At 42.7% G+C, this 60,948-nt stretch overlaps 13 non-coding genes across 13 annotated transcripts; 1 reads left to right on the top strand and 12 right to left on the bottom strand.

Annotated features, from left to right (window-relative positions):
• Positions 1 to 23,500: 23,500 nt before the first annotated feature.
• On the bottom strand, positions 23,501 to 23,573 carry TRNAV-CAC (transfer RNA valine (anticodon CAC)). Its single transcript has one exon. It is a non-coding gene; the product is annotated as a tRNA-Val (tRNA).
• Positions 23,574 to 25,964: 2,391 nt separating this feature from the next.
• TRNAV-UAC (transfer RNA valine (anticodon UAC)) lies at positions 25,965 to 26,037 on the bottom strand. The gene has a single exon. It is a non-coding gene; the product is annotated as a tRNA-Val (tRNA).
• Positions 26,038 to 29,860: 3,823 nt separating this feature from the next.
• TRNAV-UAC (transfer RNA valine (anticodon UAC)) lies at positions 29,861 to 29,933 on the bottom strand. The gene has a single exon. It is a non-coding gene; the product is annotated as a tRNA-Val (tRNA).
• A 1,074-nt stretch (positions 29,934 to 31,007) lies between these two features.
• Positions 31,008 to 31,080, bottom strand: TRNAV-AAC (transfer RNA valine (anticodon AAC)). Its single transcript has one exon. It is a non-coding gene; the product is annotated as a tRNA-Val (tRNA).
• A 280-nt stretch (positions 31,081 to 31,360) lies between these two features.
• Positions 31,361 to 31,433, bottom strand: TRNAV-CAC (transfer RNA valine (anticodon CAC)). Its single transcript has one exon. It is a non-coding gene; the product is annotated as a tRNA-Val (tRNA).
• Positions 31,434 to 31,609: 176 nt separating this feature from the next.
• TRNAV-UAC (transfer RNA valine (anticodon UAC)) lies at positions 31,610 to 31,682 on the bottom strand. Its single transcript has one exon. It is a non-coding gene; the product is annotated as a tRNA-Val (tRNA).
• Positions 31,683 to 33,337: 1,655 nt separating this feature from the next.
• TRNAV-UAC (transfer RNA valine (anticodon UAC)) lies at positions 33,338 to 33,410 on the bottom strand. Its single transcript has one exon. It is a non-coding gene; the product is annotated as a tRNA-Val (tRNA).
• A 3,822-nt stretch (positions 33,411 to 37,232) lies between these two features.
• TRNAV-UAC (transfer RNA valine (anticodon UAC)) lies at positions 37,233 to 37,305 on the bottom strand. Its single transcript has one exon. It is a non-coding gene; the product is annotated as a tRNA-Val (tRNA).
• Positions 37,306 to 38,380: 1,075 nt separating this feature from the next.
• On the bottom strand, positions 38,381 to 38,453 carry TRNAV-AAC (transfer RNA valine (anticodon AAC)). The gene has a single exon. It is a non-coding gene; the product is annotated as a tRNA-Val (tRNA).
• A 280-nt stretch (positions 38,454 to 38,733) lies between these two features.
• On the bottom strand, positions 38,734 to 38,806 carry TRNAV-CAC (transfer RNA valine (anticodon CAC)). The gene has a single exon. It is a non-coding gene; the product is annotated as a tRNA-Val (tRNA).
• A 176-nt stretch (positions 38,807 to 38,982) lies between these two features.
• On the bottom strand, positions 38,983 to 39,055 carry TRNAV-UAC (transfer RNA valine (anticodon UAC)). The gene has a single exon. It is a non-coding gene; the product is annotated as a tRNA-Val (tRNA).
• A 1,495-nt stretch (positions 39,056 to 40,550) lies between these two features.
• On the bottom strand, positions 40,551 to 40,623 carry TRNAV-UAC (transfer RNA valine (anticodon UAC)). The gene has a single exon. It is a non-coding gene; the product is annotated as a tRNA-Val (tRNA).
• A 10,384-nt stretch (positions 40,624 to 51,007) lies between these two features.
• Positions 51,008 to 51,080, top strand: TRNAV-UAC (transfer RNA valine (anticodon UAC)). Its single transcript has one exon. It is a non-coding gene; the product is annotated as a tRNA-Val (tRNA).
• Positions 51,081 to 60,948: the final 9,868 nt, after the last annotated feature.

The raw sequence follows: 60,948 nt of genomic DNA on the forward strand, positions 1-60,948 counted from the left end.
CAAAAATACGCCATTGTTATCCGTCCCCAGGATGACACCAGGGTAGGTAGCAAAGTCTTTGCTGAACCATGACTTGTTCATCTTGGCTTCTTTTAAAAACAATGTAAGCAAGGGTTACTCCAAGCGGAGCCTCCCTTTTTAAAAAAAATTGGGCCACACACACACACACCCCATCAGTGGCAGCAGTTGTGCCCTAGTTGCAAACAGGATGTTTTGATTTGCATCAAGCACATTCCAAATCCACAAGCATTTACTCTCCCCAGGATGACACAGGGGTAGTAAATTCCTTCTGGATCCATGACTTGTTCATTTTGATGAACGTCAGTCTGTCCACATTGTCACTGGACAGACGCGTGCGCTTATCTGTCAGCCCTAGAGTTGAGCGCGGTTCGTGGTTCGTGGTTCTCCAGTTCTAGGCTCGAGTGATTTTGGGGCATGTTCTAGATCTAACTAGAACTCGAGCTTTTTGCAAAAGCTCGATAGTTCTAGAAACGTTCGAGAACGGTTCTAGCAGCAAAAAAACAGATAAATCCTAGCTTGGTTTCTGCTGTAATAGTGTAAGTCACTCTGTGAATCACACTATTATGACATTTCAATGTATAGTGTGCGTGAACAGCGCCTTCAGATCACTGCTGTTTCTATAATGGCGATCGCCATTTTTTTTTTTTTCTTGTCTTCCTTCCCTAAGCGCGCGCGTCTTGTGGGGCGGGCCAGCATGTCAGCCAATCCCAGACACACACACACAGATAAGTGGGCTTTTAGCCAGAGACGCAACGGCATGTGTGATAGGATGTCCATGTCACATGTCCCTGCATTATAAAACCGGACATTTTCCTCCAGGACGCCATTATCTCTTCTGCGTCTTTGGTGTCAGACATCACTGTCGCAGCTCCTTCCTGAGTCCTATCGCTGATACAGCTGTATGCGCTCCATACACAGCGCTGGACAGCTTAGGGAGAGCACTTTCTAGCAGTCCTTTTAAGGGCTCAAACCGGCAGGGTCAGAGTTAAGGTGACAGGTCCTGAAAACAGCGCCAGCGTCTGTGTAGCCAAGGTCAGGGATTTCCTCCCTGCATTTCCCTATTAGGAGGGATAGAAAGGCAGGCTTCCATTCCTCTATCCAGAGTCCCAAAATCCTGGCACTGTACCCGCCTTTCCTCTGCACACTCCAACTCATAACTAAGCCATTATACTAGCAAACACTCAGTGTACCTAGTGGCATCCTATACGTGGCTATTGGACTTTGCTATAGTCACACTAGTGCAAAGACATTTGCAGCACCTCTACCTGCATTGCACACTCCAACTCATTATAACTAAGCCATTATACTAGCAAACACTCAGTGTACCTAGTGGCATCCTAAACGTGGCTATTGGACTTTTGTCTAGTCACACTAGTGCAAAGACATTTGCAGCACCTCTGCCTGCATTGCACACTCCAACTCATTATAACTAAGCCATTATACTAGCAAACACTCAGTGTACCTAGTGGCATCCTAAACGTGGCTATTGGACTTTGCTATAGTCCGACTAGTGCAAAGATATTTGCAGCACGTCTGCCTGCATTGCACACTCAAACTCATTGTTACTAAGCCATTATACTAGCAAACACTGAGTGCACTTAGTGGCATCCTAAACGTGGCTATTGGACTTTTGTCTATTCACACTATTGTAAAGATATTTGCAGCACGTCTGCCTGCATTGCACACTCCACCTTTTTTTAACTCAGCCATTATACTAGCAAACAGTCAGTGTACCTAGTGGCATCCTAAACGTGGCTATTGGACTTTTGTCTACTCAAACTATTGTAAAGATATTTGCAGCACGTCTGCCTGCATTGCACACTCCACCTTTTTTTAACTGAGCCATTATACTAGCAAACAGTCAGTGTACCTAGTGGCATCCTAAATGTGGCTATTGGACTTTTGTCTACTCAAACTAGTGGAAAGATATTTGCAGCATGTCTGCCTGCATTGCACACTCCACCTTTTTTAACTCAGCCATTATACTAGCAAACAGTCAGTGTACCTAGTGGCATCCTAAACGTGGCTATTGGACTTTTGTCTACTCAAACTATTGTAAAGATATTTGCAGCACGTCTGCCTGCATTGCACACTCCACCTTTTTTTAACTCAGCCATTATACTAGCAAACAGTCAGTGTACCTAGTGGCATCCTAAATGTGGCTATTGGACTTTTGTCTACTCAAACTATTGTAAAGATATTTGCAGCACGTCTGCCTGCATTGCACATTCCACCTTTTTTTAACTCAGCCATTATACTAGCAAACAGTCAGTGTACCTAGTGGCATCCTAAACGTGGCTATTGCACTTTTGTCTATTCACACTATTGTAAAGATATTTGCAGCACGTCTGCCTGCATTGCACACTCCACCTTTTTTTAACTCAGCCATTATACTAGCAAACAGTCAGTGTACCTAGTGGCATCCTAAACGTGGCTATTGGACTTTTGTCTACTCAAACTATTGTAAAGATATTTGCAGCAAGTCTGCCTGCATTGCACACTCCACCTTTTTTTAACTCAGCCATTATACTAGCAAACAGTCAGTGTACCTAGTGGCATCCTAAACGTGGCTATTGGACTTTTGTCTACTCAAACTATTGTAAAGATATTTGCAGCAAGTCTGCCTGCATTGCACACTCCACCTTTTTTTAACTCAGCCATTATACTAGCAAACAGTCAGTGTACCTAGTGGCATCCTAAACGTGGCTATTGGACTTTTGTCTTCTCAAACTATTGTAAAGATATTTGCAGCACGTCTGCCTGCATTGCACACTCCACCTTTTTTTAACTCAGCCATTATACTAGCAAAGAGTCAGTGTACCTAGTGGCATCCTAAACGTGGCTATTGGACTTTTGTCTACTCAAACTATTGTAAAGATATTTGCAGCACGTCTGCCTGCATTGCACACTCCACCTTTTTTTAACTCAGCCATTATACTAGCAAACAGTCAGTGTACCTAGTGGCATCCTAAATGTGGCTATTGGACTTTTGTCTACTCAAACTAGTGGAAAGATATTTGCAGCATGTCTGCCTGCATTGCACACTCCACCTTTTTTTAACTCAGCCATTATACTAGCAAACAGTCAGTGTACCTAGTGGCATCCTAAACGTGGCTATTGGACTTTTGTCTACTCAAACTATTGTAAAGATATTTGCAGCACGTCTGCCTGCATTGCACACTCCACCTTTTTTGAACTCAGCCATTATACTAGCAAACAGTCAGTGTACCTAGTGGCATCCTAAATGTGGCTATTGGACTTTTGTCTACTCAAACTATTGTAAAGATATTTGCAGCACGTCTGCCTGCATTGCACACTCCACCTTTTTTTAACTCAGCCATTATACTAGCAAACAGTCAGTGTACCTAGTGGCATCCTAAATGTGGCTATTGGACTTTTGTCTACTCAAACTATTGTAAAGATATTTGCAGCACGTCTGCCTGCATTGCACACTCCACCTTTTTTTAACTCAGCCATTATACTAGCAAACAGTCAGTGTACCTAGTGGCATCCTAAACGTGGCTATTGGACTTTTGTCTACTCAAACTATTGTAAAGATATTTGCAGCACGTCTGCCTGCATTGCACACTCCACCTTTTTTTAACTCAGCCATTATACTAGCAAACAGTCAGTGTACCTAGTGGCATCCTAAACGTGGCTATTGGACTTTTGTCTATTCACACTATTGTAAAGATATTTGCAGCACGTCTGCCTGCATTGCACACTCCACCTTTTTTTAACTCAGCCATTATACTAGCAAACAGTCAGTGTACCTAGTGGCATCCTAAACATGGCTATTGGACTTTTGTCTACTCAAACTATTGTAAAGATATTTGCAGCAAGTCTGCCTGCATTGCACACTCCACCTTTTTTTAACTCAGCCATTATACTAGCAAACAGTCAGTGTACCTAGTGGCATCCTAAACGTGGCTATTGGACTTTTGTCTACTCAAACTATTGTAAAGATATTTGCAGCAAGTCTGCCTGCATTGCACACTCCACCTTTTTTTAACTCAGCCATTATACTAGCAAACAGTCAGTGTACCTAGTGGCATCCTAAACGTGGCTATTGGACTTTTGTCTACTCAAACTATTGTAAAGATATTTGCAGCACGTCTGCCTGCATTGCACACTCCACCTTTTTTTAACTCAGCCATTATACTAGCAAACAGTCAGTGTACCTAGTGGCATCCTAAACGTGGCTATTGGACTTTTGTCTATTCACACTATTGTAAAGATATTTGCAGCACGTCTGCCTGCATTGCACACTCCACCTTTTTTTAACTCAGCCATTATAATAGCAAACAGTCAGTGTACCTAGTGGCATCCTAAACGTGGCTATTGGACTTTTGTCTACTCAAACTATTGTAAAGATATTTGCAGCACGTCTGCCTGCATTGCACACTCCACCTTTTTTAAACTCAGCCATTATACTAGCAAACAGTCAGTGTACCTAGTGGCATCCTAAACGTGGCTATTGGACTTTTGTCTACTCAAACTATTGTAAAGATATTTGCAGCAAGTCTGCCTGCATTGCACACTCCACCTTTTTTTAACTCAGCCATTATACTAGCAAACAGTCAGTGTACCTAGTGGCATCCTAAACGTGGCTATTGGACTTTTGTCTACTCAAACTATTGTAAAGATATTTGCAGCACGTCTGCCTGCATTGCACACTCAAACTCATTGTTACTAAGCCATTATACTAGCAAACACTGAGTGCACTTAGTGGCATCCTAAACGTGGCTATTGGACTTCTGTATAGTCCCACTAGTGCAAATCTATGTGCAGCACCTCTGAATGACACCCTCCTGCTCTGTTTTTAATGAGCTATAATGATAGCAAAAAATACTGCCATTTTGTGGCATCATAGAACTGGCTGTTGTATTCCATTAGCGCCCCACTGGTGACAAGCTATTTCTAGCACCTCTACATGACACCCTCATGCACATTTTGCTACGCTAATGTTATAGCAAACTCATGGAATTCATTGCTGCATTTCATAATTCGGAGGGATAGAAAGTCAGGCTTCCTTTAGCTTTTCCTTCTGTTCATAGACAGCATCTCCAAGAGCAATGTCCCCTCCACGTCTAAGTGTGGAGAGGCAGCTAGTGCGCATGCGTGTGCCGATTTACCCCAGCTGCAGCCTAATTACAGTGTTTCGCCTAGTGAGTATGCTCAGCCTGACTGCGTATTCCTGACGCTAAGTCTTCATTTCGGGATACAGCGCATGCTCCCACACTAAGTGTGAAAAGCCTCTTTGCACAGGTGCTTGCATTCCGTGCCGGGTCTAAGTCCTGTTTTGTGCCTAGACACCATGCTAAAGCTGATAGTCTTTTTTCAGAGACTGTATTTCATGCTACTGAGCATGCTCAGGCACTTACTGCATCAGAGACTAGGTCCGGTAATGAACTCTTGGGCCCTGCCCCTGATGTGGGGGTCCCATATAGACCACAGGGCATCAGGTGTCCTCCCAAATGTCTTGCAGAGGCCCACCCCTATGACTTGTCACCGCATTATTGATGGTCAGACGATGACTGGTGAGGTGTTTGGGTCATGGCAGCCATGAGGTCATCATTGAAGTTGCGGTTCCAAATAGGACGCTAGTTATGCCACTCATGACGCGTCACTTTACTTTTGTCTCCAGGAGGTGCATTGTGGTTCACCCTGGTTTGGGGCGGACACAGGTTATAAAAGGGGCTGGAGCCAACAAGGAGGTGCGCAGTCTTCTATTATGCTACGAAAGAGCACACCTCCATGTGTTGAACCCATTGCGGCTTTAGGCCAGAGGTAGGCAGGGATAGGGTGTCGATGCAGGCCACCACCACAGTTGGTAACGCAGAACGGTTAAGACCAGCTCCTGTCCTACCAGTCCTGCTTGTGCAGCCCAGTGGCATTAACAGGCCTGCTGCTGCTGATGCGCCTGCGGTCCACAGGTGTGCCCCTACGCACAAGGTCAGCGTACTCAATGGCCCCTGTGTTGTTAACAGGGAGTTCCTGGGCTGGGTGGGCATGTGGACCCTGTGACGCTAACAGGGCTCACAGTCTCCAGATCCGAATGGCGTCTAACTCGGTTCAGGCTACTATTAGTTTCATAGCCACACAGCTCTGTATCCTCCACCAAACCTTCCAGTTGCCAACCTCTCCTTTTCCAACTGGGAGCACGGTGGACACTGACTGCTGAAGGTGATATATACCTTTCTCTTTCTTTTCTTATTAATTTACGTTATATAGCGGTAACATAGTATATACCACTTTATCCAAATCTGCCAGTCCCACTGTAACAGATGGTGTTTCTTCAGCAAATGTTACTGTTGCTTAACCACCAAATCCACAGACCAAAACTTATTTCCCCTTTCCAACACACCTGTTCCCCTTTCCACCAGCATCTGTCCTTTTTCAACTCATTTTGGTATATGAACAAAAGTGCAACTCTGCAGGGACACCGTACTCAACGCCATCTCAGCACAGCAGCCAGCCCTCGGTCCCTCAGATGTGGACAAGTAAAAGACCATTTCCTCCTATCCATGACAAAGCGTTGAGATTCACTCTGTGCAGCACTGGTGTTTAGTGGGAAAGTAGATCTAAGATTGCGTACCACATTCTGCAGATACTCCTGTATACGTGCGTCCATTTCTATGGCACGAATTATTTTGCCAAATTTTGTCTTGTACCGGGGATGTAACAGTGTGGCAACCCAGTATTCTGGATTACTTTGAATTCGTACAATCCGAGGGTCATGTTGTAGGTAGTGCAGCAAGAAGCCGCTGATGTGTCTTGTGCATCCAGGAGGACCAAGTCCTTGGTGTGTTGGTGGCAGAGAGGTGAGAATCGTGCCTCCTTCCTCTGCCCTCTCACCACAACCTCGCACAATCGAAATGTGAGCAAGCTCTCACTCATCTGCTGAGTCTTCCATGCCCATCGCAAGTTCGTCCTCCATTTCTTCATTGGCTCCTGCACCTTCCTCAACACTTTTTGCTGATACTATGCACCCTTGTTAATCACTCTCCCTCACCATGACTGCCGCCTAGGTGCCGCTGACCATCTGGACCTCGTAGATCTTGTTATCCCTTCCGCATATGACTCCTCCTGTACTTCCTCCCTTTCCTCTTGTCCCAACACCTGACTCCGAATAATAATTACAGTGCGCTCCATCATGTAGATGACCAGAATTGTCACGCTGAGAATGACATTGCCAGTGCTAAACATCTTCGTCGACATTTGTAAACTGTGTAGCAGGGTGCATAGGTCCTTGATCTGACACCACTCCAGCAGCGTGATCTGCACCACCTCTGGATCAAGTTATGCCAGGCTATATGTCATAACGTATTGCAGCAGGGTTCGGCGGTGCTGCCACAAACGCTGCAACATGTGCAGATTCAAATTCCTGCGTGTGGGCACATCGCATTTCAGGCGTTTAACCAGCAGACCTAAAGACTTCTGTTGCGACGAAAGTTGTTGAGCTGCTGTGTGCGCACGATGGAAGTGAGCACATAGCGAGCGTGCACGCTGCACAAGGCCGTGTAGGCCGTGATGGTGTTTTAAAAATTGATGGAGAATTAGGTTCAACACGTGAGCCATACAAGGCACGTGTGTCACATTGCCCTGACGATGGCCCGCAGCCAGGTTTGCATCATTGCCGCACACGGCTGTTAAGTCACCAACGGAGTCCGCTCCGTCAATTTGTACTCCGGTCGCCAGATGACAACGTGTTCCTTTCATGAATAGTGCTGATGATGGGAGAGGAGTCGATGCCAGCGGCGCAGGTGGACGCAGGTTATGCTCACACACTGGGCTGCATTACCTTGACAGATGCAGAATCTCTGGCTGAATGTAGCTGGTGGGTATCTCACAGATGAAATACCATCATACAGCTACAACCAATGGGAAGACACCACACCCTTTTTTGCCCATCCTGTCTGCAGACCACTGCCAGACATAGCTATGAACCTCTGGTTAATTTTACCCCCAGTTCAGTTTTATGATTTTGTGTGCTTGTTACCTGACTACTTTTCCTGCTTGCTGTTTATGTACCTTGTTGGCCGATCCGCATTTCACCTCTGCTTGTTTTCTGATTAAGTCCTGCCCGTCCCATTCTGTTCCTGTTCCTCAATTAATGTTTTGACCCTGCCTGACTACTATTCTCTGGAAATGCAGCCTTCCACAGGTATTAATCACCTTGGGCCCTGTGTAATTCCTAATCCCTGTATAGGGGTTAAAGGGTTTCAGGGTTCTAGGGGTCCTACTTGGTGAGTGGCTTCCCTCTAGCCTATCATTAACAGCCCATCTGAGTGTGTGGATCAAGGAAGGCGTTACACCGTGCTCTCTGCAGAAGGCCATGTGGGCCAGGATAGTGCTTTAAAAATTGCTGGACAACCAGGTTCAACACGTGAACCACACAAGCCATGTGTGTCACATTGTCACAGCGAAGGGCCGCACCCATGTTTGCATCATTGTCGCACCCGGCCTTCCCTGGCTGCTGGTTGAGTGGAGACAACCATTGATGAAACTCGGTCTCCAGAGCTAACCGTCCACAACTTCTCAGCGGTGTGACTCACATTTCCCATACATTTCAAAGTAAACCTTTGACCGCCTGATGGCATTGAGCTCTGCTGCCAGCATAGTAAGGAGGTGTGTGGTATTCCTTGTGCGCAGTTACAAGTAAGGGTGGCCTGACCACACAGGGTTTGCGCCAAGGTGGAGGACCCACACGAGGTTGAAGAGGCAGAAGCAGTGTATTAACTTCTACATACAGAAGAAGGATTAAAACAACTCGTGGGGACGGCAAGACTTGGACAGCAGACCCTTCTCCATCTCTCACCATAGTTTTCCAGTGCCCAGTCAGTGACATGTAATTACCCTGTCTATGCTTACTGGTCCAAGTATCTGTGTTGAAATGCACCCTGTCGCACACAGAGTTTCTCAAGGAAGTGGTGATGTTGTGTGCGACATGCTGGTGTAGCGCGGGCATGCTGTTCTTGGAGAAGCAGTGGTGATTGGGCATCTTGTACTGGATCACAGCGACAGACATAAGGTCTCTAAAATCCTGTGTGTCCACTAGGCGGAAAGGCAGCATTTCGGTAGCCAACAGCTTACAGAGGGATAGAGTCAACCTCTTAGCATTGTCATGGGTCGCAGGAAGTGGCCTTTTATTTGACCACATCTGAGGGACAGAGATCTGGCTGCTGTGTGTAGACGGTGTTGAGTAGGGTGTCCCTGGAAAAATGCAGGTTTGTGAGGAAAGTGCAGGCGGAGACATGATGTTGCCTTCATCCAACGTTGGTGCTATCGATGTCTGAGAGAGCTGTACACACTCACTTGTTTCCCCTTCCAAACCAACTGACGACCTACCAAGCAAACTGCCTGTTGCGGTTACAGTGGTGGAAGTTGTGAGTGGAAAAACAGGTGTGACAGCTGTCCCCACAGTCCTAGAAGATGACGAGCGCGCGGATGCCATGGAAGGGGCAGGCGGTGGATGGTTCGCTCCGCTAGGCCGCATTGCAGCACGGTGAGCTTCCCACTGGGCCATATGATATTTATTCATGTGACGATTCATGGAAGAAGTTGTCAAACTGCTGAGGTTTTGACCTCTACTAAGAGAACCATGACAAATTTTACAGATCACATAATTTGGGTGATCTTTTTCTATGTCAAAAAAGGACCAGGCTAGGCAAGGCTTAGAGGCCATGCGACCTGTTGATCCACCCCGAATAATGCTCAGAGGCAGAGTGGTGGCTGAGGATGCAGTTGTAGACGTGCTACCAGTGCTCCGACTCTGTCCAGGAAGGCGCAAGGTAACTTCGTCGTCGGTTGCATCCTCCTCCACCGCCTCTGTTGACCTCCTCGAGTGTCTGACTCTGGGTTGACAGTAGGTGGGATCTAGAACTTCATCATCAATTGTTGTGTTTGCACTCCCCTCCCCCTCAGAACGAGCCTCTTCTTGCCCTGACCGAATATTTAAATTGTCATCCCAATCGGGTATCTGCGTCTCATCTTCATCAGTATGTTCCTCATTGTCTATAAACCAAGGTGTTGGAAAGGCAGCATTTTGGTAGCCAACAGTTTGCAGATGCTAAAAGTCAACCTCCAAGCCATGTCATGCCCTTCAAAAAGCATGTAAAACACAGTAAGGGGACTCCAACCACAGTCTCCCTCGTTGCCACTAATTGGGCCACACACACCCCACTTGACTGGCATCGGTTGAGCCCCCTTTTGAAAAAGAAAAAGATGCTTTGCATGAAGCACTCTCAAAAATACGCGTGCCTTTCCCATCCCCTGGCTGACACAGGGGAAGAAAAGTACTCTGAGAGCCATGACTTGTTCATCTTGGTTCTTTTAGAAACACAGCGAGGGGACTCCAACCACAGTCTCCCTCGTTGCCACTAATTGGGCCACACACACCCCACTTGACTGGCATCGGTTGAGCCCCCTTTTGAAAAAGAAAAAGATGCTTTGCATGAAGCACTCTCAAAAATATGCGTGCCTTTCCCGTCCCCTGGCTGACCCAGGGGAAGAAAAGTCCTCTGAGAGCCATGACTTGTTCATCTTGGTTCTTTTAGAAACACAGCGAGGGGACTCCAACCACAGTCTCCCTCGTTGCCACTAATTGGGCCACACACACCCCACTTGACTGGCATCGGTTGAGCCCCCTTTTGAAAAAGAAAAAGATGCTTTGCATGAAGCACTCTCAAAAATACGCGTGCCTTTCCCGTCCCCTGGCTGACCCAGGGGAAGAAAAGTCCTCTGAGAGCCATGACTTGTTCATCTTGGTTCTTTTGGAAACACAGCGAGGGGACTCCAACCACAGTCTCCCTCGTTGCCACTAATTGGGCCACACACACCCAACTTGACTGGCATCGGTTGAGCCCCCTTTTGAAAAAGAAAAAGATGCTTTGCATGAAGCACTCTCAAAAATACGCGTGCCTTTCCCGTCCCCTGGCTGACCCAGGGGAAGAAAAGTCCTCTGAGAGCCATGACTTGTTCATCTTGGTTCTTTTAGAAACACAGCGAGGGGACTCCAACCACAGTCTCCCTCGTTGCCACTAATTGGGCCACACACACCCCACTTGACTGGCATCGGTTGAGCCCCCTTTTGAAAAAGAAAAAGATGCTTTGCATGAAGCACTCTCAAAAATACGTGTGCCTTTCCCGTCCCCTGGCTGACCCAGGGGAAGAAAAGTCCTCTGAGAGCCATGACTTGTTCATCTTGGTTCTTTTAGAAACACAGCGAGGGGACTCCAACCACAGTCTCCCTCGTTTCCACTAACTGGGCCACACACACCCCACTTGACTGGCATCGGTTGAGCCCCCTTTTGAAAAAGAAAAAGATGCTTTGCATGAAGCACTCTCAAAAATACGCGTGCCTTTCCCATCCCCTGGCTGACCCAGGGGAAGAAAAGTCCTCTGAGAGCCATGACTTGTTCATCTTGGTTCTTTTAGAAATACAGCGAGGGGACTCCAACCACAGTCTCCCTCGTTGCCACTAATTGGGCCACACACACCCCACTTGACTGGCATCGGTTGAGCCCCTTTTGAAAAAGAAAAAGATGCTTTGCATGAAGCACTCTCAAAAATACGCGTGCCTTTCCCGTCCCCTGGCTGACCCAGGGGAAGAAAAGTCCTCTGAGAGCCATGACTTGTTCATCTTGGTTCTTTTAGAAACACAGCGAGGGGACTCCAACCACAGTCTCCCTCGTTTCCACTAACTGGGCCACACACACCCCACTTGACTGGCATCGGTTGAGCCCCCTTTTGAAAAAGAAAAAGATGCTTTGTATGAAGCACTCTCAAAAATACGCGTGCCTTTCCCGTCCCCTGGCTGACCCAGGGGAAGAAAAGTCCTCTGAGAGCCATAACTTGTTCATCTTGGTTCTTTTAGAAACACAGCGAGGGGACTCCAACCACAGTCTCCCTCATTGCCACTAATTGGGCCACACACACCCCACTTGACTGGCATCGGTTGAGCCCCCTTTTGAAAAAGAAAAAGATGCTTTGCATGAAGCACTCTCAAAAATACGCGTGCCTTTCCCGTCCCCTGGCTGACCCAGGGGAAGAAAAGTCCTCTGAGAGCCATGTCCACATTGTCAGTGGAAGGACGCGTGTGCTTATCTGCCAGCAGACCCCCAGCAGCACTGAAGACAGGTTCCGAGAGAACGCTGGCTGCAGGACACGACAAGATCCCCAAGGCGTACGTGGCAATCTCAGGCAATTTATCCAGATTGGAAGCCTAAAATGAGCAGGGCTCAAGTTGCACAGTAATGGCATCGATGTGTCCTCCTCTTTTCCTCTTTTTCCTTGTCCAGCTGTTTTGTTTTCGCATGAGTACATGTCCTTGTCACTTTCCCATGTGTTTGTGTTGTGTTGTGAGTTGTTTGTCACCTTTTGGACACCTTTGAGGGTGTTTTCTAGGTGTTTTTCTGGGTTTGTGATTGCCTGCCATTGTTTCCTATGCAGTTCGAGTTCGGTTCGTCGAACGTTCGACGAGCCGAACTCGAACGGGACCTCCGTTCGGCGAACCGACCTCGAGCCGAACCGGGACCGGTTCGCTCATCTCTAGTCAGCACACACCCAGCAGCACTGAAGACACGTTCAGAGACAACGCTGGCAGCTGGACACGACAAAATCTCCAAGGCGTAACTGGAGAGCTCTGGCCATTTTTCTAGATTTGAAGCCCAAAAGGAGCAAGGCTCCATTTGCAAAGTCATGGCATCGATGTTCATTCGGAGATACTCCTGTATCATCCTCTCCAGCCGTTGACTATGTGTCAGACTTGTTCTCTCTGGTGGCCTTACAAAAGAGGGTCTAAAAAAATTATGAAAAGATTCCATAAAATTGCTGTTACCAGCACCAGATACGGTCCTACTGGTACGGGTAGACTGTTGAAGATGACGAGACCGTCCCATGTTTGTCAAGTTACAACTGGGAGATTCACTCCCAGCACCTGCACGGTTGTTTGGCGGAAAAGCCGATCTAAGATCGAGTAACAGCTTCTGCTGATACTCCTGCATACGTGCGTCCCTTTCTATGGCTGGAATTATGTCACAAAATTTGGACTTGTACCGGGGATCTAATAGTGTGGCAAGCCAGTAGTCATCATCACTTCTAATTTTGACAATACTAGGGTCATGTTGGAGGTAGTGCAACAAGAAGGCGCTCATGTGTCTGGCGCAGCCATGCGGACCAAGTCCACGCTGTGTTTGTGGCATAGAGGTGCTAACCGTTCTTTCTTCCTCTGACATCTCCCCCCAACCTCTTTCAACTGAAATTTGACCAAGGTCTCCCTCATCTGCTGAGTCTTCTATGTCCATGGACAGTTCGTCCTCCATTTCTTCATGTTCTCCTGCACCTTCCTCAACATCTCGCCTGCTAACATGCGCCCTTGTTGATCCCTGTCCCCCATGGTCCCATGCCTGGCGCCTTGATGATGATGAACGTCTGGACCTTGGTGATGTTGTTGTGTCTTGCACATATGAATCCTCCTGTAGTTCATCCTCTTCCTGTTGTCCCACCCCCTGACTCCGAATAGTGTTTAGCGTCTGCTCCAGCATGTAAATGACTGGAATCGTCATGCTGATAATGGCATTGTCAGCGCTAAACATATTCGTCGCCATGTCGAAACTGTGCAAAAGGGTGCATAGGTCCTTGATCTGAGACCACTCCATCAGGGTGATCTGACCCACCTCTGCATCTCGTTGGCCCAGGCTATACGTCATGACGTATTGCACCAGGGCTCGGCGGTGCTGCCACAGTCGCTGTAACATGTGGAGAGTTGAATTCCAGCGTGTCGCCACATCGCATTTCAGGCGATGAACCGGCAGGCCGAAAGACTTCTGGAGCGATGCAAGTCGCTCTGCTGCGGCGCTTGAACGGCGGAAGTGAGCAGACAGTTTTCGGGCCCTGTTCAGAAGGCCATCTAGGCCGGGATAGTGTGTTAAAAATTGCTGCACGACAAGGTTCAACACGTGAGCCATACAAGGTACGTGTGTCACCTTGCCCAGGCGAAGGGCCGCACCCAGGTTTGCAGCATTGTCGCACACGGCCTTACCAGGCTGCAGGTTGAGTGGAGACAACCATTTATTAAACTCGGACCGCAGAGCTGACCACAACTCCTCAGCTGTGTGACTCTTATTTCAAGACATGTCAAGCTAAAGACCGCCTGATGCCGTTGCGCTCTGCTGCCAGTATAGTAATGATGGGTGCGTGATTCCTTCTGCGCAGTGAGAACGCTGGTGGCCTGACCAGGCAGGCTTGGGGCGGAGGTGGAGGACCCAGATGAGGTGGAGGATACAGAAGCAGTGGCGGAACTTGGACAGACAGAGGATTGAAACACAAGTCGTGGGGACGGCAAGACTTGTGCAGCAGACCCTTCACCATCTATCACCATAGTTACCCAGTGCCCAGTCAGCGACATGTAACGTCCCTGTCCATGCTTACTGGTCCAAGTGTCGGTGGTGAAATGCACCCGTTCACACACAGAGTTTCTCAAGGAAGCGGTGATGTTGTGTGCGACATGCTGGTGTAGCGCGGGCACACCTTTCTTAGAGAAGTAGTGGCGACTAGGCATCTGGTACTGGGGCACAGCGACAGACATAAGGTCTCTAAAATACTGTGTGTCCACTAGGCGGAAAAGCAGCATTTTGGTAGCCAACAGCTTACAGAGGGATAGAGTCAACCTCTTAGCTTTGTCATGGGTCGCAGGAAGTGGCCTTTGATTTGACCACATCTGAGGGACAGAGATCTGGCTGCTGTGTGTAGACGGTGTTGAGTAGGGTGTCCCTGGAAAAATGCAGGTTTGTGAGGAAAGTGCAGGCGGAGACATGATGTTGCGTTCATCCAACGTTGGTGCTATCGATGTCTGAGAGAGCTGTACACACATTAACTTGTTTCCCCTTCCAAACCAACTGACGACCTACCAAGCAAACTGCCTGTTGCGGTTACAGTGGTGGAAGTTGTGGGTGGAAAAACAGGTGTGACAGCTGTCCCCACAGTCCTAGAAGATGACGAGCGCGCGGATGCCATGGAAGGGGCAGGCGGTGGATGGTTCGCTCCGCTACGCCGCATTGCAGCACGGTGAGCTTCCCACCGGGCCATATGATGTTTATTCATGTGACGATTCATGCAAGAAGTTGTCAAACAGCTGAGGTTTTGACCTCTACTAAGAGAACCATGACAAATTTTACAGATCACATGATTTGGGCGAACTTTTCCTTTGTCAAAAAAGGACCAGGCTAGGCAAGGCTTAGAGGCCATGCGACCTGTTGATCCACCCCGAATAATGCTCAGAGGCAGAGTGGTGGCTGAGGATGCAGTTGTAGACGTGCTACCAGTACTCCGACTCTGTCCAGGAAGGCGCAAGGAAACTTCGTCATCAGTTGCATCCTCCTCCACCACCTCTGTTGACCTCCTCAAGGGCCTGACTGTGGGTTGACAGTAGGTGGGATCTAGAACTTCATCATCAATTGTTTTGTTTGCACTCCCCTCCCCCTCAGACCGAACCTGTTCTTGCCCTGACCGAATATTTAAGTTGTCATCCCAATCGGGTATCTGCGTCTCATCTTCATTAGTATGTTCCTCATTGTCTATAACCACAGGTGTTACAGTTTGTGACAAAGGGTCAACATTATGCTCAGAAACTTTGTCCTCACGGCCTGAATCAGAGTCACAAAGGTTCTGGGCATCACTGCAGACCATTTCCTGTTCTGTACTCACTGTAGCTTGGGAGCAGACCTCTGATTCCCAGGCTATAAAGTGACTGAACAGCTCTGCAGACTCAGCCATCTCAGTTCCACCATACTGTGCAGGGCTGATGGAGACTTCAGAGCTGGGAGAAATCAAGTTTGATTGGGATGACAACTCAGAGGACTGGTGTTTTTTGGATGCGGTACTTGAAGTGGCTGAGAGGGCACTTGTTGGACCACTTGAGATCCATTCAAGCATTTTCCTTTTTTGGCCATCATCTACCTTTGTTCCTGTTGTTCGTGTCCGTAAAAAAGGGAGCACATCGGATTGTCCACGGTAAGTAGTAAACATCTTACTTTTGCTGGTAAATGGTCTATCTTCAGCAGATGATAATGGAGCTTTGCCACCTTCCCCACGTACAAAACCTTTTTTGCCTTTTCCACCACGCCTCTTCCCCTTTCCACCAGCATCTGTCATTTTGCCACTCATGTTGATTGCGACAAGATTGTGCACTGAAAATGTGGTAGTAAAAATTGAGAGGTGGTGTAGATTGCAGTGGTGGTCTAGCTTTATTAACAGCAGAATAATAAAGAATAAATATCCCTGACAATGCAACTACGGCCCTTAAACTGGCAGCAAAAATTGCTAGTATAATGGCTTAGTTATAATGAGTTGGAGTGTGCAATGCAGGTAGAGGTGCTGCAAATGTCTTTGCACTAGTGGGACTATAGCAAAGTCCAATAGCCACGTTTAGGATGCCACTAGGTACACTGAGTGTTTGCTAGTATAATGGCTTAGTTATAATGAGTTGGAGTGTGCAATGCAGGTAGAGGTGCTGCAAATGTCTTTGCACTAGTGTGACTAGACAAATGTCCAATAGCCACGTTTAAGATGCCACTAGGTACACTGAGTGTTTGCTAGTATAATGGCTTAGTTATAATGAGTTGGAGTGTGCAATGCAGGTAGAGGTGCTGCAAATGTCTTTGCACTAGTGTGACTAGACAAATGTCCAATAGCCACGTTTAGGATGCTACTAGGTACACTGAGTGTTTGCTAGTATAATGGCTTAGTTATAATGAGTTGGAGTGTGCAATGCAGGTAGAGGTGCTGCAAATGTCTTTGCACTAGTGTGACTAGACAAATGTCCAATAGCCACGTTTAGGATGCCACTAGGTACACTGAGTGTTTGCTAGTATAATGGCTTAGTTATAATGAGTTGGAGTGTGCAATGCAGGTAGAGGTGCTGCAAATGTTTTTGCACTAGTGTGACTAGACAAATGTCCAATAGCCACGTTTAGGATGCCACTAGGTACACTGAGTGTTTGCTAGTATAATGGCTTAGTTATAATGAGTTGGAGTGTGCAATGCAGGTAGAGGTGCTGCAAATGTCTTTGCACTAGTGTAACTAGACAAATGTCCAATAGCCACGTTTAGGATGCCACTAGGTACACTGAGTGTTTGCTAGTATAATGGCTTAGTTATAATGAGTTGGAGTGTGCAATGCAGGTAGAGGTGCTGCAAATGTCTTTGCACTAGTGGGACTATAGCAAAGTCCAATAGCCACGTTTAGGATGCCACTAGGTACACTGAGTGTTTGCTAGTATAATGGCTTAGTTATAATGAGTTGGAGTGTGCAATGCAGGTAGAGGTGCTGCAAATGTCTTTGCACTAGTGTGACTAGACAAATGTCCAATAGCCACGTTTAGGATGCCACTAGGTACACTGAGTGTTTGCTAGTATAATGGCTTAGTTATAATGAGTTGGAGTGTGCAATGCAGGTAGAGGTGCTGCAAATGTCTTTGCACTAGTGTGACTAGACAAATGTCCAATAGCCACGTTTAGGATGCCACTAGGTACACTGAGTGTTTGCTAGTATAATGGCTTAGTTATAATGAGTTGGAGTGTGCAATGCAGGTAGAGGTGCTGCAAATGTCTTTGCACTAGTGGGACTATAGCAAAGTACAATAGCCACGTTTAGGATGCCACTAGGTACACTGAGTGTTTGCTAGTATAATGGCTTAGTTATAATGAGTTGGAGTGTGCAATGCAGGCAGAGGTGCTGCAAATGTCTTTGCACTAGTGTGACTAGACAAATGTCCAATAGCCACGTTTAGGATGCCACTAGGTACACTGAGTGTTTGCTAGTATAATGGCTTAGTTATAATGAGTTGGAGTGTGCAATGCAGGTAGAGGTGCTGCAAATGTCTTTGCACTAGTGTGACTAGACAAATGTCCAATAGCCACGTTTAGGATGCCACTAGGTACACTGAGTGTTTGCTAGTATAATGGCTTAGTTATAATGAGTTGGAGTGTGCAATGCAGGTAGAGGTGCTGCAAATGTCTTTGCACTAGTGTGACTAGACAAATGTCCAATAGCCACGTTTAGGATGCCACTAGGTACACTGAGTGTTTGCTAGTATAATGGCTTAGTTATAATGAGTTGGAGTGTGCAATGCAGGTAGAGGTGCTGCAAATGTCTTTGCACTAGTGAGACTAGACAAATGTCCAAAAGCTACGTTTAGGATGCCACTAGGTACACTGAGTGTTTGCTAGTATAATGGCTTAGTTATAATGAGTTGGAGTGTGCAGAGGACAGGAGGGTACAGTGCCAGGATTGTGGGGCTCTGGGTAGAGGAATGGAAGCCTGCCTTTCTATTCCCTCCTAATGGGGAAATGGAGCGACGAAATCCCTGACCTTGGCTACACAGACGCTGTCCCTGTTTTCAGGACCTGTCACCTATGGCTCTGACCCTGCCGGTGCGAGCCCTTAAAAGGACTGATGGAAAGTGCTATCCCTATGCTGTCCAGCGCTGTGTATGGAGCGCTTACAGCTGTATCAGCGATAGGACTCAGGACGGAGCTGCGCAAATGATGTCTGACACCAAGGACGCAGAAGAGATAATGGCGTCCTGGAGGAAAATGTCCGGTTTTATAATGCAGGGACATGTGACATGGACATCCTATCACACATGCCGTTGCTTCTCTGGCTAAAAGTCCACTTAGCTGTGTGTGTGTCTGGGATTGGCTGACATGCTGGCCCGCCCCACAAGACGCGCGCGCTTAGGGAAGGAAGACAAGGATAAAAAAAAAAAAATGGCGATCGCCATTATACAAACAGTAGTGATCTGAAGGCGCTGTTCACGCACACTATACACTGAAATGTCATAATAGTGTGAGTCACAGAGTGACTTACACTATTACAGCGGAAAGCCAGCTAGGAATTAGCTGTTTTTTTGCTGCTAGAACCGTTCTCGAACTTTCTAGAACTACCGAGCTTTTGCAAAAAAGCTCGAGTTCTAGTTCGATCTAGAACAGGCCCCAAAATCAGTCGAGCCTAGAACTGGAGAACCTCGAACCGCGAACCGCGCTCAACTCTAGTGATGCCCACTACACTATGAAACCTGACGAAAAGTTACTGTGTATTGGCTAGCAGAGCAGAATTGTGACTGACGGGGCCTTTTTATTGCTGAAGGAAAGTATTTTTGGTTAATGAAACATTTACAATTATTATTACATATTTTACCAGTTTTATTCCTAGAAAGGGATTTTGCTTAAATTGAAGTTTATATTGAATGTTTTACTTTTTTCTCCATAGTTTGGTCTTTTGCTTTTGTATTTATGGGAACTATATATTTTGAAACAAATAGGATTTTTATAATATGGAATTATGTTTTCTGCTAAAATGGTCAATAAAAAAGAAACCCAAAATCGTAGTTCTCTTTGTGATGGAAGCCAAAATGTATTGTCATTTGGCAACGAAACCAAGAATTTCACATATTACAAGTCGATAGGAAATTACTTCAACACCAAAAACAGATTTTGACCGCCAGGGGAAAAAAAACAAATTCGTAGCTCTGTTGGTGATGGAAGCTAAAACATCCCGTTATTCGGCAACAAAGCCAAGAACTTCATATATTGTAGTTTAATTGAACCCAGGACCTTCTGCGTGTGAAGCAGACGTGATGACCACTACACTATGAAACCTTTGAAATCCTGCAAAGTAATGGCAATTAGAGACGAGTTTTGACCGCTAGGGGAAAAAAAACAAATTCGTAGCTCTGTTGGTGATGGAAGCTAAAACATCCCCTTATTCAGCAACAAAGCCAAGAACTTCATAAATTGTAGTTTAATTGAGTATTATTTCAACACCAAGAACAGATTGGTTTTACTGGGGATTGAACGCAGGACCTTCTGCGTGTTAAGCAGACGTGATGACCACTACTCTATGAAACCTGATGAAAGTTACTGTGTATTGGCTAGCAGAGCAGAATTGTGACTGACAGGGCCTTTTTATTGCTGAAGGAAAGTATTTTTGGTTAATGAAACATTTACAATTTTTATTACATATTTTACCAATTTTATTCCTACAAAGGTATTTTGCTTAAAAGGAAGTTTACATTGAATGTGTTACTTTTTTCCACATAGTTTAGTTGTTTGATTTTGTATTTAAAGGAACTATACATTTTGAAGCAAACAGGATTTTTATAATATGGGATTATGTTTTCTGCTAAAATGGTCAATAAAAAAGAAACCCAAAATCGTAGTTCTCTTGGTGATGGAAACCAAAATATATTATCAGTTGGCAACAAAAGAAAGAATTTCATATGTTACAGGTTGATAGCAAATTTCTTCAACAGCGAAAACGGCTTGTTTTTACTGGGGATTGAACTCAGGACCTTCTGCATGTGAAGTAGACGTGATGACGAGTCCACTATGAAACTTGTGAAATCCTGCAAAGTAATGGCATTTAGAGACGAGTTTTAACCGCCAGGGGAAAAAAAATAATAATTTGTAGTTCTGTTTGTGATGGAAGCCAAAACATCCCGTCATACGGCAACAAAGCCGAGAACTTCATAAATTGTAGTTGGATAGCATATTATTTCAACACTAAGAACAGATTGGTTTCACTGGGGATTGAACCCAGGACCTTCTGCATGTGAAGCAGACGTGATGACCACTACACTATGAAACTTTTGAAAATCTGCAAAGTAATGGTAATTAGAGACGGATTTTGACCGCCAGGGGAAAAAAAAACAAATTCGTAGCTCTGTTGGTGATGGAAGCTGAAACATCCCGTTATTCGGCAACAAAGCCAAGAACTTTATATACTGCAGGTTGATAAGGGATTATTTCAACACCAAGAACACATGGGTTTCACTGGGGATTGAACCCAGGACCTTCTGCGTGTAAAGCAGGCGTGATTTCCACTACATAATGAAACCTTTGAAAGCTTGCAAAGTAATGGCAATTAGAGACGAGTTTTGACCGCCAGGGAAAAAAAAAACAAATTCGTATCTCTGTTGGGGATGGAAGCCAAAACATCTCATCATTCGGCAACAAAGCCAAGAACTTCATATATTGTAGTTTAATTGAGTATTATTTCAACAACAAGAACAGATTGGTTTTACTGGGGATTGAACGTAGGACCTTCTGCGTGTTAAGCAGACGTGATGACCACTACTCTATGAAACCTGATGGAAAGTTACTGTGTATTGGCTAGCAGAGCAGAATTGTGACTGACGGGGCCTTTTTATTGCTGAAGGAAAGTATTTTTTGTAAATGAAACATTTACAATTTTTATTACATATTTTACCAGTTTTATTCCTACAAAGGGAATTTGCTTAAAAGGAAGTTTACATTGAATGTGTTACTTTTTTCCACATAGTTTAGTTGTTTGCTTTTGTATTTAAAGGAACTATATATTTTGAAACAAACAGGATTTTTATAATATGGGATTATGTTTTCTGCTAAAATGGTAAATAAAAAAGAAACCCAAAATCGTAGTTCTCTTGGTGATAAAAGCCAAAATATATTATCAGTTGGCAACAAAACCAAGAATTTCCTATATTACATGTTGATAGCAAATTACTTCAACAGCGAAAGCGGTTTGTTTTTACTGGGGATTGAACCCAGGACCTTCTGCGTGTGAAGTAGACGTGATGACCACTCCACTATGAAACCTGTGAAATCCTGCAAAGTAATGGCATTTAGAGATGAGTTTTGACCGCCAGGGGAAAAAAAAAAAATAATTTGTAGTTCTGTTTGTGATGGAAGCCAAAACATACCGTTATTCGGCAGCAATGCCGAGAACTTCATATATTGTAGTTGGATAGCGTATTATATCAACACTAAGAACAGATTGGTTTCACTGGGGATTGAACCCAGGACCTTCTGCGTGTTAATCAGACGTGATGACTACTACACTATGAAACCTGACGATAAGTTACTGTGTATTGGCTAGCAGAGCAGAATTGTGACTGACGGGGCCTTTTTATTGCTGAAGGAAAGTATTTTTGGTTAATGAAACATTTACAATTATTATTACATATTTTACCAGTTTTATTCCTACAAAGGGATTTTGCTTAAATTGAAGTTTATATTGAATGTGTTACTTTTTTCTCCATAGCTTGGTCTTTTGCTTTTGTATTTATGGGAACTATATATTTTGAAACAAATAGGATTTTTATAATATGGGATTATGTTTTCTGCTAAAATGGTCAATAAAAAAGAAACCCAAAATCGTAGTTCTCTTTGTGATGGAAGCCAAAATGTATTGTCATTTGGCAACGAAACCAAGAATTTCACATATTACAAGTCGATAGGAAATTACTTCAACACCAAAAACAGATTGGTTTCACTGGAGATTGAACCCAGGACCTTCTGCGTGTGCAGTTGACGTGATGACCACTACACTATGAAACCATTGAAATCCTCCAAAGTAATGGCAATTAGAGACGAGTTTTTACCGCCAGGGAAAAAAAAACAAATTCGTAGCTCTGTTGGTGATGGAAGCTAAAACATCTTGTTATTCCGCAACAAAGCCAAGAACTTCATATATTGCAGGTTGATAGGGTATTATTTCAACACCAAGAACACATGGATTTCACTGGGGATTGAACCCAGGACCTTCTGCATGTAATGCAGACGTGATTTCCTTTACACTATGAAACCTTTGAAAGCCTTTAAAGTAATTGCAATTAGAGACGAGTTTTGACCGCCAGGGGAAAAAAAACATATATATTACAGGTTGATAGCAAAATACTTCAACAGCAAAAACAGCTTGTTTTTACTGGGGATTGAACCCAGTACCTTCTGTGTGTGAAGTAGACGTGATGACCACTCCACTATGAAAGCTGTGAAATCCTGCAAAGTAATGGCATTTAGAGACGAGTTTTGACCGCCAGGGGAAAAAAAAAAAAAATTTGTAGTTCTGTTTGTGATGGAAGCCAAAACATCCCGTCATTCGGCAACAAAGCCGACAATTTCATATATTGTAGTTGGATAGCGTATTATTTCAACACTAAGAACAGATTGGTTTCACTGGGGATTGAACTTAGGACCTTTTGTGTGTTAAGCAGACGTGATGACAACTACACTGTGAAACCTAATGAAAAGTTACTGTGTATTGGCTAGCAGAGCAGAATTGTGACTGACGGGGCCTTTTTATTGCTGAAGGAAAGTATTTTTGGTTAATGAAACATTTACAATTTTTATTACATATTTTACCAGTTTTATTTCTACAAAGGGATTTTGCTTAAATTGAAGTTTATATTGAATGTGTTACTTTTTTCTCCATAGTTTAGTTGTTTGCTATTGTATTTAAAGGAACTATATATTTTGAAACAAATAGGATTTTTATAATATGGGATTATGTTTTCTGCTAAAATGGTCAATAAAAAAGAAACCCAAAATCGTAGTTCTCTTGGTGATGGAAGCCAAAATGTATTGTCATTTGGCAACGAAACCAAGAATTTCACATATTACAAGTCGATAGGAAATTACTTCAACACCAAAATCAGATTGGTTTCACTGGGGATTGAACCCAGGACCTTCTGCGTGTGAAGCAGACGTGATGACCACTACACTATGAAACCTGACAAAAAGTTACTGTGTATTGGCTAGCAGAGCAGAATTGTGACTGACGGGGCCTTTTTATTGCTGAAGGAAAGTATTTTTGGTTAATGAAACATTTACAATTATTATTATATATTTTACTAGTTTTATTCCTACAAAGGGATTTTGCTTAAATTGAAGTTTTTATTGAATGTGTTACTTTTTTCTACATAGTTTAGTCGTTTGCTTTTGTATTTATGGGAACTATATATTTTAAAACAAATAGAATTTTTATAATATGGGATTATGTTTTCTGCTAAAATGGTCATTAAAAAAGAAACCCAAAATCGTAGTTCTCTTTGTGATGGAAGCCAAAATGTATTGTCATTTGGCAACGAAACCAAGAATTTCACATATTACAAGTCGATAGGAAATTACTTCAACACCAAAAACAGATTGGTTTCACTAGGAAATGAACCCAGGACCTTCTGCGTGTGAAGTAGACGTGATGACCACTACACTATGAAACCTTTGAAATCCTGCAAAGTAATGGGAATTAGAGACGAGTTTTGACCGCCAGTGGAAAAAAAACAAATTCGTAGCTCTGTTGGTGATGGAAGCTAAAACATCCCGTTATTCGGCAACAAAGCCAAGAACTTTAAATACTGCAGGTTGATAGGGGATTATTTCAACACCAAGAACACATGGGTTTCACTGGGGATTGAACCCAGGACCTTTTGCGTGTAAAGCAGACGTGATTTCCACTACACTATGAAACCTTTGAAAGCCTGCAAAGTAATGGCAATTAGAGACGAGTTTTGACCGCCAGGAAAAACAAAACAAATTCGTAGCTCTGTTGGGGATGGAAGCCAAAACATCCCATCATTCGGCAACAAAGCCAAGAACTTCATATATTGTAGTATAATTGAGTATTATTTCAACACCAAGAACAGATTGGTTTTACTGGGGTTTGAACGCAGGACCTTCTGCGTGTTAAGCAGACGTGATGACCACTACTCTATGAAACCTGATGGAAAGTTACTGTGTATTGGCTAGCAGAGCAGAATTGTGACTGACGGTGCCTTTTTATTGCTGAAGGAAAGTATTTTTGGTTAATGAAACATTTACAATTTTTATTACATATTTTACCAGTTTTATTCCTACAAAGGGATTTTGCTTAAAAGGAAGTTTACATTGAATGTGTTACTTTTTTCCACATAGTTTAGTTGTTTGCTTTTGTATTTAAAGGAACTATATATTTTGAAACAAACAGGATTTTTATAATATGGGATTATGTTTTCTGCTAAAATGGTCAATAAAAAAGAAACCCAAAATCGTAGTTCTCTTGGTGAGGGAAGCCAAAATATATTATCAGTTGGCAACAAAACCAAGAATTTCATATATTACAGGTTGATAGCAAATTACTTCAACAGCGAAAACGGCTTGTTTTTACTGGGGATTGAATTCAGGACCCTCTGCGTGTGAAGTAGACGTGTTGACCACTCCACTATGAAACCTGTGAAATCCTGCAAAGTAATGGCATTTAGAGACGAGTTTTGACCGCCAGGGGAAAAAAAAAAAAAATTTGTAGTTCTGTTTGTGATGGAAGCCAAAACATACCGTCATTCAGCAACAATGCCGAGAACTTCATATATTGTAGTTGGATAGGGTATTATTTCAACACTAAGAACAGATTGGTTTCATTGGGGATTGAACCCAGGACTTTCTGCATGTTAAGCAGACGTGATGACCACTACACTATGAAACCTGACGAAAAGTTTCTGTGTATTGGCTAGCAGAGAAGAATTGTGACTGACGGGGCTTTTTTATTGCTAAAGGAAAGTATTTTTTGTTAATGAAACATTTACAATTATTATTACATATTTTACCAGTTTTATTCCTACAAAGGGATTTTGCTTAAATTGAAGTTTATATTGAATGTGTTACTTTTTTCTCCATAGTTTGGTCTTTTGCTTTTGTATTTATGGGAACTATATATTTTGAAACAAATAGGATTTTTATAATATGGGATTATGTTTTCTGCTAAAATGGTCAATAAAAAAGAAACCCAAAATCGTAGTTCTCTTTGTGATGGAAGCCAAAATGTATTGTCATTTGGCAACGTAACCAAGAATTTCACATATTACAAGTCGATAGGAAATTACTTCAACACCAAAAACTGATTGGTTTCACTGGGGATTGAACCCAGGACCTTCTGCGTGTGAAGCAGACGTGATGACCTCTACACTATGAAACCTTTGTAATCCTGCAAAGTAATGGCAATTAGAGATGAGTTTTGACCGCCAGGGGAAAAAAACAAATTCGTAGCTCTGTTGGTGATGGAAGCTAAAACATCCCGTTATTCGGCAACAAAGCCAAGAACTTTACATATTGCAGGTTGACAGGGGATTATTTCAACACCAAGAACACATGGGTTTCACTGGGGATTGAACCCAGGACCTCCTGCGTGTAAAGCAGACGTGATTTCCACTACACTATGAAACCTTTGAAAGCCTGCAAAGTAATGGCAATTAGAGACGAGTTTTGACCGCCAGGGAAAAAAAAAACAAATTCGTAGCTCTGTTGGGGATGGAAGCCAAAACATCCCATCATTCGGCAACAAAGCCAAGAACTTCATATATTGTAGTTTAATTGAGTATTATTTCAACACCAAGAACAGATTGGTTTTAATGGGGATTGAACGCAGGACCTTCTGCGTGTTAAGCAGACGTGATGACCACTACTCTATGAAACCTGATGGAAAGTTACTGTGTATTAGCTAGCAGAGCAGAATTGTGACTGACGGGGCCTTTTTATTGCTGAAGGAAAGTATTTTTGGTTAATGAAACATTTACAAATTTTTATTACATATTTTACCAGTTTTATTCCTACAAAGGGATTTTGCTTAAATTGAAGTTTATATTGAATGTGTTACTTTTTTCTCCATAGTTTGGTCTTTTGCTTTTGTATTTAAAGGAACTATATATTTTGAAACAAACAGGATTTTTATAATGCAAAAGAAACAGGAGAGCAGATGTGGTTGAAATGCAAAAGAGAATGACAAATTTTATTACATCATAAAAAACAGTTTTTAGATGTAGCACAGAAAAATACATATAGGTGCAACAACAGAGGGCACTTTGGCACATAAAGAGTTAATCAGAATTAACAAGGCAAGTAGAATACATAAGAAAACAAGTATACAGCACAGATGGCAAAAAATACAAAGTTACATGCCAGGTGATACCAGAGAACAATAGCTGGTGTGCAAGATAAGATAAAGTTATACAGCACACTGGGTTTGTCAGTATATGCAAACAATGATATATACCAGTGGCTAAAAGAATGTAAACACCGCTCACCAGCAATGATATAAAGTGCCAGATAAGTGCAGGAGCCAGAGACCAAAAGATCCCCCTCAGAAGCAAGATAACGCGCTTTTCAGGTCTTGTTAGAATAACCCTTCATCAGACCAAGGAGGGGTGGTGACTCATCTGTTCCCAGAAGCTTTAATAGACCATATGGTTTATCACATGGATCGGACCGGCCAGTCAGTGCAGGTTTAAGCTGGCGCATGCGCGGTCATTGCTAATCCCACTAGCAGATGTGAGTGACATCAAGCCGAGGAGTGCAGGGGAGAGGGCGAAGGCAACGCCCCCCACGAGCAAAAGTCCGCCCTTGAGACATCGCTTAGCATGCCAGGGAGAGAAGAAAGACCAGGCATGTGCACACCACACATACTGGAACATACAAAGATACAGATATACGGGCTCCCACACAAACAGCAGTATAGGAACGCCAAGGAAAGAGGGCAAAGAAATAATGAAATGGCAGGAATCACAAGAATAACAGTAGTTAGCCCTCGACCAAGCAGTATCTAATCCCGGCTGTCATGGGGGAAGCCACCTTGTAATCATAGTCCAGATGCACGATGTATTCAGGTAGTCATATTAACAGAGGCAGTGATCCATAGGGAGCAGAAGATGGAAGCTGCAAAGAAAAGGGCACAAAATGGCATAAAACACTTGCAGCAATAAAATTAGAATATAAAAACAGAGGTAAAAAATTGCATAGGTGGTAAAAAACCACATCTAGCAAAAAAAGGGGGGGGGAGGAGGACAGGGGTCTAAAGGAAGGGGGCAAAGCTAAGGGACTCATTCAGACCAGACGGAGCCATAGTACCCAGTAGGGTGATCCATTTGGTTTCTTTTTGGGCGAGGATCTTTTTAAGGTTCCCGCCCCTATTGCCGCCATGTACGACATCTATCCCTATGACACGCAATGATCTCGCATTACATCCGTGATGGTTCCGAAAATGCCTAGGAAGGGTCTTAAGAGTAGAAATATCGGTCACCGTCTTGGCAGCACCAATGTCTCTCACATGTTCACGCACTCTCACCCGCAATTCCCTAGAAGTTAAACCTATGTATATATTAGGGCAACTACATTTAGCATAATAGATAACATAGGAAGTTGCGCATGAGATATAACACCTAATATCAAATGTCCGACTACCATCTGCGGTGGAAAAGGTCTTACTTGCGAGAGACATTGGTGCACGCAAGACAGCGACCGCAGGGAAAACACCCGCGAATAGGATTAGTAGAACCAAAAGGATGGGAAATCACAGGAACGTAATGACTATGTACGAGAAAATCTCGTAGATTTTTGGAACGGCGTGCCGTCATTAGAGGATAATCAGGGACCAAATCCCTTAGGGTAGGATCAGATTTTAGTATCGGCCAGTGTTTGTTTAATATGGCACGCATGTTATGCCATTCATGGTTGCACGCAGATATGAATCGAGCCTCTCCTGCCCCCGTATTAGCCTGACTAGATGGCTGCAGGAGCTCCTGTCGATTGGTATTCTTTGCCCTATTGTACCCCTTCTTTATGACACGATGGCTATATCCCCTATTAACCAATCTCGATGTTAGATCATTGGCCTGGGACTGAAAATTATCAGATGTAGAGCATATCCGCCTCATTCTGAGAAATTGCCCAACCGGGATGGCTTGGATGGTACTAACAGGATGAGAAGATGAGGCATGTAAAAGGGAGTTGACCGAGGTAGGCTTCCTAAAGACATCCGTCTGTAGTTGCCGACCACGGTCAACTCCAATCATAATATCCAAAAAATCAATAGACTGTAAATCATATCTAAAAGTGAGCTTAAGGTTCAATGAATTATGGTTTAAAACACCCATAAAGTCCGAGAGCTGCTCCACGGTACCCTGCCACAAAACAAAAACATCATCATTATATCTTAACCAGCACTGCGCATGGGTAGCGGCCGGCACGCCCTCGTCGCCAAAAATGCCCCTCTCCCAATGGCCGAGGAACATATTAGCGTACGAAGGCGCACAGGCCGCGCCCATCGCAGTGCCTCTGGTCTGTAAATTAAAACCGGTCTTTGAAAATGAAGAAATTGTGTCTCAGGATAAAGTGGAGCAGCTCCAGGATCAGCTCACATAAATGGCCATCACGGTTGGTATTGCTCAGAAAGAAGCGGACTGCCTCCAGACCATCATCATGGTTAATATTGGTATAAAGTGACTCTATGTCCGACGTGACAAGAAGGGTATCAGAATCCATAAAAATCCCGTCGACCCTATTCAGGACGTCCGTCATATCCTTAACATAAGATGGCAATGTTTCCACAAGAGGTTTTAAATAATAGTCGATAAAGCGACAGACAGGGTCGCATAAGCCATCTATGCCGGATACGATAGGGCGCCCCGGAGGGTGTTCGGGATTCTTGTGGATCTTGGGCAGGAGATAAAAGGTGGGGATTTTGGGAGATGCAACGAAGAGGCCATCAAAAACCTTCTTTGTTATAATTCCTTCATCCAAAGCCCCCTGCAAGATCCGGTATAGCAAATCTGAGAAGGGGAATGTATGTTTAATAGGATTTTTATAATATGGGATTATGTTTTCTGCTAAAATGGTCAATAAAAAAGAAACCCAAAATCGTAGTTCTCTTGGTGATGGAAGCCAAAATGTATTGTCATTTGGCAACGAAACCAAGAATTTCATATATTACAAGTCGATAGGAAAATACTTCAACACCAAAAATAGATTGGTTTCACTGGGGTTGAACCCAAGACCTTCTGCGTATGAAGCAGACGTGATGACCTCTACACTATGAAACCTTTGAAATCATGCAAAGTAATGTCAATTAGAGACGAGTTTTCACCGCCAGGGGAAAAAAAACAAATTCGTTGCTCTGTTGGTGATGGAAGCTAAAATATCCCGTTATTCGGCAACAAAGCTAAGAACTTTATATACTGCAGGTTGATATGGGATTATTTCAACACCAAGAACACATGGGTTTCACTGGGGATTGAACCCAGGACCCTCTGCGTGTAAAGCAGACGTGATTTCCACTACACTATGAAACCTTTGAAAGCCTGCAAAGTAATGGCAATTAGAGACGAGTTTTGACCGCCAGGGAAAAAAAAAACAAATTCGTAGCTCTGTTGGTGATGAAAACCAAAACATCCCGTCATTCGGCAACAAAGCCAAGAACTTCATATATGGCAGGTTGATAGCACTACACTATGAAACCTGATGGAAAGTTACTGTGTATTGGCTAGCAGAGCAGAATTGTGACTGACGGGGCCTTTTTATTGCTGAAGGAAAGTGGAAGCCAAAACATCCCATCATTCGGCAACAAAGCCAAGAACTTCATATATTGTAGTTTAATTGAGTATTATTTCAACACCAAGAACACATTGGTTTTACTGGGGATTGAACGCAGGACCTTCTGCGTGTTAAGCAGACGTGATGACCACTACTCTATGAAACCTGATGGAAAGTTACTGTGTATTGGCTAGCAGAGCAGAATTGTGACTGACGGGGCCTTTTTATTGCTGAAGGAAAGTATTTTTGGTTAATGAAACATTTACAATTTTTATTACATATTTTACCAGTTTTATTCCTACAAAGGGATTTTGCTTAAAAGGAAGTTTACATTGAATGTGTTACTTTTTTCCACATAGTTTAGTTGTTTGCTTTTGTATTTAAAGGAACTATATATTTTGAAACAAACAGGATTTTTATAATATGGGATTATGTTTTCTGCTAAAATGGTCAATAAAAAAGAAACCCAAAATCGTAGTTCTCTTGGTGATGGAAGCCAAAATATATTATCAGTTGGCAACAAAACCAAGAATTTCATATGTTACAGGTTGATAGCAAATTACTTCAACAGCGAAAACGGCTTGTTTTTACTGGGGATTGAACCCAGGACCTTCTGCGTGTGAAGTAGACGTGATGACTTCTACACTATGAAACCTGTGAAATCCTGCAAAGTAATGGCATTTAGAGACGAGTTTTGACCGCCAGGGAAAAAAAAATAATAATTTGTAGTTCTGTTTGTGATGGAAGCCAAAACATCCCGTCATTCGGCAACAAAGCCGAGAACTTCATATATTGTAGCTGGATAGCGTATTATGTCAACACTAAGAACAGATTGGTTTCACTGGGGATTGAACCCAGGACCTTCTGCATGTTAAGCAGACGTGATGGCCACTACACTATGAAACCTGACAAAAAGTTACTGTGTATTGTCTAGCAGAGCAGAATTGTGACTGACGGGGCCTTTTTATTGCTGAAGGAAAGTATTTTTGGTTAATGAAACATTTACAATTATTATTACATATTTTACCAGTTTTATTCCTACAAAGGGATTTTGCTTAAATTGAAGTTTATATTGATCGTAGTTCTCTTTGTGATGGAAGCCAAAAGGAATTGTCATTTGGCAACGAAACCAAGAATTTCACATATTACAAGTCGATAGGTAATTACTTCAACACCAAAAACTGCTTGGTTTCACTGGGGATTGAACCCAGGACCTTCTGCGTGTGAAGCAGACGTGATGACCACTACACTATGAAACCTTTGAAATCCTGCAAAGTAATGGCAATTAGAGACGAGTTTTGACCGCCAAGGGAAAATAAACATATTCGTAGCTCTGTTGGTGATGGAAGCTAAAACATCCCGTTATTCGGCAACAAAGCCAAGAACTTTATATACTGCATGTTGATAGGGGATTATTTCAACACCAGGAACACATGGGTTTCACTGGGGATTGAACCCAGGACCTTCTGCGTGTAAAGCAGACGTGATTTCCACTACACTATGAAACCTTTGAAAGCCTGCAAAGTAATGGCAATTAGAGACGAGTTTTGACCGCCAGGGAAAAAAAAAACAAATTCGTAGCTCTGTTGGGGATGGAAGCCAAAACATCCCATCATTCGGCAACAAAGCCAAGAACTTCATATATTGTAGTATAATTGAGTATTATTTCAACACCAAGAACAGATTGGTTTTACTGGGGTTTGAACGCAGGACCTTCTGCGTGTTAAGCAGACGTGATGACCACTACTCTATGAAACCTGATGGAAAGTTACTGTGTATTGGCTAGCAGAGCAGAATTGTGACTGACGGGGCCTTTTTATTGCTGAAGGAAAGTATTTTTGGTTAATGAAACATTTACAATTTTTATTACATATTTTACCAGTTTTATTCCTACAAAGGGATTTTGCTTAAAAGGAAGTTTACATTGAATGTGTTACTTTTTTCCACATAGTTTAGTTGTTTGCTTTTGTATTTAAAGGAACTATATATTTTGAAACAAACAGGATTTTTATAATATGGGATTATGTTTTCTGCTAAAATGGTCAATAAAAAAGAAACCCAAAATCGTAGTTCTCTTGGTGAGGGAAGCCAAAATATATTATCAGTTGGCAACAAAACCAAGAATTTCATATATTACAGGTTGATAGCAAATTACTTCAACAGCGAAAACGGCTTGTTTTTACTGGGGATTGAATTCAGGACCCTCTGCGTGTGAAGTAGACGTGTTGACCACTCCACTATGAAACCTGTGAAATCCTGCAAAGTAATGGCATTTAGAGACGAGTTTTGACCGCCAGGGGAAAAAAAAAAAAAAATTTGTAGTTCTGTTTGTGATGGAAGCCAAAACATACCGTCATTCAGCAACAATGCCGAGAACTTCATATATTGTAGTTGGATAGGGTATTATTTCAACACTAAGAACAGATTGGTTTCATTGGGGATTGAACCCAGGACTTTCTGCATGTTAAGCAGACGTGATGACCACTACACTATGAAACCTGACGAAAAGTTTCTGTGTATTGGCTAGCAGAGAAGAATTGTGACTGACGGGGCTTTTTTATTGCTAAAGGAAAGTATTTTTTGTTAATGAAACATTTACAATTATTATTACATATTTTACCAGTTTTATTCCTACAAAGGGATTTTGCTTAAATTGAAGTTTATATTGAATGTGTTACTTTTTTCTCCATAGTTTGGTCTTTTGCTTTTGTATTTATGGGAACTATATATTTTGAAACAAATAGGATTTTTATAAAATGGGATTATGTTTTCTGCTAAAATGGTCAATAAAAAAGAAACCCAAAATCGTAGTTCTCTTTGTGAAGGAAGCCAAAATGTATTGTCATTTGGCAACGTAACCAAGAATTTCACATATTACAAGTCGATAGGAAATTACTTCAACACCAAAAACAGATTGGTTTCACTGGGGATTGAACCCAGGACCTTCTGCGTGTGAAGCAGACGTGATGACCTCTACACTATGAAACCTTTGTAATCCTGCAAAGTAATGGCAATTAGAGATGAGTTTTGACCGCCAGGGGAAAAAAACAAATTCGTAGCTCTGTTGGTGATGGAAGCTAAAACATCCCGTTATTCGGCAACAAAGCCAAGAACTTTACATATTGCAGGTTGATAGGGGATTATTTCAACACCAAGAACACATGGGTTTCACTGGGGATTGAACCCAGGACCTCCTGCATGTAAAGCAGACGTGATTTCCACTACACTATGAAACCTTTGAAAGCCTGCAAAGTAATGGCAATTAGAGACGAGTTTTGACCGCCAGGGAAAAAAAAAACAAATTCGTAGCTCTGTTGGGGATGGAAGCCAAAACATCCCATCATTCGGCAACAAAGCCAAGAACTTCATATATTGTAGTTTAATTGAGTATTATTTCAACACCAAGAACAGATTGGTTTTAATGGGGATTGAACGCAGGACCTTCTGCGTGTTAAGCAGACGTGATGACCACTACTCTATGAAACCTGATGGAAAGTTACTGTGTATTAGCTAGCAGAGCAGAATTGTGACTGACGGGGCCTTTTTATTGCTGAAGGAAAGTATTTTTGGTTAATGAAACATTTACAATTTTTATTACATATTTTACCAGTTTTATTCCTACAAAGGGATTTTGCTTAAATTGAAGTTTATATTGAATGTGTTACTTTTTTCTCCATAGTTTGGTCTTTTGCTTTTGTATTTAAAGGAACTATATATTTTGAAACAAACAGGATTTTTATAATGCAAAAGAAACAGGAGAGCAGATGTGGTTGAAATGCAAAAGAGAATGACAAATTTTATTACATCATAAAAAACAGTTTTTAGATGTAGCACAGAAAAATACATATAGGTGCAACAACAGAGGGCACTTTGGCACATAAAGAGTTAATCAGAATTAACAAGGCAAGTAGAATACATAAGACAACAAGTATACAGCACAGATGGCAAAAAATACAAAGTTACATGCCAGGTGATACCAGAGAACAATAGCTGGTGTGCAAGATAAGATAAAGTTATACAGCACACTGGGTTTGTCAGTATATGCAAACAATGATATATACCAGTGGCTAAAAGAATGTAAACACCGCTCACCAGCAATGATATAAAGTGCCAGATAAGTGCAGGAGCCAGAGACCAAAAGATCCCCCTCAGAAGCAAGATAACGCGCTTTTCAGGTCTTGTTAGAATAACCCTTCATCAGACCAAGGAGGGGTGGTGACTCATCTGTTCCCAGAAGCTTTAATAGACCATATGGTTTATCACATGGATCGGACCGGCCAGTCAGTGCAGGTTTAAGCTGGCGCATGCGCGGTCATTGCTAATCCCACTAGCAGATGTGAGTGACGTCAAGCCGAGGAGTGCAGGGGAGAGGGCGAAGGCAACGCCCCCCACGAGCAAAAGTCCGCCCTTGAGACATCGCTTAGCATGCCAGGGAGAGAAGAAAGACCAGGCATGTGCACACCACACATACTGGAACATACAAAGATACAGATATACGGGCTCCCACACAAACAGCAGTATAGGAACGCCAAGGAAAGAGGGCAAAGAAATAATGAAATGGCAGGAATCACAAGAATAACAGTAGTTAGCCCTCGACCAAGCAGTATCTAATCCCGGCTGTCATGGGGGAAGCCACCTTGTAATCATAGTCCAGATGCACGATGTATTCAGGTAGTCATATTAACAGAGGCAGTGATCCATAGGGAGCAGAAGATGGAAGCTGCAAAGAAAAGGGCACAAAATGGCATAAAACACTTGCAGCAATAAAATTAGAATATAAAAACAGAGGTAAAAAATTGCATAGGTGGTAAAAAACCACATCTAGCAAAAAAAGGGGGGGGGAGGAGGACAGGGGTCTAAAGGAAGGGGGCAAAGCTAAGGGACTCATTCAGACCAGACGGAGCCATAGTACCCAGTAGGGTGATCCATTTGGTTTCTTTTTGGGCGAGGATCTTTTTAAGGTTCCCGCCCCTATTGCCGCCATGTACGACATCTATCCCTATGACACGCAATGATCTCGCATTACATCCGTGATGGTTCCGAAAATGCCTAGGAAGGGTCTTAAGAGTAGAAATATCGGTCACCGTCTTGGCAGCACCAATGTCTCTCACATGTTCACGCACTCTCACCCGCAATTCCCTAGAAGTTAAACCTATGTATATATTAGGGCAACTACATTTAGCATAATAGATAACATAGGAAGTTGCGCATGAGATATAACACCTAATATCAAATGTCCGACTACCATCTGCGGTGGAAAAGGTCTTACTTGCGAGAGACATTGGTGCACGCAAGACAGCGACCGCAGGGAAAACACCCGCGAATAGGATTAGTAGAACCAAAAGGATGGGAAATCACAGGAACGTAATGACTATGTACGAGAAAATCTCGTAGATTTTTGGAACGGCGTGCCGTCATTAGAGGATAATCAGGGACCAAATCCCTTAGGGTAGGATCAGATTTTAGTATCGGCCAGTGTTTGTTTAATATGGCACGCATGTTATGCCATTCATGGTTGCACGCAGATATGAATCGAGCCTCTCCTGCCCCCGTATTCGCCTGACTAGATGGCTGCAGGAGCTCCTGTCGATTGGTATTCTTTGCCCTATTGTACCCCTTCTTTATGACACGATGGCTATATCCCCTATTAACCAATCTCGATGTTAGATCATTGGCCTGGGACTGAAAATTATCAGATGTAGAGCATATCCGCCTCATTCTGAGAAATTGCCCAACCGGGATGGCTTGGATGGTACTAACAGGATGAGAAGATGAGGCATGTAAAAGGGAGTTGACCGAGGTAGGCTTCCTAAAGACATCCGTCTGTAGTTGCCGACCACGGTCAACTCCAATCATAATATCCAAAAAATCAATAGACTGTAAATCATATCTAAAAGTGAGCTTAAGGTTCAATGAATTATGGTTTAAAACACCCATAAAGTCCGAGAGCTGCTCCACGGTACCCTGCCACAAAACAAAAACATCATCATTATATCTTAACCAGCACTGCGCATGGGTAGTGGCCGGCACGCCCTCGTCGCCAAAAATGCCCCTCTCCCAATGGCCGAGGAACATATTAGCATACGAAGGCGCACAGGCCGCGCCCATCGCAGTGCCTCTGGTCTGTAAATTAAAACCGGTCTTTGAAAATGAAGAAATTGTGTCTCAGGATAAAGTGGAGCAGCTCCAGGATCAGCTCACATAAATGGCCATCACGGTTGGTATTGCTCAGAAAGAAGCGGACTGCCTCCAGACCATCATCATGGTTAATATTGGTATAAAGTGACTCTATGTCCGATGTGACAAGAAGGGTATCAGAATCCATAAAAATCCCGTCGACCCTATTCAGGACGTCCGTCATATCCTTAACATAAGATGGCAATGTTTCCACAAGAGGTTTTAAATAATAGTCGATAAAGCGACAGACAGGGTCGCATAAGCCATCTATGCCGGATACGATAGGGCGCCCCGGAGGGTGTTCGGGATTCTTGTGGATCTTGGGCAGGAGATAAAAGGTGGGGATTTTGGGAGATGCAACGAAGAGGCCATCAAAAACCTTCTTTGTTATAATTCCTTCATCCAAAGCCCCCTGCAAGATCCGGTATAGCAAATCTGAGAAGGGGAATCTATGTTTAATAGGATTTTTATAATATGGGATTATGTTTTCTGCTAAAATGGTCAATAAAAAAGAAACCCAAAATCGTAGTTCTCTTGGTGATGGAAGCCAAAATGTATTGTCATTTGGCAACGAAACCAAGAATTTCATATATTACAAGTCGATAGGAAAATACTTCAACACCAAAAATAGATTGGTTTCACTGGGGTTGAACCCAAGACCTTCTGCGTATGAAGCAGACGTGATGACCTCTACACTATGAAACCTTTGAAATCATGCAAAGTAATGTCAATTAGAGACGAGTTTTCACCGCCAGGGGAAAAAAAACAAATTCGTTGCTCTGTTGGTGATGGAAGCTAAAATATCCCGTTATTCGGCAACAAAGCTAAGAACTTTATATACTGCAGGTTGATATGGGATTATTTCAACACCAAGAACACATGGGTTTCACTGGGGATTGAACCCAGGACCCTCTGCGTGTAAAGCAGACGTGATTTCCACTACACTATGAAACCTTTGAAAGCCTGCAAAGTAATGGCAATTAGAGACGAGTTTTGACCGCCAGGGAAAAAAAAAACAAATTCGTAGCTCTGTTGGTGATGAAAACCAAAACATCCCGTCATTCGGCAACAAAGCCAAGAACTTCATATATGGCAGGTTGATAGCACTACACTATGAAACCTGATGGAAAGTTACTGTGTATTGGCTAGCAGAGCAGAATTGTGACTGACGGGGCCTTTTTATTGCTGAAGGAAAGTGGAAGCCAAAACATCCCATCATTCGGCAACAAAGCCAAGAACTTCATATATTGTAGTTTAATTGAGTATTATTTCAACACCAAGAACACATTGGTTTTACTGGGGATTGAACGCAGGACCTTCTGCGTGTTAAGCAGACGTGATGACCACTACTCTATGAAACCTGATGGAAAGTTACTGTGTATTGGCTAGCAGAGCAGAATTGTGACTGACGGGGCCTTTTTATTGCTGAAGGAAAGTATTTTTGGTTAATGAAACATTTACAATTTTTATTACATATTTTACCAGTTTTATTCCTACAAAGGGATTTTGCTTAAAAGGAAGTTTACATTGAATGTGTTACTTTTTTCCACATAGTTTAGTTGTTTGCTTTTGTATTTAAAGGAACTATATATTTTGAAACAAACAGGATTTTTATAATATGGGATTATGTTTTCTGCTAAAATGGTCAATAAAAAAGAAACCCAAAATCGTAGTTCTCTTGGTGATGGAAGCCAAAATATATTATCAGTTGGCAACAAAACCAAGAAATTCATATGTTACAGGTTGATAGCAAATTACTTCAACAGCGAAAACGTGCTTGTTTTTACTGGGGATTGAACCCAGGACCTTCTGCGTGTGAAGTAGACGTGATGACTTCTCCACTATGAAACCTGTGAAATCCTGCAAAGTAATGGCATTTAGAGACGAGTTTTGACCGCCAGGGAAAAAAAAATAATAATTTGTAGTTCTGTTTGTGATGGAAGCCAAAACATCCCGTCATTCGGCAACAAAGCCGAGAACTTCATATATTGTAGCTGGATAGCGTATTATGTCAACACTAAGAACAGATTGGTTTCACTGGGGATTGAACCCAGGACCTTCTGCATGTTAAGCAGACGTGATGGCCACTACACTATGAAACCTGACAAAAAGTTACTGTGTATTGTCTAGCAGAGCAGAATTGTGACTGACGGGGCCTTTTTATTGCTGAAGGAAAGTATTTTTGGTTAATGAAACATTTACAATTATTATTACATATTTTACCAGTTTTATTCCTACAAAGGGATTTTGCTTAAATTGAAGTTTATATTGATCGTAGTTCTCTTTGTGATGGAAGCCAAAAGGAATTGTCATTTGGCAACGAAACCAAGAATTTCACATATTACAAGTCGATAGGTAATTACTTCAACACCAAAAACTGCTTGGTTTCACTGGGGATTGAACCCAGGACCTTCTGCGTGTGAAGCAGACGTGATGACCACTACACTATGAAACCTTTGAAATCCTGCAAAGTAATGGCAATTAGAGACGAGTTTTGACCGCCAAGGGAAAATAAACATATTCGTAGCTCTGTTGGTGATGGAAGCTAAAACATCCCGTTATTCGGCAAAAAAGCCAAGAACTTTATATACTGCATGTTGATAGGGGATTATTTCAACACCAGGAACACATGGGTTTCACTGGGGATTGAACCCAGGACCTTCTGCGTGTAAAGCAGACGTGATTTCCACTACACTATGAAACCTTTGAAAGCCTGCAAAGTAATGGCAATTAGAGACGAGTTTTGACCGCCAGGGAAACGTGGCAGACGTGATGACCACTACTCTATGAAACCTGATGGAAAGTTACTGTGTATTGGCTAGCAGAGCAGAATTGTGACTGACGGGGCCTTTTTATTGCTGAAGGAAAGTATTTTTGGTTAATGAAACATTTACAATTTTTATTACATATTTTACCAGTTTTATTCCTACAAAGGGATTTTGCTTAAAAGGAAGTTTACATTGAATGTGTTACTTTTTTCCACATAGTTTAGTTGTTTGCTTTTGTATTTAAAGGAACTATATATTTTGAAACAAACAGGATTTTTATAATATGGGATTGTGTTTTCTGCTAAAATGGTCAATAAAAAAGAAACCCAAAATCGTAGTTCTCTTGGTGAGGGAAGCCAAAATATATTATCAGTTGGCAACAAAACCAAGAATTTCATATATTACAGGTTGATAGCAAATTACTTCAACAGCGAAAGCGGCTTGTTTTTACTGGGGATTGAATTCAGGACCCTCTGCGTGTGAAGTAGACGTGTTGACCACTCCACTATGAAACCTGTGAAATCCTGCAAAGTAATGGCATTTAGAGACGAGTTTTGACCGCCAGGGGAAAAAAAAAAAAAAATTTGTAGTTCTGTTTGTGATGGAAGCCAAAACATACCGTCATTCAGCAACAATGCCGAGAACTTCATATATTGTAGTTGGATAGGGTATTATTTCAACACTAAGAACAGATTGGTTTCATTGGGGATTGAACCCAGGACTTTCTGCATGTTAAGCAGACGTGATGACCACTACACTATGAAACCTGACGAAAAGTTTCTGTGTATTGGCTAGCAGAGAAGAATTGTGACTGACGGGGCTTTTTTATTGCTAAAGGAAAGTATTTTTTGTTAATGAAACATTTACAATTATTATTACATATTTTACCAGTTTTATTCCTACAAAGGGATTTTGCTTAAATTGAAGTTTATATTGAATGTGTTACTTTTTTCTCCATAGTTTGGTCTTTTCCTTTTGTATTTATGGGAACTATATATTTTGAAACAAATAGGATTTTTATAATATGGGATTATGTTTTCTGCTAAAATGGTCAATAAAAAAGAAACCCAAAATCGTAGTTCTCTTTGTGATGGAAGCCAAAATGTATTGTCATTTGGCAACGTAACCAAGAATTTGACATATTACAAGTCGATAGGAAATTACTTCAACACCAAAAACAGATTGGTTTCACTGGGGATTGAACCCAGGACCTTCTGCGTGTGAAGCAGACGTGATGACCTCTACACTATGAAACCTTTGTAATCCTGCAAAGTAATGGCAATTAGAGATGAGTTTTGACCGCCAGGGGAAAAAAACAAATTCGTAGCTCTGTTGGTGATGGAAGCTAAAACATCCCGTTATTCGGCAACAAAGCCAAGAACTTTACATATTGCAGGTTGATAGGGGATTATTTCAACACCAAGAACACATGGGTTTCACTGGGGATTGAACCCAGGACCTCCTGCGTGTAAAGCAGACGTGATTTCCACTACACTATGAAACCTTTGAAAGCCTGCAAAGTAATGGCAATTAGAGACGAGTTTTGACCGCCAGGGAAAAAAAAAACAAATTCGTAGCTCTGTTGGGGATGGAAGCCAAAACATCCCATCATTCGGCAACAAATCCAAGAACTTCATATATTGTAGTTTAATTGAGTATTATTTCAACACCAAGAACAGATTGGTTTTAATGGGGATAGAACGCAGGACCTTCTGCGTGTTAAGCAGACGTGATGACCACTACTCTATGAAACCTGATGGAAAGTTACTGTGTATTAGCTAGCAGAGCAGAATTGTGACTGACGGGGCCTTTTTATTGCTGAAGGAAAGTATTTTTGGTTAATGAAACATTTACAATTTTTATTACATATTTTACCAGTTTTATTCCTACAAAGGGATTTTGCTTAAATTGAAGTTTATATTGAATGTGTTACTTTTTTCTCCATAGTTTGGTCTTTTGCTTTTGTATTTAAAGGAACTATATATTTTGAAACAAACAGGATTTTTATAATGCAAAAGAAACAGGAGAGCAGATGTGGTTGAAATGCAAAAGAGAATGACAAATTTTATTACATCATAAAAAACAGTTTTTAGATGTAGCACAGAAAAATACATATAGGTGCAACAACAGAGGGCACTTTGGCACATAAAGAGTTAATCAGAATTAACAAGGCAAGTAGAATACATAAGACAACAAGTATACAGCACAGATGGCAAAAAATACAAAGTTACATGCCAGGTGATACCAGAGAACAATAGCTGGTGTGCAAGATAAGATAAAGTTATACAGCACACTGGGTTTGTCAGTATATGCAAACAATGATATATACCAGTGGCTAAATGAATGTAAACACCGCTCACCAGCAATGATATAAAGTGCCAGATAAGTGCAGGAGCCAGAGACCAAAAGATCCCCCTCAGAAGCAAGATAACGCGCTTTTCAGGTCTTGTTAGAATAACCCTTCATCAGACCAAGGAGGGGTGGTGACTCATCTGTTCCCAGAAGCTTTAATAGACCATATGGTTTATCACATGGATCGGACCGGCCAGTCAGTGCAGGTTTAAGCTGGCGCATGCGCGGTCATTGCTAATCCCACTAGCAGATGTGAGTGACGTCAAGCCGAGGAGTGCAGGGGAGAGGGCGAAGGCAACGCCCCCCCACGAGCAAAACTCCGCCCTTGAGACATCGCTAAGCAGCACTGTGATGTCCAGCAATCAAAATACAGGGAAGCCCATTTTGTTTTTAGTTATTTAAATAAATAATTAAAAAAAAATATATATGGGCTCCCGCTGCATTTTTTGTATTGCTAGGTAAGGGTAATCCAAGCAGCTACTGGCTGCTAACCCCCACTGCTTGGTGTTACCTTCACTGGCAATGGAAAATCCAGGGAAGCATTTTTTATTTTTTTTGCCAAAAAACTACAAAAAAAGGACGTGAGCTTCGCCATATTTTTGTATGCTAGCCAGGTATAGCAGGCAGGTGCTGGAAGAGTTGGATACAGCGCCAGAAGATGGCGCTTCTTTGAAAATGCCATTTTCTGAGGCGGCTGCAGACTGCAATTCGCAGCAGTGGGGCCCAGAAAGCTCAGGCCAACCTGTGCTGCGGATTCCAATCCCCAGCTGCCTAGTTGTACCTGGCTGGACACAAAAATGGGGCGAAGCCTACGTCATTTGTTTTCTAATTATTTAATGAAATTCATGAAATAATAGAAAAAGGGCTTCCCTTTATTTTTGGTTCCCAGCCGGGTACAAATAGGCAACTGGGGGTTGGGGGCAGCCGTACCTGCCTGCTGTACCTGGCTAGCATACAAAAATATGGCGAAGCCCACATAATTTTTTCAGGGGGCAAAAAACTTCTGCATACAGTCCTGGATGGAGTATGCTGAGCCTTGTAGTTCTGCAGCTGCTGTGTGTCTGTATGGAGAAGAGCAGACAGCAGCTGCAGAACTACAAGGCTCAGCATACTCCATCCAGGACGGTATGCAGAATATTTTTGCCCACCAAAAAAATGACGTGGGCTTCGCCATATTTTTGTATGCTAGCCAGGTACAGCAGGCAGCCACGGGCTGCCTCCAACCCCCACTTGCCTATTTGTACCCGGCTGGGAACCAAAAATATAGGGAAGCCCGTTTTTTTTAATTATTTCACTTATTTCATGAAATAATTAAAAAACAAATGACGTGGGCTTCGCCCCATTTTTTGTGTCCAGCCGGGTACAACTAGGCAGCTGGGGATTGGAATCCGCAGCACAGGTTAGCCCGAGGTTTCTGGGCGCCTCTGCTGCGAATTTCAGTCCGCAGCCGTCCCAGAAAATGGCGCTCTCATAGAAGCGCCATCATCTGGCGCTGTATCCAACTCTTCCAACAGCCCTGAAGCCGGGTGGCTTGTTGGGTAATCATGAGTTAATACTGGCTTTGTTTTACTAGCCAGTATTAAGCCAGAGATTCTTAATGTCAGGCACCTTTGACCCGGCCATTAAGAATCTCCAATAAAGGGTTAAAAAAAAACACCACACAGAGAAAAAAATACTTTAATAGAAATAAATACACAGACACATTAGAGACTCCATCTTTATTACCCCCTGTCAGCCCTCCAGGATCCTGCTCTTCTGTCTTCTTTCTTTCTAGTGTAGTAGTAGTGACGATTGTAGTGAGGATGAGGTTCACCAGCTCATCACTTGGGGCTGAGGAACCTCATCCTCACTACAATCCTCACTAGTGTAGTAGTAGTGACGATTGTAGTGAGGATGAGTTTACCCAGCTCATCACTTGGGGCTGAGGAACCTCATCCTCACTACAATCATCACTAGTGTAGTAGTAGTGACGATTGTAGTGAGGATGAGTTTACCCAGCTCATCACTTGGGGCTGAGGAACCTCATCCTCACTACAATCATCACTAGTGTAGTAGTAGTGACGATTGTAGTGAGATTGAGTTTACCCAGCTCATCACTTGGGGCTGAGGAACCTCATCCTCACTACAATCATCACTAGTGTAGTAGTAGTGACGATTGTATTGAGGATGAGTTTACCCAGCTCATCACTTGGGGCTGAGGAACCTCATCCTCACTACAATCCTCACTAGTGTAGTAGTAGTGACGATTGTAGTGAGGATGAGTTTACCCAGCTCATCACTTGGGGCTGAGGAACCTCATCCTCACTACAATCGGGAAGCAGCGTGCAGCCTTCACTCCGTGAGTGATCAGTGCTGGCTGTCAGCGGTAACAGCGGTAACGCTGACAGACGTGTTACCATAGCAACGGTGCTCTCGGAGCCGCGGTTAGCGGTGACGTCACCGCTAACTGCGTTGCTATGGCAACGGTGATCTCCGTTAATGACCGGCTGTGTCAGCCGGTCCCTAACGGAACGGGGAGTCGACCGTGTGCTAGAGCATGTCGCCGGTACACGGCGATACACATATGTGCACCGTGTACCGGAGAGATGCACTCGCAGGTCCTACATGACGCGTCATAGTCATGTGACCAGTCTGTAGCCAATGAGATAATAGCCACGTGACTGGTCACATGGCTATTTTGACGTCATGATAGGTCCTGCATCTCAGCTGGCAGTGCTGGTCACGTGGAGGATTCAGCGATCATCGGATGGAATAGCGGCAGGAGACAGAGTACAGGAGGGATCGCGGGCACCGGTAAGTGTTATGGCAATGTTTATTAACTGTTTGTGTACATTTATAATGCATTTTTATGTGTTTTTGATTGCCTCCCATTATAGCCTATTGGTTCGAGTTCGGTTCGTCGAACGTTCGACGAACCGAACTCGAACGGGACCCCCGTTCGGCAAACCGACTCGAGCCGAACCGCGACCAGTTCGCTCATCTCTAGTCCTGGGTTCAATCCCCAGTGAAACCAATCTGTTCTTAGTGTTGAAATAATACGCTATCCAACTACAATATATGAAGTTCTCGGCTTTGTTGCCGAACGACGGGATGTTTTGGCTTCCATCACAAACAGAACTACAAATTATTTTTTTTTTTCCCCTGGCGGTCAAAACGCGTCTCTAAATGCCATTACTTTGCAGGATTTCACAGGTTTTATATGGAGTCGTCATCACGTTTACTTCTCACGCAGAAGGTTCTGGGTTCAATCCCCAGTAAAAACTAGCCGTTTTCGCTGTTTAAGTAATTTGCTATCAACCTGTATCATATGAAATTCTTTGTTTTGTTGCCAACTGATAATATATTTTGGCTTCCATCACCAAGAGAACTACGATTTTGGGTTTCTTTTTTATTGACCATTTTAGCAGAAAACATAATCCCATATTATAAAAATCCTGTTTGTTTCAAAAATATAGTTCCTTTAAATACAAAAGCAAACAACTAAACTATGTGGAAAAAAGGAACACATTCAATGTAAACTTCCTTTTAAGCAAAATCCCTTTGTAGGAATAAAACTGGTAAAATATGTAATAAAAATTGTAAATGTTTCATTAACCAAAAATACTTTCCTTCAGCAATAAAAAGGCCCCGTCAGTCACAATTCTGCTCTGCTGGCCAATACACAGTAACTTTCCATCAGGTTTCATAGAGTAGTGGTCATCACGTCTGCTTAACATGCAGAAGGTCCTGCGTTCAATCCCCAGTAAAACCAATCTGTTCTTGGTGTTGAAATAATACTCAATTAAACTACAATATATGAAGTTCTTGGCTTTGTTGCCGAATGATGGGATGTTTTGGCTTCCATCCCCAACAGAGCTACGAATTTGTTTTTTTTTTCCCTGGCGGTCAAAACTCGTCTCTAATTGCCATTACTTTGCAGGGTTTCAAAGGTTTCATAGTGTAGTGGAAATCACGTCTGCTTTACACGCAGAAGGTCCTGGGTTCAATCCCCAGTTAAACCCATGTGTTCTTGGTGTTGAAATAATCCCCTATCAACCTGCAGTATATAAAGTTCTTGGCTTTGTTGCCGATTAACGGGATGTTTTAGCTTCCATCACTAACAGAGCTACGAATTTGTTTTTTTTCCCCTGGCGGTCAAAACTCGACTCTAATTGCCATTACTTTGCAGGATTTCAAAGGTTTCATAGTGTAGTGGTCATCACGTCTGCTTCACACGCAGAAGGTCCTGGGTTCAATCCCCAGTGAAACCCATGTGTTCTTGGTGTTGAAAGAATCCCCTATCAACCTGCAGTATATAAAGTTCTTGGCTTTGTTGCTGAATAACGGGATGTTTTAGCTTCCATCACCAACAAAGCTACGAATTTGTTTTTTTCCCCTGGCGGTCAAAACTCGTCTCTAATTGCCATTACTGGTTTCATAGTGTAGTGGTAATCACATCTGCTTCACACGCAGTAGGTCCTGGGTTCAATCCCCAGTGAAACCAATCTGTTTATGGTGTTGAAGTAATTTCCTATCGACTTGTAATATGTGAAATTCTTGGTTTCGTTGCCAAATGACAATACATTTTGGCTTCCATCACAAAGAGAACTACGATTTTGGGTTTCTTTTTTATTGACCATTTTAGCAGAAAACATAATCCCATATTATAAAAATCCTATTTGTTTCAAAATATATAGTTTCCATAAATACAAAAGCAAAAGACCAAACTATGGAGAAAAAAGTAACACATTCAATATAAACTTCAATTTAAGCAAAATCCTTTTGTAGGAATAAAACTTGTAAAATATGTAATAATAATTGTAAATGTTTCATTAACCAAAAATACTTTCCTTCAGCAATAAAAAGGCCCCGTCAGTCACAATTCTGCTCTGCTAACGAATACACAGTAACTTTTGGTCAGGTTTCATAGTGTAGTGGTCATCACGTCTGCTTAACACGCAGAAGGTCCTGGGTTCAATCCCCCGTGAAACCAATCTGTTCTTAGTGTTGAAATAATACGCTATCCAACTACAAACATCACAAACAGAACTACAAATTAATTTTTTTTTTCCCCTGGCGGTCAAAACTCGTCTCTAAATGCCATTACTTTGCAGGATTTCACAGGTTTCATAGTGGAGTGGTCATCACGTCTACTTCACACGCAGAAGGTCCTGGGTTCAATCCCCAGTAAAAACAAGCCGTTTTCGCTGTTGAAGTAATTTGCTATGAACCTGTAATATATGAAATTCTTGGTTTTGTTGCCAACTGATAATATATTTTGGCTTCCCTGACAAAGAGAACTACGATTTTGCGTTTCTTTTTTATTGACCATTTTAGCAGAAAACATAATCCCATATTATAAAAATCCTGTTTGTTTCAAAATATATAGTTCCTTTAAATACAAAAGCAAACAACTAAACTATGGAGAAAAAAGTAACACATTCAATATAAACTTCAATTTAAGCAAAATCCCTTTGTAGGAATAAAACTGGTAAAATATGTAATAATAATTGTAAATGTTTCATTAATTAAAAATACTTTCCTTCAGCAATAAAAAGGCCCCGTCAGTCACAATTCTGCTCTGCTAGCCAATACACAGTAACTTTTCGTCAGGTTTCATAGTGTAGTGGTCATCACGTCTGCTTAACACGCAGAAGTTCCTGGGTTCAATCCCCAGTGAAACCAATCTGTTCTTATTGTTGAAATAATACGCTATCCAACTACAATATATGAAGTTCTCGGCTTTGTTGCCGAATGACGGGATGCTTTGGCTTCCATCACAAACAGAACTACAAATTATTTTTTTTTTTCCCCTGGCGGTCAAAACTCGTCTCTAAATGCCATTACTTTGCAGGATTTCACAGGTTTCATAGTGGAGTAGTCATCACGTCTACTTCACACGCAGAAGGTCCTGGGTTCAATCCCCAGTAAAAACAAGCCGTTTTCGCTGTTGAAGTAATTTGCTATGAACCTGTAATATATGAAATGCTTGGTTTTGTTGCCAACTGATAATATATTTTGGCTTCCCTGACAAAGAGAACTACGATTTTGGGTTTCTTTTTTATTGACCATTTTAGCAGAAAACATAATCCCATATTATAAAAATCCTGTTTGTTGCCAAATATATAGTTCCTTTAAATACAAAAGCAAACAACTAAACTATATGGAAAAAAGTAACACATTCAATGTAAACTTCCTTTTAAGCAAAATCCCTTTGTAGGAATAAAACTGGTAAAATATGTAATAAAAATTGTAAATGTTTCATTAACCAAAAATACTTTCCTTCAGCAATAAAAAGGCCCCGTCAGTCACAATTCTGCTCTGCTAGCCAATACACAGTAACTTTTTGTCAGGTTTCATAGAGTAGTGGTCATCACGTCTGCTTAACACGCAGAAGGTCCTGCGTTCAATCCCCAGTAAAACCTATCTGTTCTTGGTGTTGAAATAATCCCCTATCAACCTGCAGTATGTAAAGTTCTTGGCTTTGTTGCTGAATAACGGGATGTTTTATCTTCCATCACCAACAGAGCTACGAATTTGTTTTTTTTCCCCTGGCGGTCAAAACTCTTCTCTAATTGCCATTACTTTACAGGATATCAAAGGTTTCATAGTGTAATGGTCATCACATCTGCTTCACACGCAGCAGGTCCTGGGTTCAATCCCCAGTGAAACCAATCTGTTTTTGGTGTTGAAGTAATTTCCTATCGACTTGTAATATGTGAAATTCTTGGTTTCGTTGCCAAATGACAATACATTTTGGCTGCCATCACAAAGAGAACTACGATTTTGGGTTTCTTTTTTATTGATCATTTTAGCAGAAAACATAATCCAGTATTATAAAAATCCTATTTGTTTCAAAATATGTAGTTCCCATAAATACAAAAGCAAAAGACCAAACTATGGAGAAAAAAGTAACACATTCAATATAAACATCACTTTAAGCAAAATCCCTTTGTAGGAATAAAACTGGTAAAATATGTAATAATAATTGTAAATGTTTCATTAACCAAAAATACTTTCCTTCAGCAATAAAAAGGCCCCGTCAGTCACAATTCTGCTCTGCTAGCCAATACACAGTAACTTTTCGTCAGGTTTCATAGTGTAGTGGTCATCACGTCTGCTTAACACGCAGAAGTTCCTGGGTTCAATCCCCAGTGAAACCAAGCTGTTCTTATTGTTGAAATAATACGCTATCCAACTACAATATATGAAGTTCTCGGCTTTGTTGCCGAATGACGGGATGTTTTGGCTTCCATCACAAACAGAACTACAAATTATTTTTTTTTTCCCCTGGCGGTCAAAACTCGTCTCTAAATGCCATTACTTTGGAGGATTTCACAGGTTTCATAGTGGAGTGGTCATCACGTCTACTTCTCACGCAGAAGGTCCAAGGTTCAATCCCCAGTAAAGACAAGCCGTTTTCGCTGTTGATGTAATTTGCTATCAACCTGTAATATTTGAAATTCTTGGTTTTGTTGCCAACTGATAATATATTTTGGCTTCCCTCACCAAGAGAACTACGATTTTTGGTTTCTTTTTTATTGACCATTTTAGCAGAAAACATAATCCCATATTATAAAAATCCTGTTTGTTTCAAAATATATAGTTCCTTTAAATACAAAAGCAAACAACTAAACTATGGAGAAAAAAGTAACACATTCAATATAAACTTCAATTTAAGCAAAATCCCTTTGTAGGAATAAAACTGGTAAAATATGTAATAATAATTGTAAATGTTTCATTAACCAAAAATACTTTCCTTCAGCAATAAAAAGGCCCCGTCAGTCACAATTCTGCTCTGCTAGCCAATACACAGTAACTTTTTGTCAGGTTTCATAGTGTAGTGGTCATCACGTCTGCTTAACACGCAGAAGTTCCTGGGTTCAATCCCCAGTGAAACCAATCTGTTCTTATTGTTGAAATAATACGCTATCCAACTACAATATATGAAGTTCTCGGCTTTGTTGCCAAATGACGGGATGCTTTGGCTTCCATCACAAATAGAACTACAAATTATTTTTTTTTCCACTGGCGGTCAAAACTCGTCTCTAAATGCCATTACTTTGGAGGATTTCACAGGTATCATAGTGGAGTGGTCATCACGTCTACTTCTCACGCAGAAGGTCCAGGGTTCAATCCCCAGTAAAAACAAGCTGTTGTCGCTGTTGATGTAATTTGCTATCAACCTGTAATATATGAAATTCTTGGTTTTGTTGCCAACTGATAATATATTTTGGCTTCCCTCACCAAGAGAACTACGATTTTTTGTCTCTTTTTTATTGACCATTTTAGCAGAAAACATAATCCCATATTATAAAAATCCTGTTTGTTTCAAAATATATAGTTCCTTTAAATACAAATGCAAACAACTAAACTATGGAGAAAAAAGTAACACATTCAATATAAACTTCAATTTAAGCAAAATCCCTTTGTAGGAATAAAACTGGTAAAATATGTAATAATAATTGTAAATGTTTCATTAACTAAAAATACTTTCCTTCAGCAATAAAAAGGCCCCGTCAGTCACAATTCTGCTCTGCTAGCCAATACACAGTAACTTTTCGTCAGGTTTCATAGTGTAGTGGTCACACGTCTGCTTAACTCGCAGAAGGTCCTGAGTTCAATCCCCAGTGAAACCAATCTGTTCTTAGTGTTGAAATAATGCGCTATCCAACTACAATATAAGAAGTTCTCGGCTTTGTTGCCGAATGACGGGATGTTTTGGCTTCCATCACAAACAGAACTACAAATTATTTTTATTTTTCCCCTGGCAGTCAAAACCCGTCTCTAAATGCCATTACTTTGCAGGATTTCAAAGGTTTCATAGTGGAGTGGTCATCACGTCTACTTCACACGCCAAAGGTCCTGGGTTCAATCCCCAGTAAAAACAAGCCGTTTTCGCTGTTGAAGTAATTTGCTATCAACCTGTAAAATATGAAATTCTTGGTTTTGTTGCCAACTGATAATATATTTTGGCTTCCCTCACCAAGAGAACTACGATTTTGGGTTTCTTTTTTATTGACCATTTTAGCAGAAAACATAATCCCATATTATAAAAATCCTGTTTGTTTCAAAATATATAGTTCCTTTAAATACAAAAGCAAACAACTAAACTATGTGGAAAAAAGTAACACATTCAATGTAAACTTCCTTTTAAGCAAAATCCCTTTGTAGGAATAAAACTGGTAAAATATGTAATTAAAATTGTAAATGTTTCATTAACCAAAAATACTTTCCTTCAGCAATAAAAAGGCCCCGTCAGTCACAATTCTGCTCTGGTAGCCAATACACAGTAACTTTCCATCATATTTCATAGAGTAGTGGTCATCACGTCTGCTTAACATGCAGAAGGTCCTGCGTTCAATCCCCAGTAAAACCAATATGTTCTTGGTGTTGAAATAATACTCAATTAAACTACAATATATGAAGTTCTTGGCTTTGTTGCCGAATGATGGGATGTTTTGGCTTCCATCCCCAACAGAGCTACGAATTTTTATTTTTTTTTCCCTGGCGGTCAAAACTCGTCTCTAATTGCCATTACTTTGCAGGTTTTCAAAGGTTTCATAGTGTAGTGGAAATCACGTCTGCTTTACACGTAGAAGGTCCTGGGTTCAATCCCCAGTGAAACCCATGTGTTCTTGGTGTTGAAAAAATCCCCTGTCAACCTGCAGTATATAAAGTTCTTGGCTTTGTTGCCGAATAATGGGATGTTTTAGCTTCCATCACCAACAGAGCTACGAATTTGTTTTTTTTTCCCTGGCGGTCAAAACTCGTCTCTAATTGCCATTACTTTGCAGGATTTCCAAGCTTTCATAGTGTAGTGGTCATCACGTCTGCTTCACACGCAGAAGGTCCTGGGTTCAAGTCCCAGTGAAACCAATCTGTTTTTGGTGTTGAAGTAATTTCCTATCGACTTGTAATATGTGAAATTCTTGGTTTCGATGCCAAATGACAATACATTTTGGCTTCCATCACAAAGAGAACTACGATTTTGGGTTTCTTTTTTATTGACCATTTTAGCAGAAAACATAATCCCATATTATAAAAATCCTATTTGTTTCAAAATATATAGTTCCCATAAATACAAAAGCAAAAGACCAAACTATGGAGAAAAAAGTAACACATTCAATATAAACTTCAATTTAAGCAAAATCCCTTTGTCGGAATAAAACTAGTAAAATATGTAATAATAATTGTAAATGTTTTTTTAACCAAAAATACTTTCCTTCAGCAATAAAAAGGCCCCGTCAGTCACAATTCTGCTCTGCTAGCCAATACACAGTAACTTTTCGTCAGGTTTCATAGTGTAGTGGTCATCACGTCTGCTTAACACGCAGAAGGTCCTGGGTTTAATCCCCAGTGAAACCAATCTGTTCTTTATGTTGAAATAATACGCTATCCAACTCCAATATATGAAGTTCTCGGCTTTGTTGCCGAATAACGGGATGTTTTCGCTTCCATCACAAACAGAGCTACAAATTATTATTTTTTTTCCCCTGGCGGTCAAAACTCGTCTCTAAATGCCATTACTTTGCAGGATTTCACAGGTTTCATAGTGGAGTGGTCATCACGTCTACTTCACACGCAGAAGGTCCTGGGTTCAATCCCCAGTAAAAACAAGCCGTTTTCGCTGTTGAAGTAATTTGCTATCAACCTGTAACATATGAAATTCTTTGTTTTGTTGCCAACTGATAATATATTTTGGCTTCCATCACCAAGAGAACTACGATTTTGGGTTTCTTTTTTATTGACCATTTTAGCAGAAAACATAATCCCATATTATAAAAATCCTGTTTGTTTCAAGATATATAGTTCCTTTAAATACAAAAGCAAACAACTAAACTATGTGGAAAAAAGTAACACATTCAATGTAAACTTCCTTTTAAGCAAAATCCCTTTGTAGGAATAAAACTGGTAAAATATGTAATAAAAATTGTAAATGTTTCATTAACCAAAAATACTTTCCTTCAGCAATAAAAAGGCCCCGTCAGTCACAATTCTGCTCTGCTAGCCAATACACAGTAAGTTTCCATCAGGTTTAATAGAGTAGTGGTCATCACGTCTGCTTAACACGCAGAAGGTCCTGGGTTCAATCCCCAGTGAAACCAATCTGTTCTTAGTGTTGAAATAATACGCTATCCAACTACAATATATGAAGTTCTCGGCATTGTTGCCGAATGACGGGATGTTTTGGCTTCCATCACAAACAGAACTACAATTTATTTATTTTTTTTCCCCTGGTGGTCAAAACTCGTCTCTAAATGCCATTACTTTGGAGGAATTTACAGGTTTCATAGTGGAGTGGTCATCACGTCTACTTCACACGCAGAAGGTCCTGGGTTCAATCCCCAGTAAAAACAAGCCGTTTTCGCTGTTGAAGTAATTTGCTATCAACCTGTAATATATGAAATTCTTGGTTTTGTTGCCAACTGATAATATATTTTGGCTTCCATCACCAAGAGAACTACGATTTTGGGTTTCTTTTTTATTGACCATTTTAGCAGAAAACAAAATCCCATATTATAAAAATCCTGTTTGTTTCAAAATATATAGTTCCTTTAAATACAAAAGCAAACAACTAAACTATGTGGAAAAAAGTAACACATTCAATGTAAACTTCCTTTTAAGCAAAATCCCTTTGTAGGAATAAAACTGGTAAAATATGTAATAAAAATTGTAAATGTTTCATTAACCAAAAATACTTTCCTTCAGCAATAAAAAGGCCCCGTCAGTCACAATTCTGCTCTGCTAGCCAATACACAGTAACTTTTCATCAGGTTTCATAGAGTAGTGGTCATCACGTCTGCTTAACTCGCAGAAGGTCCTGCGTTCAATCCCCAGTAAAACCAATCTGTTCTTGGTGTTGAAATAATACTCAATTAAACTACAATATATGAAGTTCTTGGATTTGTTGCCGAATGATGGGATGTTTTGGCTTCCATCATCAACAGAGCTACGAATTTGTTTTTTTTTCCCAGGCGGTCAAAACTCGTCTCTAATTGCCATTACTTTGCAGGCTTTCAAAGGTTTCATAGTGTAGTGGAAATCACGTCTGCTTTACACGCAGAAGGTCCTGGGTTCAATCCCCAGTGATACCCATGTGTCCTTGGTGTTGAAATAATCCTTTATCAACCTGCATTATATAAAGTTCTTGGCTTTGTTGCCGAATAACGGGATGTTTTAGCTTCCATCACCAACAGAGCTACGAATTTGTTTTTTTTCCCCTGGCGGTCAAAACTCGTCTCTAATTGCCATTACTTTGCAGGATTTCCAAGATTTCATAGTGTAGTGGTTATCACGTCTGCTTCACACGCAGAAGGTCCTAGGTTCAATCCCCAGTGAAACCAATCTGTTTTGGTGTTGAAGTAATTTCCTATCGACTTGTAATATGTGAAATTCTTGGTTTCGTTGCCAAATGACAATACATTTTGGCTTCCATCACAAAGAGAACTACGATTTTGGGTTTCTTTTTTATTGACCATTTTTGCAGAAAACATAATCCCATATTATAAAAATCCTATTTGTTTCAAAATATATAGTTCCCATAAATACAAAAGCAAAAGACCAAACTATGGAGAAAAAAGTAACACATTCAATATAAACTTCAATTTAAGCAAAATCCCTTTGTAGGAATAAAACTGGTAAAATATGTAATAATAATTGTAAATGTTTCATTAACAAAAAATACTTTCCTTTAGCAATAAAAAGGCCCCGTCAGTCACAATTCTTCTCTGCTAGCCAATACACAGTAACTTTTCGTCAGGTTTCATAGTGTAGTGGTCATCAGTAGAGATGAGCGAACCGGTCCCGGTTCGGCTCGAGGCGGTTCGCCGAACGGGGGGTCTGGCTCGAGTTCGGCTCGTCGAACGTTCGACGAACCGAACTCGAGCCCATAGGAAACAATGGCAGGCAATCACAAACACAGTAAAACACCTAGAAAACACCCTGAAAGGTGTCCAAAAGGTGACAAACAACTCACAACATAACACAAACACATGGGAAAGTGACAAGGACATATACTCATGTGAAAACAAAACAGCTGGACAAGGAAAAAGAGGGAGACACACAGATATATGAGTATATGCAAAGAAACATCGATTCCATTATTGTGCAACTTGAGCCCTGCTCATTTTAGGCTTCCAATCTGGATAAATTGCCTGAGCTCGCCACGTACGCCTTGAGGATCTTGTCGTGTCCTGCAGCCAGCGTTCTCTCGGAACCTGTCTTCAGTGCTGCTGGGGGTCTGCTGGCAGATAAGCACACGTGTCTGTCCACTGACAATGTGGACCTGGCTCTCAGAGGACTTTTCTTCCCCTGGGTCAGCCAGGGGAGGCGAAAGGCACGCGTATTTTTGAGAGTGCTTCATGCAAAGCATCTTTTTCTTTGTCAAAAGGGGGGCTCAACCGATGCCAGTCAAGTGGGGTGTGTGTGGCCCAGTTAGTGGCAACGAGGGAGACTGTGGTTGGAGTCCCCTCGCTGTGTCTCTAAAAGAACCAAGATGAACAAGTCATGGCTCTCAGAGGACTTTTCTTCCCCTGGGTCAGCCAGGGGACGGGAAAGGCACGCGTATTTTTGAGAGTGCTTCATGCAAAGCATCTTTTTCTTTTTCAAAAGGGGGCTCAACCGATGCCAGTCAAGTGGGGTGTGTGTGGCCCAGTTAGTGGCAACGAGGGAGACTGTGGTTGGAGTCCCCTCGCTGTGTCTCTAAAAGAACCAAGATGAACAAGTCATGGCTCTCAGAGGACTTTTCTTCCCCTGGGTCAGCCAGGGGACGGGAAAGGCACGCGTATTTTTGAGAGTGCTTCATGCAAAGCATCTTTTTCTTTGTCAAAAGGGGGGGTCAACCGATGCCAGTCAAGTGGGGTGTGTGTGGCCCAGTTAGTGGCAACGAGGGAGACTGTGGTTGGAGTCCCCTCGCTGTGTCTCTAAAAGAACCAAGATGAACAAGTCATGGCTCTCAGAGGACTTTTCTTCCCCTGGGTCAGCCAGGGGACGGGAAAGGCACGCGTATTTTTGAGAGTGCTTCATGCAAAGCATCTTTTTCTTTTTCAAAAGGGTGCTCAACCGATGCCAGTCAAGTGGGGTGTGTGTGGCCCAGTTAGTGGCAACGAGGGAGACTGTGGTTGGAGTCCCCTCGCTGTGTCTCTAAAAGAACCAAGATGAACAAGTCATGGCTCTCAGAGGACTTTTCTTCCCCTGGGTCAGCCAGGGGACGGGAAAGGCACGCGTATTTTTGAGAGTGCTTCATGCAAAGCATCTTTTTCTTTTTCAAAAGGGGGCTCAACCGATGCCAGTCAAGTGGGGTGTGTGTGGCCCAGTTAGTGGCAACGAGGGAGACTGTGGTTGGAGTCCCCTCGCTGTGTCTCTAAAAGAACCAAGATGAACAAGTCATGGCTCTCAGAGGACTTTTCTTCCCCTGGGTCAGCCAGGGGACGGGAAAGGCACGCGTATTTTTGAGAGTGCTTCATGCAAAGCATCTTTTTCTTTGTCAAAAGGGGGGGTCAACCGATGCCAGTCAAGTGGGGTGTGTGTGGCCCAGTTAGTGGCAACGAGGGAGACTGTGGTTGGAGTCCCCTCGCTGTGTTTTACATGCTTTTAGAAGGGCATGAAATGGCTTGGAGGTTGACTTTCATCATATGCAAACTGTTGGCTACCAAAATGCTGCCTTTCCAACAACTGTGGTTATAGGCAATGAGGAACATACTGATGAAGATGAGACGCAGATACCCGATTGGGATGACAACTTAAATATTCGGTCAGGGCAAGAAGAAACTCGGTCTGAGGGGTAGGGGAGTGCAAACACAACAATTGATGATTAAGTTCTAGATCACACCTACTGTCAACCCACAGTCAGACACTCGAGGAGGTCAACAGAGGCGGTGGAGGAGGATGCAACCGACGTCGAAGTAACCTGGCGCCTTCCTGGACACAGTCGGAGCACTGGTAGCACGTCTACAACTGCATCCTCAGCCACCACTCTGCCTCTGAGCATTATTCGGGGTGGATCAACAGGTCGCATGGCCTCTAAGCCTTGCCTAGCCAGGTCCTTTTTTGACATAGAAAAAGATCGCCCAAATTATGTGATCTGTAAAATTTGTCATGGTTCTCTTAGTAGAGGTCAAAACCTCAGCAGTTTGACAACTTCTTCCATGAATCGTCACATGAATAAATATCATATGGCCCGATGGGAAGCTCACCGTGCTGCAATGCGGCCTAGCGGAGCGAACCATCCACCGCCTGCCCCTTCCAGTGCATCCGCGCGCTCGTCATCTTCTAGGACTGTGGGGACAGCTGTCACACCTGTTTTTCCACCCACAACTTCCACCACTGTAACCGCAACAGGCAGTTTGCTTGGTAGGTCGTCAGTTGGTTTGGAAGGGGAAACAAGTGAGTGTGTACAGCTCTCTCAGACATCGATAGCACCAACTTTGGATGAAGGCAACATCATGTCTCCGCCTGCACTTTCCTCACAAAGCTGCATTTTTCCAGGGACACCCGACTCAACACCGTCTACACACAGCAGCCAGATCTCTGTCCCTCAGATGTGGTCAAATAAAAGGCCACTTCCTGCGACCCATGACAAAGCGAAGAGGTTGACTCTATCCCTCTGTAAGCTGTTGACTACAGAAATGCTGCCTTTCCGCCTAGTGGACACACAGGATTTTAGAGACCTTATGTCTGTCGCTGTGCCCCTGTACCAGATGCCTAGTCGCCACTACTTCTCTAAGAAAGGTGTGCCCGCGCTACACCAGCATGTCGCACACAACATCACCGCTTCCTTGAGAAACTCTGTGTGTGAACGGGTGCATTTCACCACCGATACTTGGACCAGTAAGCATGGACAGGGACGTTACATGTCGCTGACTGGCCACTGGGTAACTATGGTGATAGATGGTGAAGGGTCTGCTGCACAAGTCTTGCCGTCCCCACGACTTGTGTGTCAATCCTCTGTCTGTCCAAGTTCCGCCACTGCTTCTGCATCCTCCACCTCATCTGGGTCCTCCACCTCCGCCCCAAGCCTGCCTGGTCAGGCCACCAGCGTTCTCACTGCGCAGAAGGAATCACGCACCCCTCATTACTATGCTGGTAGCAGAGCGCAACGGCATCAGGCGGTCTTTAGCTTGACATGTCTTTGAAATAGGAGTCACACAGCGACTGAGTTGTGGGCAGCTCTGGAGACTGATTTTGATAAATGGTTGTCTCCACTCAACCTGCAGCCTGGTAAGGCCGTGTGCGACAATGCTGCAAACCTGGGTGCGGCCCTTCGCCTGGGCAAGGTGACACACGTGCCTTGTATGGCTCACGTGTTTAACCTTGTTGTCCAGCAATTTTTAACACACTATCCCGGCCTAGATGGCCTTCTGACCAGGGCACGGAAACTGTCTGCAGTGCTCACTTCCGCCGTTCAACCGCCGCACCTGAGCGACTTGCATCGCTCCAGAAGTCTTTCGGCCTGCCGGTTCATCGCCTGAAATGCGATGTGGCGACACGCTGGAATTCAACTCTCCACATGTTACAGCGACTGTGGCAGCACCGGCGAGCCCTGGTGCAATACGTCATGATGTATAGCCTGGGCCAACGAGATGCAGAAGTGGGGCAGATCACCCTGATGGAGTGATCTCAGATCAAGGACCTATGCACCCTTCTGCACAGTTTCGACATGGCGACGAATATGTTTAGCGCTGACAATGCCATTATCAGCATGACGATTACAGTCATTTACATGCTGGAGCACACGCTAAACACTATTCGTAGTCAGGGGGTGGGACAACAGGAAGGGGAGGAACTACAGGAGGATTCATATGCGCAAGACACAACAACATCACCAAGGTCCAGACGTTCATCATCACCAACGCGGCAGGCATGGGACCATGGGGGACAGGGATCAACAAGGGCGCATGGTAGCAGGTGAGATGTTGAGGAAGGTGCAGGAGGACATGAAGATATGGAGGACGAACTGTCCATGGACATGGAAGACTCAGCAGATGAGGGGGACCTTGGTCAAATTTCAGTTGAAAGAGGTTGGGGGGAGATGACAGAGGAAGAAAGAACGGTTAGCACCTCTATGCCACAAACACAGCGTGGACTTGGTGCGCATGGCTGCGCAAGACACATGAGTGCCTTCTTGTTGCACTACATCCAACATGACCCTCGTATTGTCAAAATTAGAAGTGATGATGACTACTGGCTTGCCACACTATTAGATCCCCGGGACAAGTCCAAATTTTGTGACATAATTCCACCCATAGAAAGGGACGCACGTATGCAGGAGTATCAGCAGAAGCTGTTACTCGATCTTAGCTCGGCTTTTCCACCAAACAACCGTGCAGGTGAAGGGAGTGATTCTCCCAGTTGTAACTTGACAAACATGGGACGGCCTCGTCATCTTCAACAGTCTACCCGTACCAGTAGGACCGTATCTGGTGCTGGTAACAGCAATTTTATGGAATCTTTTCATAATTTTTTTAGACCCTCCTTTGCAAGGCCACCAGAGACAACAAGTCTGACACATAGTCAACGGATGGAGAGGATGATACAGGAGTATCTCCAAATGAACATCGATGCAATGACTTTGCAAATGGAGCCTTGCTCCTTTTGTGCTTCAAATCTAGAAAAATGTCAAGAGCTCTCCAGTTACGCCTCGAAGATTTTGTCGTGTCCAGCTGCCAGCGTTGTCTCTGAACGTGTCTTCAGTGCTGCTGGGTGTGTGCTGACAGATAAGCGCACGCGTCTGTCCAGTGACAATGTGGACAGACTGACGTTCATCAAAATGAACAAGTCATGGATCCAGAAGGAATTTACTACCCCTGTGTCATCCTGGGGAGAGTAAATGCTTGTGGATTTGGAATGTGCTTGATGCAAATCAAAACATCCTGTTTGCAACTAGGGCACAAGTGCTGCCACTGATAAGGTGTCTGTGTGGGGCCCAATTTTTGGAAAAAAAGGGAGACTCCGCTTGGAGTAACCCTTGCTTGCTGTGTTTTTTAAAAATGATACAAGATGAACAGATCTGAAGGCAAGATGAAGCCAACATCATGTCTCCGCCTGCACTTTTCTCACAAACCTGCATTTTTCCAGGGACACCCTACTCAACACCGTCTACAGACAGCAGCCAGATCTCTGTCCCTCAGATGTGGTCAAATAAAAGGCCACTTACTGCGACCCATGACAAAGCTAAGTGGTTGACTCTATCCCTCTGTAAGCTGTTGGCTACCGAAATGCTGCCTTTACGCGTAGTGGACACACAGGATTTTACAGACCTTATGTCTGTCGCTGTGCCCCAGTACCAGATGCCCAATCACCACTGCTTCTCCAAGAAAAGCATGCCCGCGCTACACCGGCATGTCGCACACAACATCACCACTTCCTTGAGAAAATCTGTGTGCGACAGGGTGCATTTCAACACAGATACTTGGACCAGTAAGCATAGACAGGGTCATTACATGTCACTGACTGGGCACTGGCAAACTATGGTGAGAGATGGAGAAGGGTCTGCTGTACAAGTCTTGCCGTCCCCACGAGTTGTTTCAATCCTTGTTCTGTATGTAGAAGTTAATACACTGCTTCTGCCTCTTCAACCTCGTGTGGGTCCTCTACCTTTGCGCAAACCCTGTGTGGTCAGGCCACCCTTCCTTGCAACTGCGCACAAGGACTACCACACACCTCCTTACTATGCTGGCAGCAGAGCTCAATGCCATCAGGCGGTCAAAGTTTTACTTTGAAATGTATGGGAAATGTGAGTCACACCGCTATTACAGAGAATAGTAGTCAGGCAGGGTCAAAACATTAATTGAGGAACAGGAACAGAATGGGACGGCCAGGACTTAATCAGAAAACAAGCAGAGGTGAAATGCGTATCGGCCAACAAGGTACATAAACAGCAAGCAGGAAAAGTAGTCAGGTAACAAGCACACAAAATCATAAAACTGAACTGGGGGTAAAATTAACCAGAGGTTCATAGCTATGTCTGGCAGTGGTCTGCAGACAGGATGGGCATAAAAAAGGGTGTGGTGTCTTCCCATTGGTTGTAGCTGAATGATGGTATTTCATCTGTGAGATACCCACCAGCTACATTCAGCCAGAGATTCTGCATCTGTCAAGGTAATGCAGCCCAGTGGGTGAGCATAACCTGCGTCCACCTGCGCCGCTGGCATCGACTACTCTCCCATCATCAGCACTATTCATGAAAGGAACACGTTGTCACCTGGCGACCGGAGTACAAATTGACGGAGCGGACTCCGTTGGTGACTTAACAGCCGTGTGCGGCAATGATGCAAACCTGGCTGCGGGCCATCCTCAGGGCAATGTGACACACGTGCCTTTTATGGCTCACGTGTTGATCCGAATTCTCCAGCAATTTTTAAAACACCATCACGGCCTACATGTCCTTGTGCAGCGGGCACGCTCGCTATGTGCTCACTTCCATCGTGCGCACACAGCAGCTCAACAACTTTCATCACTCCGGAAGTCTTAGGGTCTGGCAGTTAAACGCCGGAAA

Source organism: Anomaloglossus baeobatrachus, chromosome 2, assembly GCF_048569485.1.
Source record: "Anomaloglossus baeobatrachus isolate aAnoBae1 chromosome 2, aAnoBae1.hap1, whole genome shotgun sequence".
Taxonomy (NCBI): Eukaryota; Metazoa; Chordata; class Amphibia; order Anura; family Aromobatidae; genus Anomaloglossus; species Anomaloglossus baeobatrachus.